The sequence below is a fragment of the Macaca fascicularis genome, chromosome 14 (genome assembly GCF_037993035.2).
Source record: "Macaca fascicularis isolate 582-1 chromosome 14, T2T-MFA8v1.1".
Taxonomy (NCBI): Eukaryota; Metazoa; Chordata; class Mammalia; order Primates; family Cercopithecidae; genus Macaca; species Macaca fascicularis.
In genome coordinates this window covers 128,934,153-129,006,241 of record NC_088388.1, presented here as the reverse complement: position 1 = coordinate 129,006,241, position 72,089 = coordinate 128,934,153, and the positions used below count along the sequence as shown (strand labels likewise).

The 72,089-nt window shown below is 44.5% G+C and overlaps 1 long non-coding RNA gene and 1 pseudogene across 1 annotated transcript; one reads left to right on the top strand and one right to left on the bottom strand.

Moving 5' to 3' along the window:
- The first annotated feature begins 21,313 nt into the window (after window positions 1-21,313).
- Window positions 21,314-22,300, top strand: LOC123568629 (bcl-2 homologous antagonist/killer pseudogene; annotated as a pseudogene).
- A 21,662-nt stretch (window positions 22,301-43,962) lies between these two features.
- LOC123568669 (uncharacterized) lies at window positions 43,963-57,334 on the bottom strand. Its single transcript, XR_006692089.3, has 2 exons — window positions 57,135-57,334; window positions 43,963-45,224 (listed from the first exon to the last, which is right to left on the bottom strand). It is a non-coding gene; the product is annotated as an uncharacterized lncRNA (long non-coding RNA).
- Window positions 57,335-72,089: the final 14,755 nt, after the last annotated feature.

Below are 72,089 nucleotides of genomic sequence, written 5' to 3'. Positions count from 1 at the left end.
TGATTCCACTTATATAAGGCATCTGTGATAGTCAAACTCATAAAAACAGAGAATAGATTGGTGGCTGCCAAGAGCTGGGGAAGGGGGAAATGCATAACTGATGCTCATTTGGTATAAAGTCCCTGTTTCACAATATTAAAAAGTTCTAGAGGCTGGGCAGGGTGGCTCACACCTGTAATCCCAACACTCTGGGAGGCCATGGTCGGTGGATCACCTGAGGTCAGAAGTTTGAGACCAGCCTAACATGGTGAAACCCCATCTCTACTAAAAATACAAAAAATTAGCTGAGAGTGGTAGCAGGTGCCTATAATCCCAGCTCCTTTGGAGGCTGAGGCAGGAGAATTGCTTGAACCTGGGAGGTGGAGGTTGCAGTGAGCCGAGATCGCACCATTGCACTCCAGCCTAGGCGACAGAGCAAGACTGTCTCAAAAAAAAAAAAAATCTGAAGATCTGCTGTACAGCATACTGCCTACAGTTAATAAAAAAAATACTGTTTATTTTAAATTATCTTAAGAGGATGGACCCCTCATGTTAAATATTCTTACCAAAAAAAAAAAAGAAAATTTTTGGAGATTTGTTTATTACCTTGGCTGTGATGGTATCATGGCTGTATGCATAGGTCCAAAATCATCAAGATACATACGTTGAATGAGTGTGATTTTTTTGTGTGTATCGATTATACCTCAATAAAGCTAAGTTTTCTTAACTTTTGAATTTTTAATGAAAAAGAAGGCTTTATGGAAAAGAAATTTGAAAAGGGCCTTGAACCATGAGGAAATGCAAATTCCCAAGCCCTACCCTAGATCTCCTGAATGAGGAAGTCTGGAGTGGCCCAGAACTCTGCTTTCCTGGCCTTTGGTGACTTTCATCTACACTGACGTGAAGACACTGGACTGTGTCCTGCTTCTTCCCAGGCTTTCTTTCATGTGGCACTGAAGTTGATCCTTAACAACTGCACTGTGCAGTAGGCAGCAAGCAAGAATGTTTTTCCTTCTCATATGGGTAGAAAGAGCAATTCCAAGATATTACAGGACTTACCCAGGGCCACACTAATGTGCACTGAGCCTGGGCTACAGCCAGGTCTCCAGGTGTCAGAGCAGTGCCATTTCCATCAGATCCCAGAAAAGAGAGAATAGGGACGGCACCATTCCCTCCAGCTCTCAGCCTCCCAGTTTCCTCTTTCACCTTCCCAAGGAGTTGGCCAGCCTCCTGACAACAAACTGTGAGGAAAAGGCCTGTGAGGGCGATGACAGCTGCCTGACAGAAGGAAGGTGATGGCGCTTGGTGCTGAGCCCCCATCACACCTTTCCAGCTCTTGCACTGGACTGGGAATGAGTTTTCATCCTTGCAGGTGAAAACTCACTCCCAGTCCAGTGCAAGAGCTGGAAAGTTGAATGCACTACAGCCAGCACCATGAGGCCAGGCACGCAGACCAGAAACACTCAGCTCATCAGATGCCACAGCCCAGAGCTGGCTGATGGCAAGAATGTGGAAACTCAGCCTCCAGTGACCCCCAGGAACATAGCTACAGGAACTGGTCCAGGGTCCAAGTCCTTTGCCAAGCCCTCTCAGGCAGAAACAACCAGGGTTTAAAGAATTAGCTGCAATTCAAAGCCCAGAGCCTGACTGGTCAGCCTGCATTAGTAAAAAGCCCTGGGCTTTAGAGTCAGACACATCTGGATTTGAAATCAATGCCACAGTGTATGTGCTTTGCAAACCAAGAAGGACATGGCCCTTACCTTCTCTGAAATGAGACTCTCCCTATCTGCAAAATGGGGATGAGAATACCCACAGTGTTGTGAGAATTAAGTGCACAGCATATGCAAAGGTCCTGGCAGAGCCCTGGGCACTCAGTGTTGCTCAATAATGTTCATTTCCACCCTTCATTCTTCCCCTTGGGAGCCCTCTTTCCCTCTTTCTCCATCTCCTTGGGTCCTAGGAAGGGCATGCCAAAGTGGCTAAAGGGAAGTAACTCTGCCCAGGGCAGAAGACAACTTCTAAAAGTGTCCTCCAGTATTAGGTCATAAAATTGTCTTATGCTGAAACTGTATATGTGGGCTGTTAGCTCTGTTAGGAGTGTGTCTTACTGGCTTTATCTGGCATTCAGCACTCATCATGCATAATAATGAGCTGCTCTGTAATTTATGCAAAATTGAGCATGAAAAAATTACCCGGGAATTGTTCAGAATTCTCCCATTCTCTGAAATTAATCAGTAATTCTTAGTAACTAGTAACCCTCTGGCAAACTCCACCCACAGGTCGAATCCAGCCCACCAATTATTTTTGTAAATAAAGTTTTATTGGAACACTGTGCTCATTCATTTACACATTGTCTATAGTTGCTTTCACGCTACAAAGGCAGAGTAGGACTGCGAGGCCTAAAATATTTACTCTCTCGCCCTTTGCAGAACAGTTTACAGACCTCTGCTCCAAAAGAAAACATAGCTAGATCCAGCTGTTGCAGTCCAAGAAGCAGACCCTGAGAAAGAGTTTAAGGTTTGGATTTTAAATCGGGAACACCTCTGAGACCAGAAGAAGCTGGACTCAGTGCAGGTCACGCAGCCTCACCGACTCCACAGGGAGCTCCTGCAAAGCAAATGGCTCCTCAGATTGGGCTGCATTGGCCAGAACAGCTTGGCTTTCATACTTCCACCTCAAGCAGTCACTGGCTGTGGGCCACCCTCAGAATGGTGACCCCAGAGATCTGGGCAAGGCAGCTGTCTCAGAGGCTGACTGCTAATGGCTATCAGGGTCTACAGCACTCCCAGCACCTGGGGCCTGAATCCTCCCTCACTGCAGCACGTGTCCACGCCCGAACACAATCGCACTTTTGCTAGGTTTTCCCTCACCAGCCCGCCTCTATGCCACCAAGCCAGTGTCATCTGCATTATCTATTGGTGGGGCGGGGTGGGGCGGGGACGCATGCGCGGAAGTGAACACAGAGTAACAACTAAGATATCACTTTAAATGTATTTCCAGTAATAGTCTTGAAAAATTTTATGTCCGCAATCTGTACTGGAAATCACAAAAAGAGAAATGGTCTATGAACATACTTTCTATTTCCGTCAGAATTACACCCAATTTCGGGGTTGATTAATACAATCTAAGCTATGTAACGTATATAAGATATAAATAAAATGTTTTATACAAAAGATATAAAATGAGATATAAGGTATAAATTGTACCTTATGCACTTTGGTTCCATTCTGTTTCCCTTTAAGATCATGTAGCATACAGGTTTAATGTGATTTCTTCTTGTTTTTCAGTTGATAGAGCTGTTCTCTCAAAAGGTCATGATCCAACACATCATATATATATGATTGCATACACACACATTTATATATATATAAAATTATTTTTGTATATTTTATATATAATTATTTATATATTTTATATATTATTTATATTTATTTATATATAAATAATTTTTATATATTTATATATTTATATAAATATTTATATAAATTTTTATATAAATAATTATATATAAATATATGGTTATATATATTTTTATATATAATTATTTATATATATTTATATATAATTATTTATACATAATTTTATATATATTTTTTTTTTAATTCAATTTGTGTAGCCAAGGGAACAGAGTGCCCGAAGGCCCGATAACCAGCGTTCCTCAGGCTCTGCCCGCTTCTAGTCAACGCTTCAGGGTTGCCAGTTTCCATTAACAGTCCCCCACCATTAGTCATAACTAGTGGGGTTCATAGACAATGCTCTGGCTTTCCCGTATTCCCAGCCCTCTCAGCCACCATGAGGCACCTGCCACCTGCTTCCTCAAGCTCTGTGAAGGTGGCTTGGTTTGCCCATGGTTGTCTGCTGCAGTCCTGCTGGGCCCACGTCACCCATCTGGAATGATGTCAGTGACGAAGGACACCAAGTGTCAGAGAAGCCCTTGCCTCCCCTACGACCAAAGCTGGACAGTGTGCTTCTCCCCAGGCCCCTGAGACTTTTCTGCAAACCACTTTTTCCATTTCATTTCCTTCATTTTCACTTTGACTCACGGTCCCCTCTCCCCTCTCCTTATACTCAGAGACAGGTCTTGGGGTTGGAGGGACTGGCCTGTGGGGTTCTCTGGGTTTGAAACTCTATCCAGTCCTAAGTCCCAAGCTCCTCCCGGAGGAAGGGCATGGTCAGCAGCCAACCTTGCTCACCTGGTCACCTGCTCCCCTCACAAGGACCCTGGGTCCCCGCTGTCAGATGCACCTCCTAAGCAAAAAGCATCTGTGGTGCCACAGCACAGGCAGGCCCAGTCACACGATGCCCAAGGGCAATGGCCCAGCCACAGCACTGACTTCTGGGGCCTCTGCCTTTACCTCGACCTTCAGTCACCCAACAAGTATTTACTCCGCACCTACCACCTATGAGACACTAAACCCTCTGTGGCAGAAGCTGAGTAGGACATAGTTGTTGCCCTCAGAGGGCTAAGAATCTAGTGGGCGATATAAGAATTTCCCAAATAACCATAATTCAGAGCAAAATACGGTGAGTGTTACAAGAAAGGTACAAAGTGTTTCCAGTATTCACGGAAAGAAAAGGGTACTAACCAAGCACTTTCTATAACCCAGGCTTAGTACACTTTATCTATATATATGTGTGTATATATATGTGTGTGTGTATATATGTGTGTGTGTATGTGTGTGTATATATGTGTGTATATATGTGTGTGTGCATATATGTGTGTGTATATGTGTGTGTATATGTGTGTGTATATATGTCAGTATATATGTGTGTGTGTATATATGTGTGTATATATATGTGTGTATGTATGTGTGTATGTGTATATATATGTGTGTGTATATATGTGTGTATATATATGTGTGTATATATGTGTGTGTATATGTGTGTATATATGTGTGTGTATATATGTGTGTGTATATATGTGTGTGTATGTGTGTATATATGTGTGTGTATATATGTGTGTGTGCATATATGTGTGTATATATGTGTGTGCATATATGTGTGTGTATGTGTGTGTATATATGTGGGTATATGTGTGTGTGTATGTGTGTGTGTATATATATGTGTGTATATATGTGTGTATATATGTGTGTATATATGTGTATATATGTGTGTGTATATATATGTGTGAATATATATATAGAGAGAGAGAAAAAATTGTGTGTGTACATACGAAACATATTTGTATATGCAATATAGCATATATCCATTTTTCATTTAAAGTTTATTAAGCCCCACTTTACAGGGGAGAAAGCTCGGTCTCAGAGTCATTCAGGAACTTGCTTAGAGAGGGATCTCTGCCAATGGGAAGATTGGAAAGTTCTAATAAAAGGTGTATTATTTCAGCTGCTTCTTACAGGTTCAGTGGAATTTTAATTAATTAATATTTACAGTTTTTAGTTACAACAGTGATACAGGTTCATTGTGGAAATTAAAAAATATATAGAAAAAAGGAAAGTTTTTAATAAAAGCCCATAAATCCCACCACCCTAATATTAAAAAATCATTAACGTTTTGATGTATATCTTTATAGACTTTTTTCTACTAATCACATCAAAAAAAAGTGGGACCACACTGTTTAGTCACCTGCATTTTTATAAGCATTATTCCATTTAATCCTTACAATAGTCCTGCAAAGTAAAAAGTATTATCATCCCCATTTTATAAAAATAACTTGAGAAGCAGAAATGTGAGCTTGCCCCAGGCACAGGACAGAGCCAAGAAGCAAGTCTAGAGCGTCCTTCTCTAGAGCCACACACGCCCTCCCCACTGCCTCCCGGCACTGCCTCCCAGCACTGCCTCCCAGACGGGGATCCATCTCCTGCCTGGAGATGGCCAGGCATGGAAAGCCCGGGGAGTGCCAGGAAGAACTGTTTTAAATGTGGAATTTGGTGACTGCCTCTGTGTAGGGCCTAGAGGAAACAGAAATTTCTTAAAGTCTCTACCTGTGGATAATGAAGATTCCACAAATGACACTGATTTCATCATCTGTGCAATAATATATGCATCTTGTACCAGGCAAAAAGTATTCTCTCAATTTAGACTCGCCTCTAACTCAGGTAGAGAGGGTTCTATGCATCATGCAGTCCAATGAGGTTTTATCAAATCTGCAATCCAGCCACTTTGTACTAAGCAAACCCAGGCCTGCCTGAAAATGTCGTGGGAGCCAGCGTGGGGTGCTGGAGCACTTAGTTTATCCAAGCCCCAGACCTACCCACACTGCTTTCTCACGGTGGCTCCTCTGTCACCGCTCAGTCTCTGGAACAGGCAGCAGCAGGCCTGTTCATTCAAGAATGGCCCCCTCCCACCTCCATACCAAGCAGACTTTATTTCTGCCCTCACAGGGATGGGAACAACACGTTTTTGCCAAAAGAAAAAAAGAAATCAAAACATCGAATGTGCTTCTTCCCTGGGCTGCATGTTCCTGGCCTGACTTACATCACTTACACAACATAATATGATTTATTAGAACAGGACAGAGAGTTTCAGGAAAAGCCAGAAATGCCAGCCTGGAATTTGGTCCCCCTGAGTTCCACACAGGAAGAAGAGGGAAGAGTCAGTATGTATGGGCCAGGAGTGGCTTCTCATTCGGGCCTCCAGACCCAGGCCAACCCTGCTCCCACAGTTAAGGAAATGTAACCATGTAGACAACAGCATGAGAGGGGCCTTGAGAAGAAGGAAAAGTGGGGACATTCTTCTAGGACCCTGGGGATCCTCAGACTCTTTGAAAGTCTGCCTGACAAGTCCATCTTTGATGAGGGAAACAATGATTCATTTGACAAATAGTCACAGTTCTACTATTGGCTGTATACCCAGCACCCAATTCCACCACCCGCATGGCCCGCCCCCGAGCACAACATAATTTGCTGTGTCTCTTTTTATCTCTCGCATTTTATAACTTTGGCCACTTTGAAGAAATCTGCCCTGTGGGAGCTAATTTTCACACGATGGCTCGTTGCTTCTGCTTTCCCTTTATCAATGCTGCTCTCCGTTTCCGGTGGCGTTTGGACGAGCTGCATCAGTGGCAAACATTAGCCGGGCCCTCTTCAACTCTGGAAGCCTGGCCACAAAGGCAGATTCCCTCCTGGTCTCTGTAGTGTGAAACTTCTTGCAATTCTTCCCCAATGTCACTCTCATGGTGCTCCAGAGAGAACGCCGGGCCTTCCATGTGTCTTACAGAGAGCCTTCTTCCAGACTCTTTCGTCTAAAATTCCCCACAATTTCCAATCCCCCTTTGCTGTTCCCTCTACATCTTATCACACTGAAGCCAACCACCGTGCCTCTATTACGTATGGTGGCAGATAATACACCCAACAAGTATTCCATAAAGGGGCCTTTGGGAATGAATCCCTTTCCCGTCTTTTTCCTTTATCTTCTTTTTCTTTGCATTTTCTCATCACTGATCCCATACCTTATAGGCTTCCAGTTGAGATCTCTTCCCTTTCCCTGAGATTTTGCAACCTCTTTATCAAAAAGTTCTTAAACAGGACAAACTTCTTTGCATTCATAGCCATCAAAGCTCATTTATTTATCTTTCATTCAATGGTAGATATTCATTGACTCCCTGCTGCGGTCCAGGCATTGTTCTAGCAAAACAGATCAAGTCCCGACTTCAGTGGAGTTCATGTTCCATTGGCAGGAGATCAACAATAAACAAATAAACCAATAAATAATCTGCTAAGAAGAAAAATGAAGTAGAGTCAGGGGACAGAGTGATGGGGCCTCAGCTAGGCCTTTCCCAAGCCCATGGAAAGAGTCCCTTGCTATCTCCACATTTATTGAATGCCTGTGCCTCCCACGCTTTTGGCAGCAGAGTAGAGCTGATCCACGACATCTGCTTCTATCGATCAGCCCTTAAATGAGGACAATACGAGTGTCTACCCCATGAGGACTGCACACGACGGGTAATCCACAGCGGGTGCTGAGTGCAGTGCGTGGTACACAGCACACTAAACAAAGGGCAGCCAGAGAAGAATGCGGAGCAGGGGGAGCCACCATCAGCAAAGGCTGCCACGTTTGCTCTCCATATCATTTGTGCTTTCTTCAGGCAGCCTCTAGTTTTATGAGCAATTGACCCTTGAACTGAGAAGCTGCTCCAGATAAAGACCTTAGCTGAAAGTGACATGATAAACAAACAGCGGGGTTTGAGGGGAAGGCAGGCTTAACTTGACAGTAGCTGGTATCTCTCACTCTCTTCCCTGGGGCTTCTCTCCATCCAGATGGCTCACAGGCATCTGACCTGGGGGCAAACCTGCAAGTGAGGAACCCAGGAGCCCATTCAGCCACACTTGTTCAATGGGCTCCGGAGCTGGTAGGTAAACACACTATTCTCCTGTACTGGAGACAGTAAATTCTGAAGTGTGTTCTACAGTTTCTTTTCTTTCTTTTTTTTTTTTTGTGATAGTATAATATCTCTTTTTATTTATTTATTTATTTTATTATTATACTTTAAGTTCCAGGGTACATGTGCACAATGTGCAGGTTTGTTACCTATGTATACATGTGCCATGTTGGTGTACTGCACCCATTAACTCGTCATTCACATTAGGTATATCTCCTAATGCTATCCCTCCCCCCTCCCCCCATTCCACGACAGGCCCTGGTGTGTGATGTTCCCCACCCTGTGTCCAAGTGTTCTTATTGTTCAATTCCCATCTATGAGTGAGAACATGCAGTGTCTGGTTTTCTGTCCTTGTGATAGTTTGCTCAGAATGCTGGTTTCCAACTTCATCCATGTCCTTACAAAGGACGTGAACTCATCCTTTTTTATGGCTGCATAGTATTCCATGGTGTATATGTGCCACATTTTCTTAATCCTGTCTATCATTGATGGACATTTGGGTTGGTTCCAAGTCTTTGCTATTGTGAATAGTGCCACAATAAACATATGTGTGCATGTGTCTTTATGGCAGCATGATTTACAATCCTTTGGGTATATACCCAGTAATGGGATGGCTGGGTCAAATGGTATTTCTAGTTCTAACAGCCTTTCCTAGCATGACTGTGTCCCAGCTGCCCACAGCAATTACCAGCTCAACGACACATCTTTGAATTTCCCACATTTCCCATTCGATCCCAACTCCTGTTCACTGGAATCATTCCCCAAATAACTGTCACCACGAGCCTTTATATCAGGTTGTGTTTGTTTGAAGAACCCAGGCTAATACCATAATTCTATTATGTACTTGTCTTTCCTTTCAGATTCTACCCCCACAATTGAATGTCATTTATTATATATGTGTGCATGTACATATAATAATCCATAATCTCTTCTCTTCTTTATATCTTCTCCAAGTCTTCATCATCAGAAATCAATTACCACACAGTTTTTCTACCAAGGATCTCTTAGGCTGCTTTTTCAGAGTATATTTGACTCTAGCTTGACCAAGTTGATCATTACTGTTTCTGTACATGCAAGCAAAATCCAGGAATTACATTGCTTACTACAGAAATTCCTTTTAATCCAAGATGTTTGCATTGTCTCCTCTATATGTGACGGGCCACCTGGTGGAGATGAGTCTTAAATTTTTTCAAGTTAGAAAACTGTTGTTTGGAAGGTTGCAATCAACTTCTGCATTTTAGGGTACAGACTGTCCTTTAAGTTTGGAAGGCAATAGATTGATAAACCTTTTAGTAATGCCAATGCTAAGGTACCTACCATGCCCCACTTCTTCATTACATGTGTATATATGCATATGCTCTAGGCTGAGATGTTAAATATTCTGTTTGGACATGTAAATTGAGTATAACAACAGAAATATTGCAACTTTTATTTCCTAAATCTAGATGTAAGCTGTCTTACAACTACACTGTTTTGTTTGTCCTTGGGAAGAAGCAGAAAGACAACAGCCTCAAAAAACAACTACAAGGTGGCAAGGAGCACCCAGCAGACTGGAGCATTGTCCCAGAGCCAGAGGCCATATGAATTGCCCAGCTAGAATGGGGGGATTTAGGCAACAGCTTCCTTAAGGGTTCCTGTCTTAGTCCATTTTGTGCTGCTATAACAGAACAATACAGACTTGTTCATTTATAAAGAACAGATATTTACTTGGCTCATGGTTCTGGAGGGGTGGCACCTGGTGAGGGCCTTATTGCTGCATCATAACCTGGCAGATGACATCACATGATGAGAAAGCACATGCGTGCATGTACACACAAGAGAAAGAGAGAGAGGAAGAAAGCCAAACTCATCCTTTTAACAGAAACCAACTCCTGTGATAACTAACCCACTCCCAAGATAAAGGCTTTAACTCATTCATGAGGGGATAATCACCTCTGAAATATCCCACTTCTCAGTACAGTTACATTGGAGCTTAGGTTTCCAGCACATGAACTTTGAAGAATACATTCAAACCATAACAGTTTCCAAAAATTACTTGAGGAGGAAACCCTAATAAAGTACTGAACTCCTTTATGGCAATAGAGATCTAGGCTATTGTTATTTGGGCATGAATAACTTCTGATGGCTGGAGATACAGTGACATCTTAATTAGGTGTGATTCCCAACACTCCTGCACACCTATCTCCCCAACCCCTTCCTCTTCCCTTCGTCATGAGATAAAGAGAAATCAAGAATCTACTAACTTAGAGAATGTACCACTGTGTCTTATGCTTTATAGGTATTCGGTAAATATTTATTGAATGAACACATGAAATAAGCCAACTTCCATCAACAAACACAAAAACATGTAAATAAGAAGATAAGAAAAGATTAAAGGAGGATTTTTTAAAACTACTACTCAGTTTCTTTCCTAGCATTTCTCAGTGGGCTCTGATAACCACTAGCTCCTTGGTACATAAATAAGTGGTGAAATGGGAGGGGCTATGGGTAAAAATCAGTGTTAAGTATATTTGGGAATACTGGTTAAATAAAGTTAATACTGTCATTTGGAAGGATGCAATCAACTTCTGTATTTTATGGTACAGACTGTTCTCTAATTTTGGAAAGCAACATTTTGATGAACCTTTTAGTAATATCAATCCTAAGGCACCTACCACACTCCACTCCTTTTACTGGTGTTTTTTGTTTGTTTGTTTTTGCTTTTTTTTTTTTTTTCCTGGTTAGGATTTATTTAATTATAAGAATTCTCAGCCTTTAATGTGTTAATTTATACCACAAGAGTATAGAGATTACCCTTGAACAACACAGGTTTGAACTGTGCAAGTCTACTTATATGTGGACGTTCTTCTTCTACCTCTGCCACCTCTGAAACAGCAAAACAAACCTCTCCTCTTTCTCCTCCTCCTCAGCCTACTCAATGTGAAGACAAGGAGGAAAAAGATTTTTATAATGATCCTCTTCTACTTAATGGATAGTAAATGTATTTTCTTTTCCTTATTATTTTCTTGATAACATTTTCTTTTCTCTAGCTTACTTTATTGTAAGAATCCAATATTATTCCATATAACATACAACTATGTGTTAATCAACTATTTACACTATCCATAAGGCTTCCAGTCAACAGTAGGCTATTAGTAGGTAAGTTCTGGGGGAGTCAAAAGTTATATGCAGGCTGGGCATGGTGGCTCACACTATAATCCCAGTACTTTGGGAGGCCGAGATGGGAGGATTGCTTGAGGCCAGGAGTTCAAAACCAGCCTGGACAACATAGTGAGACTGTGTCTCTACTAAAAAAAAAAAAAAATTTTAAGTTAGCTGGACATGGTGGCATGCTACTGTAGTCCCAGCTACTTCGGAGGCTAAGGTGGGAGGATGGCTTAAGCCCAGGAGATTGAGGTTGCAATGAGCTATGATCACAATACTGCATTCCAGCCTGGGCAACAGAGAGAGACCCTGTCTCAAAAAAAAGTTACATGCAGATTTTTGTCTGCACAAGGGTCAATGCCCCTAACCCCTGTACTGTCCAAGGATCCATGGAACTATGTCATGTTTCTATATGTATTAAATTATCACCTCTTTTTATAGAAGTCTCTTGAAGGATAGTGTTTCTTGGGTATATAGTTCCCTGGAACACACTTTGAGAAACACTGCTTTAGTATAATGCTGATTTCCTCTTGGCTATTAACCCGTGCTGCTTTCTCTGGCCATCACACGGCTCTCAAGCAAAGATCAGTCTGGATTCATTCTCCTTATGAAGCTTCTTAGGTAAATATGAATCACTGGATGTTTCCAAACATCCTCCTTATTTCTGCGTCCCAACTTGGAAGTTTAATTTAGAATTAGACCTCCAAGAAGTTCTCAATCTTAGTCTTCTCAGATATCTTAATTACTTTCTAAGAGTTCTATAGATTTCCTCTATTTTTAAACCATAACCTATAAAACAGGACACTATTATTTGTACAACATCATTCACCAAAAAACATGTACTAAGTACCTCTTATGGGCAAGCTACTATGAGGATACATGATTACACGACTAAGATCCTGCCTTAAGAAACATACAGTTTGATAACAACTGTAACTTGAAATTAATAGGCTTGGGAATAAAATAAACCTGAGTTTATATCCTGGGTTTGAATTTTTTTAATTTTCAAAAAGATCTAATTTGTGGTCTTGGATAAGTTATTGAACCTTTCTATCAGTGGCCACATTTGTAAAATGAGGACAGTTATTCCTACTTTTCATCTCTGTCATGTTGATTGAATATAAAGAAGTATGCAAAAATATCTAGCACAACGCAGATACCAGCACTAGATGTAGTGATGGCATTAATAGAAGAGACCCCTTTAGAATCTACATAGTGGCACCATCCTGACGTCGGCCTCGTCCTCCGCTGCGTCACTGAAACCTGCCAAAATCACTGAATGTGGGCTTGTATCCGCTTGTGTCTTCTGCCTCCTTGCCTTGCTTGTTGGCAGAGGCAAAAGCTAAAAGGAAGTCACCACCGCCAAGTCTGCCTGGTCAGCCTCTCCAGTCCTCTAGCCTGGCCCAGCCTTTGTGGTCTGGCTTGGTTCACACAAATATTTTAGACAAATTTTCACAATACTAGTAGGACATGTTTTGTCATTATCTACTTTTGACAAATGAATAAACTCAGGCTCAGAAAAAAATAAATGCCTTTGCCAAGGTTGCCCCGCTAATAAGTGGCAAAGCTAAGATAACTCTATCTCATGAGGCCAACAACACATGAAAACAAAGCATGAGGTGGAAGGTTGGGAGGCTTTTGCATTGGTCCAGGCAAGAGGTGGGTAGAGATACTGGTAGAATGGAACGGAGAAGAGAGCACAGATATAAGAGATAATGAAAAAGTAAAGTTGGCATTTTTAACAGTGGAAGACCCTGGGAATCCTGTGATACCTGTTAATTTGCAGTCTTCCCCCAGCTACCTTCCTCCTTCTTCCAAAAGGAAAGCACGTTCATGCTTAAGAAATGGGCACCCTTGTGTACACAGACGTTCATCTTTAATCCAGTCTTCCAATGCCAAGTAGCAGATCTAATTGTGTTTATTTTTACACAGTCCTGCCTTCAAAGAGTTAAAAATCTGGAAGAGAGGCCACAAAAAGCATATAAAGCAGCCAAAGGTCCTATCACTCTCAGGTAGCCTATATTCCAGGGTTACCTTTGTCATTCAACAGTTACATGACCATGGGCCATCACAGAACTTCATTGGTTCTCATTGTCTTCATTCATTGCTGATTCATTCACATGTTCGATACATATTTATCAATTGATTACTATGTGCCAATCACTGTGGGAAGCACTGGCGATTCAGATGTCCCTGAATCCCAGGAGGTTAGACTCAAATATCCAGACATAGCAGATTCCTCTTTCTCATCCCCCAAGACCAATCACCAACTCCTGTCTATGCTACCTCTAAAACATAGCTTGAATCCACTCACCTCTCAGCCCCTCACCACCATCACCCTGGTCACAGCCATGGTGCCTATGTACATGAGCCACTGCCTGGATGAATGCGGATTTGACTGACTCCATCACCTGAGCCGAAGCCAGGTGAGTCAGTGGAGGCCTTACCTGTGGTTGTTGTCCTGCCCACATCCTTGCCTGCTAGAGAAGTGGGAACAAGTGTTCTCAGCAACAGGCACTTTGTATGTAAAGGCAGAGAGGGGAAGAGCAGTCTGCAATGCTCCAACATGACATCTGCATTCCAAAGAAACCACGGATTATTCAAAGTCACACTATGCACATAATTGCTTCAAAAGGAGGGCAAGTTAAAAGCTAGAGAGTTTGAGTATCACAATAAGACAGTTATGCTTCCTGCAGGAATTTTAATAATAAAAGTGTTTTTAATAGCTGTAAGTGTTTAGCCGTAAAACCAGTACATCATTTAGTAAATCCAGCCTTTGCTGATTCTGGCTTTTCAGTTGCAGAGGAATGGCTGTTCTTTTTCTAACACCCGCAGCGCTATCATACCACAGCTTTTTATCATTCTTATGTATTGAAAACAAAACCCAAACCTCTCAAACAAAGCAGCAGGGTTACACATCACCTTTCCACCACGCAAATCCAGTTTCCCAGCAGAAACTTGCCTCAGTTTCCTGATCTATAAAATGAAGGTAGTAAGAAGTTCTACTTCAAAGAAGTATAAATAAGATTGCATCAATTAATATTTGTAATATGCTTGGGGCAGCATCTGGCACACAGTAGTGCAATATAGGGAATGTTAAGTTAAATAAGTTAATAGATAATTGCATTATATTCCATTCCTATTGTGAAAATACTTGATGTGGAAAAACTATGCCAAAAGCAAAGAAAAGGAAAGGGCAGAAGATGAGTCTATCACAGCAAGCACGATACAAAAACAAAAGGCCAGACTGAGGTTTTCTCCAGCTATAAAGTGTGCTAGACCAAATACGCACATTCCTGAATAAGCGTGTATATGTGCATATTTACCTTCATCTACATGCATAAAGATATGACAACTAGCTCTCCCACTTAAAAAAAACAACAACAAAACAGAGTCTGAATCAGAGGGAAAAACAAGAAATTCATTCATTGTGCCCTACTTCTCTCTGTAATAACACACAAGAGGTTACAAACCTCAAATTGGGTCCAGTCCCAGAATTTGGTCAGTAAATTGAAAACAATAAGAACATAAAATGACTGAGATTCTCCATCTGCAGAAATAAACCACTCAGGAGATGGTTGTAAATGTGCTGTTGATGGGAGTGAGGATTCTCCCCATTTTCTGTCAAGGAGAACAGGATGCCTTACAAATTCAATTAAGGACACCAGAGTCTCCCCTAAGTCCAATCAGGGTGACCCCAGGGTGTCTCCCCAGAAAAACACATTGGAATGTGGTTTATGGTAACCTACTCAGTTGAACTGCAATGAATCTGAGCTAATGTTGTGTTGTCATAACAGAGGGTGGGGGTCCGCAGGAGTCTGGAAACAGAGAGCCAAGCAGTGAGGCTCTCAGGGTGTCTCCACCGCTGCCCAGAACTCTGTTTCTAGATCATCGGTCTTGCTGGATGGAAACATCCCTTGAAGACAGCCAATAACCTCTGGTCAAATTCCAGGATATCCAAGGAAAATCTTGTCTGTCACTTGTCTTCAATGGAGTGACTAAGCAAGAAGGCAGGTCTCACAAAGACGAGTGCCCTCGCTCAGCTCTCCAGCCAGAACCTCACCCACTGTCAATTAGTACATTGCTTTTCTGCCTTTTAATTAGCAAAAGAAACATTTCTGCATAATTATTGCTGGTGTTGGCAGCCCAGGTCTAGCCTTTACTGGGTGCGAGACACTGAGCCAATCATTTAGCTCTCATGCTCTCAGTTCCTCACTGACAAGGGAATGATAACAGGACCTAACTCACATTGCTAGGGGAGATTAAAATAGAATAATCCAGGAAAAGTGCTTTGCATTTTATGTGTCCAATACATGCCAGCAATTTTTATTATTGTTGGTCTGGTTAAATCTGGAATGATCACTATCATTAACCTGTTTGAACATCTCTGAGTGAACCACTGAAATCAAATTCTGCATCTGAAAAGTTGACCAAGCACCTGAATCTTGAGTGACCCCATTGAAGTTCAGCTGTCCCTGCCTTAAGCAGACACTTCTTTTTTATAACTGTTAACAGCAATACCAACATTAAGATTGATTATGTATGTCTAGGAATAAATGATGACTTTTTAAACACATTTGTGTATAAAATAAAATACTGACTGTTAGAGAACTGTGTTAGGACGGCTATAACACAACACCTTAGATTGGGTAATTTATAAACAACAGAATGTATTGCTCACAGTTCTGGAGGCTACGAAATTCAAAATCAAGGCACCATCGGAATCGGTGTCTGGTGAGAGCTTTTTCTCTGCCTCATGGGTGGCACCTTCTAGCTATATTCTCACATGGTGGATGGGACAAGGCGGCATCCTTCAACCCCTTGTATAAGGGCACTAATACCATACATGAGGGCAGAGCACTCCTGGCTTAATAACTTCCCACAAGGTCCCACCTATTAACACTGTCACACTGGGTTCCAACATACGAATTTTGGGGGACACCAACATTCAACTTTATGTACTTAAATATGTAGAGATATATATATATACACACACTTAAATATATATGTATATAAGATGTACAAGTTGATATTTTGATATATGTATACATGTGAAAATGATTACCACAGTCAGGTTAATTAACATACTCGTCACCTCTCATCATTACCATTTTCTTTCGTGTGGCGTGTGTGCGTGTGTATGATGAGAGCACTTATAATCTATCTGCTTAGCAAGTTTCAGTATACAACATAAAATCATTAACTGTATCACCACACTTCCATTAAACTCCCTTTCTGACTCTCATTTTACAGTTGACAAGACCAAGACCAGAGATACACAGTGTTCTCCTCTGATTCACAGTCAGATGCCCGTCCCGCTATGGCTAACACTAAGTTCACAAATTATTGACAACACAGCAAGATTGTCAAGAGCATTGCTGCATCATGGACTTGAATTCAGAAGACTCAGGCGTATGCCCAATCCTGTGCGAGTGACCGTGGGCAAGCCCTTCCCCTTTCCCTTGGCCTTCATTCCTGTTCTTGTACATAAGAGATAGTTATGGCAACTATAGCCATTGCTACTGTGCAAGGCTGCTGAAAGTGGGACAAAATAAATGTGAAGGTTCTCTGTAACTCTCAAGTCCCATGTAAACAGAGTGGATTATTTGTTGTGGACTTCAGAGCGAACTTTCGCAAGTGAGTTCTAACAATCCCTAAGAGAGAGGTACTCAAGTGAATGTCACGAGATGAGTGGTGGAAACAGGGAGCGAGAGGACAACAGATAAAATCAGGCCACAGGGTTGGTCTAAGAAAGCTTTCTAGGCCAGGCGCGGTGGCTCACGCCTGTAATCCCAGCACTTTGGGAGGCCGAGACGGGTGGATCACGAGGTCAGGAGATCGAGACCATCCTGGCTAACACGGTGAAACCCCATCTCTACTAAAAAATACAAAAAACTAGCCGGGCGCAGTGGCGGGCGCCTGTAGTCCCAGCTACTCGGGAGGCTGAGGCAGGAGAATGGCGTAAACCCGGGAGGCAGAGCTTGCAGTGAGCCAAGATCCAGCCACTGCACTCCAGCCTGGGCGACAGGGCGAGACTCCATCTCAAAAAAAAAAAAAAGAAAGAAAGCTTTCTAAGGGAACAACAGGGAATTGACTCATTTGATCAACTTTCCCTACTTTCTCTGCCCCCAACCATTATTAACACATTCAAGAAAGGAGAACTGAGAATGGGGGCTAACGCTTTGCTTAGAAAAACAGGTGATAAATCATAAAGCAATCGAATCTGTGGCAGGGAATGGGAAACACATGGCAGGTCCTTCTAATTAACTCTTTGATATGTTGCTCCGGGTGGGGTGTTGTTTCCAGCTTTTCCATTGACTCGTCCCAGGCCACTCTCTCACCATAGCAACTCAAGTTTACCAGCAAGCAGGAAAGTCTGCATTTGAGAGAGTTAAGGGAGTTTGATACAGTCCAGCTAAACACAAATGAAGAAGAAGAATGAGGAGGAGGAGGGCAGGAGGAGCAGGAACAGGAGGAGGAGGAGGAACGGGAGGAAGAGGAGGCAGGAGCGGGGTGGGGGAGACAGCCAACTATTTCCCTCCCTGCAAATATCCTTTGGGACATAGCCTCTTTCTCTCTCCTTCTTATACACCTCGTTCTCTCTCCTCCACCCTCTCTGTCTCTCCACCTCCCTAAAAACTTCTTTCCTAGGCATCTTTTTCTCACCAAATTAAGAAAGTGAGAGAAGAGCAAGAGAACTAAGTCCACATAGGTTCTTTGCAAATATTTGGTGCTGTTCGCACCACGAGGTGAGGGAAGGGCCTTATCAGTCTTGTCCTTTCTTATGCCAAAGGGCAGCTGAATACAAGTTTTTGAATAAGTGAATAAATGAAGGTCCTCCCTCCTTTTGCTATGGGACTGTGGATTTTAACAAGAAGCCTCTGGTATTTACAAAGGCAATAGGACACAGTGCAGCAAGCTGTAAACCTACTGGCCTGAGAACCTAAAGATCAGAGGTTCAGCTCAGCCCTGCCCCTACCATGGCATGTGGGCCCTGAGTTCCTCGTGTAGCCTTTCTGAACTTCATTTGCTTCCCCTGAAAGCAAGGGCATTGAACAAGAAATTCTTTAAGGCCTCTTGAGGGCTCTAATCTTCTTTGAGTATTTCACCAATAAGCCTGCAAAGAAATAACCCTCCCTTCGTGGATGAATAGACTAGACTCAAGCTGCTGCTCTTTTCTAACTACAGGGATAGGCCAAGCTAGAATAAAAGGCAAAGAGTGTCCACTCTGCCTGTATATCTTAACCAAATTTGTATCTACTAAGGTAAGAAGGTGAAGCTAGAAACAGGGTTAACTGTCTGAATAATCCCAGCCTGACTTCCCCCAGGTATACAGGCTGCCCATACTAATTCAGTTCATGTCACCTTTTACTTTGCTCTTGCAGGCAAAACTCTGAACTCTCAAAGCCAAAAGATGAAAGAGGGCACCCAGTTCATCCTCTGCCTCTAGGAAAGTCCTTGCCTAAATTACCCCAGAAAGGTTATTAGATCCTGCCCTCAAGCATTGTCAAACAGCACTTGGCAGCTTCTCCAGGCACGTGCTGTACAATCTTCTGAAACTGAATTACACAGGGATTCTCTATGTCATACACCAGGAAGCTACACATGTAAGAAAGCCTGGGCTATACCTTCAGTGCTTTGAAAACTGACTCTGATTCGCAGAGAACACTGGGCTTTGGGGGCCTCCCTTGGGCAGTGTCAGCTTGTCGGGTAGAGACCAGAACAGGAAATGAAAGATTTCCATTTATTTCAAGACCCTTCTTGGGCATCTCTTCCACTGCCATTTGTAGCTGAGCTATTTGAGAAATCAGTGTAGTCAAGTTACAGATGTACCCAGTGGCTGGGGATCAACCTAGACTCATGCTCTTTTGGGGTCATGAGTTGAGTGGAGAAGACTACTTTCCCTATACCTGGCCTATGTCTACAAACTCCAAACTTTAGGGGAATTGCTTTATATTAGCCAAGTTAATGTCTAAAGCGCTAAATAAATAAATAGGCAATCTCTGGGGTTAAACTGCCAAAAGCAGCTCATACCTCCTGAAAGCCCTGGAAGCCTCCTGGAAGCCCTTTCAAAGAGGACATCAACAAACAGGTCATTAGGAAAAGCAAAATGTGGCTCACTTTGCAAATCTCACTTTTCCTTCAATGCTTCTTTGTCCCCACGGATTTCAACTCACTCCATTTGACATTCTCAGTTCCTTTGATAAGAAGTTCTTAGAACCTTATGGCAACTCAGACTCCCTCAATCTGGAGGCAGGTCTGTAGGAATTCTGGTAATTAGTTAAACAAGTTGTTTCATTTCTCTGAGTCTCAGTTTCTCACTCAAAAATGGTGAATAATTTGTGAGACTTCACTAATAATCTATGACTCTACAAGAGGCAATAGGGTACTGTGGACAGACAGCAGGCTTTGGAAACACACAAGACTGAGTTTAGATTCCTACACTCCACCCAGTGTGTGATGTGGCCAAGCCTCTTCACTTCTCTAAACCCCCATCTGTGTATCTGTACCGGAATGAATGAATGAGTATGTGTGGCCAAGCGATGCAAACTCAGGGTAAAAATATTGCCTTGGGATTTTTAGCAAACTGTTCAAGCCCATGACATTCTAGCAGAAAAAGCCTAGTATCTCTTTCTTAAGGTGATTGTGTCCATGTGTGTTCCAGGAACTCCAGGGTTTACTCAACCCAGATTCACCCTGCCCTTGACCAAATGGCTCACCGGTTTCACAGGATGCTGCTCTGATGACACACCCTGTAGTCAGCATCTGCCCCTGCAGCCAGAATGGATTTCTGGGTGGACGTTAGCTGGGGGATACCACATGGGCACCAATGTCACAGAGATTCTGTCACAGTCCACCCTGAACCGTTGCTTCCCAAATCATAATCCCTCAGCAGGACAACTGAGGGATGCAGGGACACGCATGACCCAAACACCAGCCCTGGCCCACAACCTCAGCCATTATCTTGAGTCTGAGCAACCAGTCTAGTGGCAGCTGGGCCCTTCCTTTTCAAGAGAGTTCTGGGATCAGATCCTTTCACAAACAGATGCCTCCCCACCTCCCTGTTGTTCAGGTCTGTACACTGAAAGGTAAGAAAGCATTTACTAAGCCATATTTCAAAAAGGATGGTTCTACTTTCATCTCAGGACAACAAGTGCCTGCTTAAGCACCTTATGTTTGTGTAACTGGTATTTTTTTTTCCCCCTGAACTTCCAGGGCCTAATCTGCTTTCTCCCTCCCTAGCTAAACAAAAGAGAAGTTGAAATAATTTGAACTACCCCTTTCAGTGGGCAGCCCATTTGATCTCCACCTTAGCCAGAGCCTTAATGCGTCAATATGAGCATAGCAGTGCCTTGCAGCACCTGAGGCACAGTACATTGTTTAAAGAGTGACAGTGCGTCCCACTCCAACGAGAACCACACTCACAGCAAAGGGTCCCTTGCCTGTGTGGAGAGTGACCTATGGTAGAAAATTTGCAGACCTCATTACCTCTTCACCAGTTGAAAAATCTTTACTTACTTACTTATTATTTATTTATTTATTTATTTATTTAATTTTCCCTACCTAAGCCAGGAATAGTCAAACATTTTCCATAAAGGGCCAGGTAGCATCATAAATATGTTAGGCTCTGCAGGCCTCTTAGATTTTTGTCATGTATTCTTTTTTGCTTCCTGTTTGTTTTATTTTGTTTACAACGCTTTAAAAATGTAAAAAAACAGATGATCACTGGAATCTCGCGGGTCCCTCGGGCCGCACAGGGACAAGCAAAGGCTACATCCAGATGCCAAGAATGCACTGACGCCTGTTCCTGGAAGCCAGGCTCCCACCCAGCCCCTGGGAGCAGCAGCCTCCAGCCCCTTGGGACCTTCATCTCTGCCCTGCTGACCCATGCGGGTTGGGCCAGGATCCCAGGAGGCTGACACTGTCCTCCACTGAGACCTGAAAAATGGCATCAGGGCAAGGCCCAGGGTTTCCCAGGCAGGAGTGCGGAGAGCTTGCCCTGCCCTCTGCTTCTGAGGAGCAGGTAACCCGGGACATGGAGAAGGTTTTCCGCAACTAGGTTTTTGACCGCCATCAGCAAGAACAGGAGGCTGAAGGGCCAGCTGCCCCTGCTGACCCAGAGATGGTCACCTAGCAGCACCGTGGGGCAGGTGGGATGGCAGATCGCCATCATCTGGGATGACATCAATCGGCGCTATGACTCGGAATTCTAGACCATGCTGCAGCACCTGCAGCCCACAGCAGAGAACGCCTATGAGTACTTCACCAAGATCGCCTCCAGCCTGTTTGAGAGTGGCATCAACCAGGGCCGTGTGGTGGCTCTCCTGGGCTTCGGCTACCATCTGGTCCTACATGTCTACCAGCGCGGCTTGACTGGCTTCCTGGGCCAGGTGACCCGCTTCGTGGTCTTCATGCTGTAACACTGCATCGCCTGGTGGATCGCGCAGAGGAGCAGCTGGGTGGCAGCCCTGGACTTGGGCAATGGTCCCATCCTGAACGTGCTGGTGATTCTGGGGGTGGTTCTGTTGGGCCTGTTTGTGGTACAAGGATTCTTCAAATCATGACCCCCAAGGGTGTCCTTTGGGGTCCCAGCTGTGACCCCTGCCTGGACTTAAGCTAAGTCTTTGCCTTCTCTGCTCCCATGCAGGGGTTGCCCTTCAAAAGCACAGAAGCTTTAGCAAGTGTGCACTCCAGCTTCGGAGGGCCCCTGCGTGGGGGCCAGTCAGGCTGCAGAGGTGCCTCAACATCACCTGATGCTAGTGGGCCCTCTCTCTGGGGCCAGGGGCTGTGCCCTCCTCCTTTGACTCTCTGGGACCTCCTTAGCCCTGTCTGCTAGGTGCTGTGGAGACTGATAGCTTGGTGGGGGCGAGAGACTGGGAGCCACTTCTCCCCTGGAAGTGTTTAACGGTTTTAGCTTTTTATAATAGCCTTGGGAGAGCCCATTCCCACCATCCTACCCGAGGCCGGGACATCTGGGGTGTGGGGGTTGGTGGGTCTACCCTATGTTCCCCAGGATTCAGCTGTTCTGGAAGATCAGAGCCTAAGAGCTGGTACTTGAGGCTGGTCCTGGCCCTCCCTAAGCATCATGCGTCCCAGGATCAGGACTGACTGGGAGAGGAGGACCAGGTCCTGCCCAGCTCTCTCCCTGCCCCCATTCCTCCCTCTGGCCATACTGCCTTTGCAGTTGGACTCAGGGATTCTGGGCTTGGGGTGTGGGGCGGGGTGGAGTAACAGACCAGAGCTGTCTGAACTTATCTGTCAGAAGCCTGCAAGCCTGCCTCCCAAGGTCCTCTCAGCTCTCTCCCTTCCTCTCTCCTTATAGACACTTGCTCCCAACCCTTTCACTACAGGTGAAGGCCCTCCCCCGATCCCTGGGGGCCTCGGGTGAGTGGTGTGCTAAGGCCCCTCCTTGCCCAGACCACAGGGCTTAGGACTTGGTTTGTTATTTCAGGGATAAGGAGTAGGGAGTTCATCTGGAAGGCCTAAGTGGGAGAAGGACTATCAACACCACTAGGAATCCCAGAGGTGGGATCCTCCCTCATGGCTTTTGCACAGTGTAATCCAGGGGTGGAGATGGGGGAACTGTGAATACCTGAACTCTGTCCCCCCACCCTCCATGCTCCTCACCTGTCTGGGTCTCTCCTCGGGGTGGGCGTGAGAGTGCCTTCTCTATCAGGCACAGCCTAGGATGTTGGGGATGAGGGGAGAGAAGTTCTTGATTCAGCCAAATGCAGGGAGGGGAGGCAGATGGAGCCCACAGACCACTCCCTATCCTCTGAGTGTTTGGAAATAAACTGTGCAATCTCATTAAAAAAAAAAAAAAAAAAAAAAACAGAGGAAAAATGTAAAAACATTCTTAGCTGTAAACTACTTACAGGGGGATAAAGACTGGACAGTTAATGGACACAAACATACAGTTAGAGAGAAGAAATAAGCTCTGGCCAGGCACAGTGGCTCATACCTCTAACTCCAGCACTTTGGGAGACCAAAGCGGGAGGATCATTTGAGCCCAGGAGTTTGAGACCAGCCTGGGCAACATAGCAAGACCTTATCTCTACAGAAAATTTAAAAAAAAAAAAAAAAAAAAAACCAGCTGCACGTGCCTGCAGTCCTAGCGACTTGGGAGACTAAGGTGGGAGAATCCTTGAACCCAGGGGTTTACTTTGAGGTTGCAGTGAGCTATGATTGCATCACTGCACTCTAGACTGGGTGACTGAGTGAAACCCTGTCTCAAATATAAAGAAGGAATAAGTTCTAGTTTTCAATAGCACAATAGGGTGAGTACAGTTAGCAACAACATATTGTGTATTTCAAAATAGCTAGAAGAGAGGATATGAAGTGTTCCCAAAACAAGGAAATGATAAATATTCAAGGTGATAGATACCTTAAATACCCTGATTTGATCATTACACATTCAATGCATGTATCAAAATATCACATGTACCCCATAAATTTGTGCAAATATTACGTATCCATTTTTTAAAGTTGGCAGAGCCTAAAAGCACTACTATGGCTTCCAGTGGTCACTGTGAGCACTGCCAGCTCAGCAAATGTAGCACCCAAAATTCTGGGCAATGTGGGAAATTGGCTCCATGGCAGCTATGGCTTTGCCACTGATAGGACTGATTTCCAGAGAAACTTAATCCTCAATTTGGGACTCTTTGCTGCAGGAGTTTGGCTGGCCAGGAACATGAGTGACAGTGACCTCTTGGCACGTCAGCTGGGGGTGTAGCTAAGTAGACAAATGGAATCTTGTGCTGAACCCAAACCTTCTAGAAACAGAGCCTGTGAGCATCACAAGATATGCCCTGATGGAAGCTGAAGTTTAATTCAGCTGAGCATTTGCCCTTTCCCAGCCTGGTTTCTTTTTGTTCCCTGAGTCCACTCAAAATGCCATTCCCTGACCAGCAGCCAGCCTTTAGCAACTGTCTGTGTTCTGCAAAGCTCTGTATATAGTTGCTGAGTTTCTGCATGGGGTGATCTTTGCTCTTGTCCTAAGGAATAACTATGGTGTTTTAAGACATATTTGAGGCTGGGTGCAGTGGTTCACGCCTGTAATCCCAGCACTTTGGGAGGCTGAGGTAGGCGGATCATGAGGTCAAGAGTTTGAGACCATCCTGGTAAACATGGTGAAACCCCATCTCTACTAAAAAATTAGCTGGGTGTGGTGGCAGGCGCCTGTAGTCCCAGCTACTCGGGAGGCTGAGGCAGGAGAATCGCTTGAGCCCGGGAGGCGGAGGTTGCAGTGAGCCAAGATCATACCACTGCACTCCAGCCTGGCAACAGAGCAAGACTCCATCTCAAAAAGAGAAAAAAGAAATAGTTGAAATGAAGACTGCACACAAAGACAAAAAAAAAGTGTATAAAGTTAAAAAATAAAAAACAAGCTCCAGGCTGAATTGGGCCCGGGGCTGTAGGTCACGGACCTCCAGCAAATGACTTCATAAATCTGGATGTTTATCAGCCTCACCTGGGAATTTGGAGCGGGGACTCATTTTGAAACAGATTCCTGGATCCTAACCCAACCCAGAAAATCAGACTCTTTGAGCTAAATTCTTAAGCTCCCTGGTGATGATGATGGAACCAGTCTGCGGCTGACCCCAGAGTCAAGTCTGAAAAACCTGCCACATCCCTCCCTCTCCAGGCTCCCTGCCTCCTCCATTCCCCAGGGGTGATTCTTTTACCTGCTTCAATGCTATTGTTGAGCAACTTCTATAAAGCCATTCCTTTCTCTCTTCTAATACATTCTTGTCTATCTGCTTACCAATTAATCACATGTACTTTATATTTTAACATTCCTTGTTAATACTACTTGAGAATTTTGTTAGCAGTCCTTTCCTCATACAGCTTGCTGGAAGGAGCAGTGTTTCTCCTCCCTGATAAAAGAAAAACTTCAGATAAATTAAATTCAGCAGTTTCCCTGAGCAAAGAACAATTTATGAATCAGACAACACTCAGACCTGGAAGAGGTTCAGCAAGCTCTACCCTAGCAGCGTGAGCAGAGGCTTTTATAGGCTGGATGCAAAAGCAAAATCCTTGATCAGTTGAGTAGCTAAAGCCAGGTGTTCGTCTTATTATCCAATGGAAAGCTCCCAGTTGAGTTTAGCTGATGTTTCTGACTGATAAAGCTTGTGTATTATTTTATTGTTTGCATTGGACTTCAGTCTGCTTACATATGAACCCGAGGCACTGGTGCCACCCTAGCCTAATGGCATCCCAATTATTATTATTATTATTTTTTTGGAGACACAGTCTTGCTCTGTTGCCCAGGCTGGAGTGCAGTGGCACAGTCTTGGCTTACTGCAACGTCCACATCCCAGGTTCAAGCAATTCTCATGCCTCAGCCTCCCAAGTGGCTGGAAATACAGATGTGCAACACCATGCCTGGCTAATTTTTGTATTTTTAGTAGAGATGGGCTTTCACCATGTTGGCCAGGCTGGTCTCAAACTCCTGACCTCATGTGACCTGCCCGCCTTGGCCTCCCAAAGTGCTGGGATTACAGGCATGAGCCACCATGTCCAGCCCCGATTAAATTTTTTAACAACCCAAAGCACTGCCTTCACCACTGCCCCATTTTCAACTCCATCCTTTCAGCTAAGTGTACACCAGCTTCTGCCATAGTCACTTTGGGGTTGAGGGATACAGTAGTTATCCAATCTTGAACCTTGCCTCAGAAGGATGAATATCCTGTTCTTCAGAAGCATTTCCTGGTTGCACTAATGGGTTTCTGGTTCCTCAGGGCCACAATGCAAAAACAGGCTACTTACTCGCATGAGCCAAAGTTAAATCTATGGAACCCTAAAAAAAGTTTTAAGCATAGCACATAACAAAAGCAAAGCCAAAAATCAAGGCAACTGGGAATAAAAGCCAAATTTTCTTGGGTTTATGCAGTCAGCCCAGGATTTTGAAAGAAATTGGCAATCAGTCCCTAGATGCAAACTGGATCAAAATGATGCTGAGATCACTCAGGCATAACCCATAACCTTAGTGTGGGCACGGAGGGGATGGAGATTTTCATGGAACTGTTCCTTACAGCTTCTTCAGAACTTTTCACTGAAACATAGTGCACAAGTCAGCTTCACAGCTGTGATTTCCAGAACTTTGTCAACATTTTAGAAGCACTGGACAAGAAGTCTTGACCAAAAGCGTTCAAAAGCCAGCTCCGTTTGAGTTGATTCATGACTCAAACAGAACTGGAGAGAAGCCAAGAGTGAGGTTAGGGTGGGCAGGGCATCGATGGCAGGCACAGTAATTTAAAAAGCTGGTCTGAAGAAAATAGTCCAGAAAATAAGGACTGGCCTGTTGGCCTTGGTCTCCCAGCAGCTCCCAGCAGACTTACTTAGAGTTAAATATTCTTCTTGTATATCTGTTGTTGTATAGGAATTTACATCTGTTGGGAGTTGAGATGCAATCTCTACTCTTTACTTGGGTGGGAAGGGGCATTAAAGAAGAGGCCAGAAGGAGAGGACATTGGGGAAAATGAGTCAAGAGTTTCAGAAGCCATAGAAAGTTTTTAAAGTGCATCAATAAAATGCAAAACTCTAAAATACTTAGGATGTAACACAGGAGAAATCCTATGACCTTGTTTTTGGTGATGACTTTTTAACTACAACACCAAGGTCATGATCCATGAAAGAAAGAATCGATGAGCTGGACTTCATCAAAATTAAAAACTTCTGCTCTGCAAAACACTCTGTAGAGAAAATGAAGATGAGCCACAGACTGGAAGAAAATATTTGCAAAAGATATATCAGATAAATATCTGTTATCTATAATATATAAAGAACTCTTAAAACTCAACAATAAGAAAATGAACAACCTGATTAAAAGATGGGCAAAAGACCTAAACAGACACCTCACCAAAGAACATATACAGATGGCAAATAAGTATATAGAAAGATGCTCAACATCATATAATTAGGTAATTGCAAATTAAAATAATGAGATACCACTAAACACCTATTAAAATGGTGAATAATCCAGAACACTGACAACACCAAATGCTGGCAAGGATGTGGAGCACCGGAAACTCTCATTCACTGCTAGTGGGAATGCAAAGTAGTACAGCCACTGTGGAAGGCAGTTTGGCAGAAAACTAAACATACTTTTACCATACAATCCAGCAATTATATGGTAAAAATATATTATACTCTTTGGTATTTACCCAAATGAGTTAAATACTTTATGTCCACTCAGAAACCTATTTACAGCAGCTCTATTCATAATAGCCAAAACTTGGAAGCATCCAAGATGTCCTTCGGTAGTTACAGGGATAAAAATTATGTGGTACGTACCAACAATGGAATTGTATTCAGCACTAAAAGGAAATGAGGTATCAAGTCACAAAAAGATATGGAGGACCCTTTAGTGTATTCAGTGAAAGAAGCCAATCTGCAAAGGCTGCATTCTCTATGACTCCACTATATGATATTCTAGAAAAGGCAAAACTATAAAGACAGTAAAAAGATAAGGGTTACAAGGGATTAATGGAAGGGAAGGATTAATAGGCAAAGCACAGGAGATATTTAGGGCAATGAAGCCATTCTTTTTGATACCATAATGATGAGTACACATCATTATACATTTATCCAAACCCATGGAATGCATGACTCCAAGAGTGAACTCTAATGCTAGCTATGGACTTTGGGTGATAATGATGTGTCATTGTAGGTTTCTCCATTGTTTCAAAAAAAAGTGCCAGTCTAGGGGATGCTGATAGTGGGGAAAGCTGTGCATGTGTGGAGACAGGGGCTATATGAGAAGTCTGAATCTTCCCCTCAATTTTACTGTGACATAAAATTGTTCTTAAAAATAACATCTATTTAAAGTGCACTGGGAGTTGAAGGAGATAGAGACACAAAAAAACACTTCAAAAAAATCAACAAATCCAGGAGCTGGTTTTTTGAAAATGTAATAAAATAGACCACTAGCCAGATTTATAAAGAAGAAAAGAGAGAAGAATCAAATAGACACAATAAAAAATGATAAAGGGTATATCACCACTGACCCCACAGAAGTACAACCACCATCAGAGAATGCTATAAACACCTTTATGCACATAAGCTAGAAAACAGAGAAGAAATTGATAAATTCCTGGACACATACACCCTCCCAAGACTGAACCAAGAAGAAATTCAATCCCTGAGTAGACCAATAATGAGTTCTGAAATTGAGGCAGTAATAAATAGCCTATCAACTAAAAAAATAAAAAGCCCAGGATCAGGCAGATTCACAGCTGAATTCTACCAGAGGTACAAAGAGAAGCTGGTACCTTTTTTTCTGAAAGTATTCCAAACAATTGAAAAGGAGGGGCTCCTCTCTAACTCATTTTATGAGGCCAGTATCATCCTGATACCAAACCCTGGCAGAGATACAACAAAAAAAGAGAACTTCAGGCCAATATCCCTGATGAATATCGATGCAAAAATCCTCAATAAAATACTGCCAAACCAAATCCAGCAGCACTTCAAAAAGCTTATCCACCACAATCAAGTCGTCTTCATCCCCAGGATGCAAGGCTGATTCAACACATGCAAATCAGTAAACATAATTTATCACATGAGCAGAACTAAAGACAAAACCACATGATTATCTCAATAGATGCAGAAAAAGCCTTCAATAAAATTCAACATCACTTCATGTTAAAAACTCTCAATAAACTATGTATTGAAGATATACCTAGGTATACCTCAAAATAATATGAGCTATTTATGACAAACCTACAGCCAATATACTGAATGGGCAAAAGCTGGAAGCATTTCCCCTTGAAAACCGGCACAAGATAAGGATGCCCTCTCTCACCACTCCTATTCAATGTACTATTGGAAGTTCTGGCCAAGGCAATCAAGCAAGAGAAAGAAATAAAGCGTATTCAAATAGGAAGAGAGGAAGCCGAATTATCTTTGTTTGCAGATGACATGATTCTATATCTAGAAAACCCCATCATCTCAGCCCAGAAGCTTCTTAAGTTGATAAGCAACTTCAGCAAAGTCTCAGGATACAAAATCAATGTGCAAAAAACACAAGCATACCTATATACCAACAATAGACAAGCAGAGAGCCAAATCATGAATGAACTTTCATTCACAATTGCCACAAAGGGAATAAAATACCTAGGGACACAGCTAACAAGGAAAGTGAAGGACCTCTTCAAGGACAACTATAAACCACTGCTCAAGGAAATAACAGAGGACACAAATAAATGGAAAAACATTCCATGCTCATGGATAGGAAGAATCAGTATCATGAAACTGGCCATATTGCCCAAAGTAATTTATAGATTCAATGCTATTCCCATCAAATTACCAATGATAATTTTCACAGAATTAGAAAAAACTATTTTAAAATTCATATGGAACCAAAAAAGAGCCCATATAGCTAGGACAATCCTAAGCAAAAAGAGCAAAGCTGGAGGGATCATGCTACCCAACTTCAAACTATACTACAAGGCTACAGTAACCAAAACAGCATGGTACTGGTACAAAAACAGACACATAGACCAAAAGGAATGGAATAGAGAACTCAGAAATAAGACCACATATCTACAACCATCTGACCTTCAACAAACCTGACAAAAACAAGCAATGGGGAAAGGATGCCCTGTTTAATAAATGATGCTGGGAGAACTGGCTAGTCATATGCAGAATATTGAAACTGGACCCCTTCCTTATACTTTTGACAAAAATTAACTCAAGGTGGATTAAAGACTTACATGTAAAACACAAAACTATAAAAAAAAATCCTAGAAGAAAATCTAGGCACTATCACTCAGGATATAGGCACGGGAAAAGATTTCATGACAAAAATGTCAAAAGCAAATGCAACAAAAGTCAAAATTGACAAATGGGATCTAATTAAACTAAAGAGGAGCTTCTGTACAGCAAAAGAAACTATCATCAGGCCGTGGTTGGTTCACACCTGTAATCCCAGCACTTTGGGAGGCCGAGGTAGGTGAATCACCTGAAGCCAGGAGTTTGAGACCAGCCTGGCCAACATGGTGAAACCTTGTCTCTACTAAAAATATAAAAATTAGCCAGGTGTGGTGGTGCATGCTTGTGATCCCAGCTACTTGGAAGACTGAGGCAGGAGAATTGCTTGAATCCAGGAGGCAGAGTTTGCAGTGAGCTGAGATCACGCCACTGCAATCCAGCCTGGGCAACAAAGTGAGACTCCATCTCAAAAAAAAAAAAAAAGAAAAGAAAAAGAGAAAAAAAAAGCTATCATCACAGCAAATAGACAACCTATAGAATAGGAGAAAATGTTTGCAACCTATCCATCTGACAAAGGTCTAACATCCAGAGTCTACAAGGAACTTAAACAAATTTACAAGAAAAAAAAACAAACAACCTTATTAAAGAGTGGGCAAAGGACATGAACAGACACTTCTCAAAAAAAGACATTTATGTGACCAACAAACATATGAAAAAAACTTTAACATCACTGATCATTAGAGAAAGGCAAATCAAAACCACAGTGAGATACCATCTCACACCAGTCAGAAAGGCAATTATTAAAAAGTCAAGAAACAGCAGATGCTGGTGAGGCTGAGGAGAGATAGGAATGCTTTTACATTGTTGGTGGGAATGTAAATTAGTTCAACCATTGTTGAAGACAGTGTGGTGATTCCACAAAACCTAGAATCAGAAATACCATCTGACCCAGCAATCCCATTAGTGGGTATATACCCAAAGGAATATAACTTATTCTATTATAAAGATACATGAACAAATATATTCATTGCAGCACTATTTACAATAGCAAAGACATAGAATCAACCCAAATGCCCATCAATGATAGACTGGATGAAGACAATTGTGGCACATATACACCATGGAATACCATGCAGCCATAAAAATGAATGAGATCATGTCTTTTGCAGGGATATGGATAGAACTGGAAGCCATTATCCTCAGCAAACTAATGCAGGAACAGAAAACTAAACACCACACATTCTCACTCATAAGTGGGAGCTGAACAATGAGAACACATGGACACAGGGAGGGGAACAATACTCTGGGGCCTGTTGTGGGGATGGCAGGAGGACAGGGGAGGGAAAGCCTCAGGAAAAATAGCTAATGCATATGCATGCGGGACTTAATACTTAGGTGATGGGTTGATAGGTGCAGCAAACCACCATGGCACACGTTTACCTGGGTAACAAACTTGTGCGTCCTGCACATGTACCCTGGAACTCAAAATAAAATAAAGCGCGCTAACCACCCTGCAGTAACAATGAAGTGGAATTGGATTAGACTTTTTTTTTTTTTAACTCATAGTGAGTTCTGGTCCCAATATAATAGCAGATTCTATCTGGATAAAGGAGGCAAAACAACCTAAAATATCATCTAGAACCCTGCCATAACGGATACTCTATACATGTTTGTAGAGTAAATAACTACTCCCAGCCTGTTACCTCAGCATTCTCATCTGACCTGAGGCAGAGTTTGGCAACAACCATGCATGTACACACCGTTCCAGCAAGTCACTGAGGAAATTGAGGTGTAGGCTCATTCCAGTGTTTCCTTTGCTCAACAACTTGTGCAGTCCCAAAGCTCAAGCTAAACACATCTTCTGACAAATCCCCTCCTTCTTTCATTCCTCAGATGGGTGAATGTTGTCAGCTCCATCTTCCAAAAAGATCCAGAATCCAACCACTTCTTTCATTTCAGCCACACCCACCTGGCCCAAGCCACCACCCATTCCTGCCTCTCAACTCTTTCAACCCCGGTGGTCTCAGTCCATCCTCCACCCCGAAGCTTCTCCCTCACCCAGAAAAGGATCCTATATCCTCACTTGCTGTGACTACAAGAACTGGAGAGGTCCAGCCCCTGTTCCCTCTCTGATCTCATTCACCCCTCCTGACTCCGCTCCAGCCCACATCCTCCTCCCTGTCCTCTGAGCATACTGGCACCTTTCTCCTCAGCTCTTCCCTGCTCCCGTGAGCATGGCTCCTCCACCAAAAGAACTCCTGTTTCATTCAAGTCTCTAAGTAAGCCTCGCTGACATTGGAAAGAAAAAGGACATTCCCTGTACCCTGTATAAACTGCGGTCACACATGCTGTCCTGCAGCCCCTTGGCCCTCTTTCCCCTCCTCACCCTGGTAGCACTGATCCCTGCACGGAGCATTTGTGCGTGCGTTCCTTCTGCTGTCCTGCCTTTCTCTCCCACTGACATGAAAGCTTCACCAGAGCTCATCTGTCTGTTGACTGCTCGTGTCCAGGGCCTAGAACAGGGCATGGCACACAGTAAGCATTCAATAAATATGGGAAGGAAGTGAGAGGTGGGAGGGGGCAGGTTGGCTGGCTGGTTTTCTCCTACAGAGTCCTCATTTGCCACACTGTCCATTGTTAAAAGAAAAACTTTAGACAAGTCAAATTTCAGAGTTCAACTGAGCAGGCCGGGCGTGGTGGCTCAAGCCTGTAATCCCAGCACTTTGGGAGGCCGAGACGGGCGGATCACGAGGTCAGAAGATCGAGACCATCCTGGCTAACACGGTGAAACCCCGTCTCCACTAAAAAATACAAAAAACTAGCCGGGTGAGGTGGCGGCGCCTGTAGTCCCAGCTACTCGGGAGGCTGAGGCAGGAGAATGGCATGAACCCGGAAGGCGGAGCTTGCAGTGAGCTGAGATCCGGCCACTGTACTCCAGCCTGGGCGACAGAGCGAGACTCTGTCTCAAAAAAAAAAAAAAAAAAAAAAAGAGTTCAACTGAGCAAAGAACAATTCATGAACTGGGCAGCCCCCAGAACCAGAACAGGTTCAGAGCAACCCCAGGGCTGCCTCAGGGTCAGATAACATTTACAGACAGGAAACAGAAGGTGATGTATAGAAAATGGAAATGAGGGCCAGGCACGGTGGCTCAAGCCTATAATCCCAGCACTTTGGGAGGCCGAGACAGGCAGATCACGAGGTCAGGAGATCAAGACCATCCTGGCTAACACAGTGAAACCCCGTCTCTACTAAAAAAATACAAAAACCTAGCCAGGCAAGGTGGCAGACGCCTGTAGTCCCAGCTACTCAGGAGGCTGAGGCAGGAGAATGACGTGAACCCGGGAGGCGGAGCTTGCAGTGAGCTGTGATCGCGTCACTGCACTCCAGCCTGGGCGATAGAGCGAGACTCTGTCTCAAAAAAAAAAAAAAAGGAAATGGAAGTGAGGTGCAGAAACAGCCAGGTTGGTTACAGTTCAGTGTTTGCCTGATTTGAGCACGGTTTGAACAGTTAACGCCTGTAACTGGCTGAGACTCAGAGATTTGTTACTGGAGGTTACAGTCTGTTTACACATTCGTTAGGTAGCAGTTACCTTCAGGCCAAACCCGAAATATGTAGGAGGCAGCTTTAGGCCCAATTTAATTTCACTCTCTCTACACCTACCCTTTGTTCACCACTCTGCAAGACTGTAACATGAAAGAAATACAAGACACTCTCCTTGTCCCTAAGAATCTCAGACTTGTAAAGGATGAGAAAATACACTAAAAAGAACTCAGTGAATAAAAGGAACAATTCACTCTGCTGAATAGAATATCAAGAGGTAAATATATTTGAACACAGACAAGCGTTATGGGAACCAGGAAGGAAAGAGAACTCCATGGAAACTGGATATAGCTGTAAAGGCTCAGCTGTGCGCATTTCTCTGGTCCTACAGGGCACGTCCCCCCATAAAGAGTCAAGACACACCATATCATGTTCTCAGAATTGGTTCTGCGGAAATTCACCCAAATCTTTCTGCAATGCACATTACCCACAGCTTCAAGGGTGTCCAATGACCTAAGCATCCCTAAGCTCCTTTTTCTCATTCTTGCTGTTTCTTCCACTGACCTACAAATGTAACCTGCCTGGTCAACCCCTCCCCAACCTTCTATCTGCTTCTACACTGTGGGCATGAAGCAAAGTCACCCCTGAGCTTTCCTTGACTCCATTGCTGATGTTTTTCTTGCCTTTTCAGAACTCTCACTCTCTCCCATCCAATCTCAACACGGCCTCATTGTTCTTCTCTTCACCTATTTTAAATCTTTTCTTTCTCCCCACAATCTCCACTGCATCACCTCGTCCTTACTCATTTCTTCTGGATTTTCCTATATGGAGGTTTGCATTTATAGCTCACCTCATTGCCCCGCTTTTTAATAACTGGGAAATGTATCTGCCAAAAGCATTCTGTTACAGGAAAAAAAAAGTGCATTCCATCATCTCCCGGCACCATCCATGAGAGGTGAGGAAGCACCTAGTAAATCATTCTTTTGCATTCTCCTGTGGCCAAACCCACAGAGGTGGCCAGCACAGCACTGTCTGCCGGCCTGCTCTCCACTCGGCTGCGTTTCCTATACCTCAGCCCTCCTACTCATCTGCCCATACACTTAGGGAAGGATTTTAACTCAGTGCCATCCCTCCAGAGAAAAGGAAGCTGGAGATACTCTAATGCATCAGCACATGTGAAGGAATGTTCTCCCAGCAGCCAAAATAATGGGCCCAGCTTGGACTTGGACTTGAAGTTGTATGCAGCAGGCAGAAAAGTTTGGTTTCACTCCAGACTCAAGCTGAATGGGGCCACCCTTCCCAGGGTGGGGAGGTCCCCTCCGTGTCCACCCCAACGAATCAGTGGGGAGAAGCTCCACATTCCTCCTCCACAAACTAAAAGTGCCTCTAGGTTCCACAAGTACGGAAAGAGAGAAGGTATCCATCAATCCATGAGCAAGGACTGGAGGACCAAGAGATAGAGGGCGAAGCTCACTAGATTAAATTAGAAACATCAATTTATGTGACTTGCCACCCCTGTAGCTTCAGTTGGTCCATGAGGCTTTCTACAGGAAGAGTAATGCACTTGTTGGAGAGGCAGCTGGTTTTCATTAAGGGTGAAAGAAGTTCAAAAATAAATACAGCCTCCCTCATACCCACCCCAAACGCAGTGCACACTCAATTCTAACAAAATGGACACCCAGATTCCAAAGCCAACCCGTCTGATGCCCATGCCACGAAGAATTGTTGCTATTGTTGTAGTTGTTGCTCAAATGGTTTATTTCTTTGGAGGCCACAAACGAAAACAATGACAACTTTCATGTTGAATTCCAGGAAATAAAGGATAGACAATAATGAGAGATTCCCCCCCTCCTCCTCCAAATACAAACAAATGAATTAGGGCTGTAGGGCTGAAGGGCTGAAGGGAAGCGGAACAAATGAGGCCTGAGGACTTCTACCAGCCTGCCCACCCCACTGAACAGCTCTTGGGCACATTCTCCCCAGAGAGCTCAGAAGTGGTCTGGATTCGGGGACAAATGTGTAACAAAAGATACAGGCCCACCCAGAAGACATGGGAGCCTGCCGTGCAGATTACAAACACTGGCGGAGGGCCAAGAGCTGCCCCTTCCCTGAGCTATGGAGCAGAGGCAAAGCAGCCCAGGCAGACATCACGGACCAGTTCCTTCACAGTCTGGGACTGTTTGAACACCAGAAGAATGTCTGGCATTGTCCCTCCAAAACCTCAGGTTGCTAACTATATTTTAAAATCATTAATTTCTCAAACCCACCCTGCATTACCATATCAGATCATCTTAATCAGTCAGGGCATTGCCTGCTATGCTCGATGCACAGTAAATATTTGTCGTTGGAATTAATTAACTGTGCAAAGGAGGCCCCAGGCCAGGGATCATTACACCACAAGCCTTTCAGTTTCCCACAGCAAAAAAGTCTATTCTCAAAACACAGTCTTAACCCCACCCCCAACCAAGCGTCTGAAAAAGTCATCTATGAGTTACTACAAGATGGGCCACCTAGAAAGCAGATGGCTCAAGGCAAATGCGTGGGTTTGCAACAGCATCTTCTGAAGGTGAGCACATTTCCAGTAGCCCATTGTACAGATGTGGCTGCTGACAACCTGATGTGTTCGAAGATCTCCCTGGAGTAAAAAGCAGCAATCAGAAGAGCCACAAAATCTCCTTCAGTGCTGTAGGAGTCCATTTGCACTGCTATAAAAGAATATCTGATGCTGGGTAAGAAAAGAGGTTTAATTGGCTCATGGTTCTGCAGGCTGTGTAGGAAGCATGGTGCCAGTATCTGTCTCTGGTGAAGGCCTCAGGAAGCTTCCAATTGTGGCGGGAGGGAAAGTGGGGGCAGGAGTGTCACATGGCTTGAGAGGAAGCAAGAGAGACGGGGAGGAGGTCCCAGACTCTTAAACAATCGGATCTGGGGTGAACTAACTGAGAATGCACTCAACTAAGGGGATGATGCTAAGCCGTTGGCAAGGGGTCCACCCTATGATCCAACACCTTCCACCAGAACCCACCTTTAACTCTTGGGATCACAGTTCAACATGAGATTTGGAGGGGACAAACATCCAAAGCATATGAGGTAGTTTTAATTCAGAAAATCTTACAGTTGGATTTAAAAATTAAAAATCTCATTGCTCTCTAGTCCCCAGCTAGAACCAAACACTTTCTTCAAACTCCACCTATGGAATTCCACCACTTCCTTGTGACTCTCTTCCCTGGGCCTGACCTCAGGTCACTCAGGAATCCTGATTTCAGCATACAAACCAAATGTCCAAGCAAGGGTGAGGTGCCAGCTGACCTGGTGGCCCCAGCAGTCCGGGAGAGGATACCACTGCCTGCCTGTGGGACAGGTGCAGAGTGGGGCCAATGGAAGGAGACAGAGCCGGAGGCAGGGGCAAAAAGAACAAATTGTCGGACTCAGTGTCAGAAAATGGACTTTTGAGGGCACTGGTGGTGACCTAAAGTCTTTCCATGCCACGTATACACCAATGTCATCCTGGGGATTTGCTGAAGCTACCGCTAGCGTAATGCCTCGGGCGGTATTCAGCCTGGCTTCTTTGTGCTTCCATCACACTCACCCACTTTCACAATGAGTTTCACCACAGGCCGTACCACAGGCCAAAGGCAGTCTGTTCACAGTTTGCAGCCAAACACCCAGAGGGTCCCTTTGGGCAAATGAGATGTTCATCCATCTGCAAAGACTCCACTTACACACAACCTTCTCTGTACATGCCCGTCATCTAGAGTAGTGGTTTCCATGCTGTGTCCCCTGAAACCTAAAGGTATATAAAGGATCTGAGAAGACCAAGGAAAGCAAAGTTGACAGGGGTCTGACCCTCCACCCTTTCTTCCATCAGGTCCATGCTGGTTTTACCTATTTTCTATATTTTATTTATCACATATACTTTATCACATGTAATATATAATATAAATAATGTAGATATAGCCAGATGACCTTGTGGAGAAAAAAAATGATTCAATTGCTAAATAAAAGCTTGAAAATCATGACTTAATCAGAGTAAGGTCTGCTTGCATCAGTGCCTGTAGTTTACAAAGCTCCACCAGGCCAGTGTACTGTGAGCAGCCAACCACAGGGTGGCCTCTCTGGTTGAAGCAGGGCTGGGGAGCCCAAAGACATTTACTTGGCACCACCTGCTTCCCCTTAACTCTCTCTTTCTCTTTCTATTTTTTTTTCTCTCTCTCTCTCTTCACTCCCACCCCAGAGAATAGTTTGCAACCACTGAACCAGATAATCTGCATGGCTCCTCCAAATTCTATGTCTAAAAGTTTCCTAGATTCCAGTAATTTTTGAACAAGTGAAGGAATTTTGCTATGGCTCAAATGTCTGTCCCCTCCAAAACTTGTATTGAAACTTACAAATTGCCATCATAGCAGTGTTGAGAGGTGGGACCCCTAAAAGGTGATTAGACCATGAGGGCTCTGTCCTGTGACTGGACGAATGTCATTAATAAGAGTGGGTTCCTCGTAAAGGATGAGTTCAACCCTCTCTCTTGCTCTCTCTCAACCTCCCCTTGCCCTTCTGCCATACGATGCCTTCTGCCACATTTTGACCCAGGAAGAAGGCCCTCACCGGATGCTGGCACCTTGGAGTAGGACTTCCCAGCTTCCAGAATTGTGAACCAACAAACTTCTATTTGTTATAATTGTCCAATCTGTGGCATTCTGTTATAGCAGCGCAGATGACCTAAGAATTAATGAAAGGTAAAATAGATAGCTAGATGGAATGGGTGAGCAGAATACTGATATTCTCTGAGGTCTAAAATTTAAAGAATTTTCAATTGTTTCAAGTCATTTCTGAGAAATATTAGAATATGTTGAAATTAGATTTTACTCCACAGTTGCATAGATAAGCTTCAAAGAGGATTCTCTGTTTAGTTTGTTTTGTTTTAAATGTGGCTACACATCCCCTCTCTTGGAGGCCAAGTGAGATATTTCAGGTGAGAATCACAACAGCCAAGTATTTCTAGCAGCGAAGAAGTGATGGTGGGAAATAATACCAGGTGATCACCAAGCCCTTCTTTCACCAGTTTGCCATCCCAGACTTACTTTCAACACCCGAAGAAAATCACTTGTCCCTCATGAAGCTGTTTAATCATCAGCCTTAACACTGGTATTCAACATTTAAACCTTATCTTCTGTGACTACGTCACCACTATTTCTGGTTTGTTTTTGGTTGGTTTTTTGTTTTTGTTTTGAGACAGGGTCTGGCTCTATCACCCAGGCTGGAATGCAGTGGCATGATCTAGGCTCACTGCAACCTCCATCTCCCTGGTTCAAGTGATCCTCCTACCTCAGGCTCCCGAGTAGCTGGGACTACAGGCAAGCACCACCACACCTGACTAATTTTTTGTTGTTGTTTGTTTGTTTGTTTGGTAGAGACAGAGTTTCATCATGTTGCCCAGACTGATCTCAAACTCTTAGGCTCAAGCAATCTGCCCTCCTCAGTCTCCCAAAGTGCTGGAATTAGAGGCATGAGCCACTGCGCCCAGCCTATGTTCTTAAGATATAAAAATGAAGCTTGCCCTACGCTTTGTTCATTTATAGAAATAACGATCTTCTCTTATTCTGCCCCCTCAAAAAAGCATTTTATATAAAAAACTTCAGATTGTTTTCCCCCAGGATTACGTAAAGCATTTCCAATTCTTGTTTTGATAAATGTCACCTAAATATTAAAATATTACATCTTCAGTTTGGGTATTTTTTTAAGTAGTGAATAAGTAAGTAGGGCTCTTGATTGAAAATGTTTGTGTCTGGTATTTTTTTCTCTTAATTAACTGGTTTATTTTACTCATCTTTTAAATATGAAAGGTACGTGAAATACACCAGATGGGTTCCCAACTTGCCAAAGCTCAAGCTACAAAATCAGTAAGCGTGGAGCTGCCCTGGGAGGTGGAGTGGGTGACTTCTGAAGGGTTTCTCCACATCACTGTTTGAAGACCCCTGTATGCTAATGTTCTTTAGGCACCCCTCAAACTATAAAGTTTTATGATTCTACTGTCCCTGAGTAGCTAAAATTGGGTAAGAAGAAGAAATAAGCGTTCCAAAAACCAAATGAGGAAGCAGAAAGACACAATTGTTGCTGGTTTATTAAAGCAGCCATGCAGTTTACCTTGGACCCCCATAGCTCAATGTTCTACATCTGCAAAACAGAGAAAGTATGGGGTGAATGAGGGTCTGAACGGGAAAACGCCATCCTTTCTCTCAGTGGTTCTGCTGTGCCTCTCTCAAAGCACCACACCCACCCCAATACCAAACGCCGGGCAGAGTTACATGCACGGTGGAAAGCCGATAAAGCATGACGTCAGTAGGGGCCGGGTGAGCTGGGGACAGAAGACAGGACAGGGCAGGAAGCAGAAATCCCAGAATTCAATAGGCAGCGTAATGGAATGGCTCCAAACCATCTTCCCAAACCTCAGAGGTGCCAATTTGATGGGATGCAGTTAAAGGGAACAAAAGAATATGCCAGTAAAAGTCAAAACAAAAGTTGAAGCTACAGCACAGCTTTCCCCAAGGACTGCCCTGGCCACACGGGCAGGAGGGGGACCAGCAGGCCCAAGAGCAGGTCCAGAGCCTGCCGAGCGCCCCCCTCCTGCACTTCTGCTCCCCACAACTCAGCTGTGCCTCCTGCACCTTGAACCCATTCGAGAAGACTTTTGGGCTTTTTTGTTTGCGTTTGGTTTTGACAGAGTTTGGCAAATTGTAATATGAAAAGAACCAAAGAAGAAAAGGGGAAAAATTATTTATTCAGCATTAAAGAAAAAAAGGATCTACCCTCTTAATTGAGGCAGACAAAGACCTTTCAAACTCCATTCAGTCGAGCATCAGCTCTCATGCCACCTATGTTCCGCATGCCTCCCCTGTTCCTGCCGCAGCCACTTCACTCCCCCTGCTCACACCCACCCCTCCCTGCCCCCAGGGCTGCCCCAACTCACCATTCCCCCGGCCTCAAACCCACACACGTCCATCTGAAACAAACACATATGAAGACCCAGCAAACACACACTCCGTCACATACACACACACATACAGCTACCCCATCCCTCACTCAACTTTCCAACAGCTAGCAGAGATGTCAGCCAGGACACCCAGCTTGTCCCACACCCTCTTCCAGTGAAGCCACCCTGGGCTCAGCCCCTGTGGAGGAGCAGCTGTGGGTGACCATTATTCTACCTGGCAACCCCACCCGAGCGGCAGCCAACTGGGCTACAGCAAATGACCCTGAGTGTGGCTGGGTGAGACGGAGGGTGAGCAGGTTCATTTATCTCTTACACATTGCAAGTGAGGGACTCAGGCCACATTCATTCCTTCCTCACTCCCTCCCTGGGCTGAGATGCGTGTAACTGGTTCCGTCTCACCCACTCTTGGGTTGCCTCTTTTATCCTCCTGCCACAGCCTTTTCCTTTGGAAGAGCAAGCGCCAGAAGATAAGCTTCTGAAACAAGTCAGATTCTTTCTGGGAGCGGTGTTCCCACCAGCCTGGAGCATTTTCACACAGCTTGGTGCCCTGAGCAGGCCTGTGCAGTCTGTGGAAGGAAGTGTGATAACAAAGGAATGCGGGTCTGGGCCACGGACCCCCAGGGAAAGGGAGAGAGGAAGAGAAAGGAGGAAGAGCAGAGCCACAGGTCAGGAGTCATTATGCCTTAGTGACACCATCTGCCTGTGACACTGAAGTCACACTTGATGGTAGGGCTTTGAATGCTGAACTCCACAGAACCCACCAAGTCCTGGGCTGAAAATCAGCTACAGTTCTGGTTCTCAGTGACCAGGAAAGTCTCCTGTAATACTATTACAGGATAACCAGTGATTACAGCACCAAAGTCCTGCTCCCTGCAGCCTCCCCAAATTCTAGCCCTCCTGTTGGATTGGCCTTGGGAATGTGATCTGTTAAAATGTCACCCCTTCCTCTCATTGCCTGTGAGGCATAAAGATCTTGAGAGTGAGTCTTAACTCTCACCTTTGGAGAAATTTGAAACAAGAAATTACCTCCTTTCTGTTTTTGGAACAGCTGTCATTTCTGCTGGTGAAACCTCAGGTCTTAGGAGTTTCCTACAGACCCTGGTCATGGAGCCCTTAACAAAGTTCTTAGGCTGCAATAAAGAGATGACATGGAGAGGAAGAAAATTCGCAGGGTAGCAGAAAGACGTGGATAGTAAACTGTGTATTGATTTCATTTTAACTTACCACATCTTCAGCCATTCCCATGCAAACTTTTTCTGGAGAGCTCATAACATGTAAAGGCAACAGGACAAGTTTAATCTTCCTTCATCCCCCAGTGGCAGGATTAGAAAGCCATGAACTGGCCAAAGATCACAAAGAAAGAAAAAAAGGGAAGGAAGCAAAGCAAATGGCCTGAGTTATCCCTCCCTGGACCATTCCAGTACCCTAACTAATGGAGAACTGCCCCCTTTTAAAAAGATGAACTTTCTCAGCCTGTACTGGGGCCAGAGCCAAATTTTCTGGTTCTGGTAAATCAGTAGTTTGAATTCCAAAGAGGCTCAAAATTCACATCTCCATTCAGGTTCTCCAATCATCCCCTCTGACTCTACAAGGCAAATCCATAGACAGAGGAGTTCCTAGGAAACCCAAAGTAAATGCACCCAAGGATCAAGAAAATAATGGTCTGTGAGAGTTCCATTTTTAATTTGCAATCCTACTACCGAGTATATACCCAAAAGAATTGAAAACAGGATCTTGAAAAGATATCTGCACTCCTGTGTTAACTGTAACAAGATTAAGAGGAGTCAAGTTATGGAAACAACCCAAATGTCCATCAAGAGATGAATGGATAAAGAAAATGTGGTACACACATACAATAGAACTTTTCAGCCTGAGAAAAGAAGGAAACCCTGCCATTTTTGACAACATAGATGAACCTGGAAGACATTATGCTAAGTGAAATAAGCCAGGCACAGAAGGACAAATACCGCATGATTCCACTTAGATGAGGTATCTAAACTAGGCTCATAGAAGCAAAGAATAAAATGGTGGTTGCCAGGGGCCAAGGGGAAGGGAAATGGGGTCATTGCCCAATGGGTATAAAGTTACAGTTATACAAGTGAATTAGTTCTAGAGATCTGCTGTACAGCATTGCACAGTCAACAATACAGTATTATGCACTTAAAAATTTATTAAGAGGATATATCTCCTGTTAAGTGTTCTTTCCCTTAAAAAAAAGGAATGGAGGGAACACAGGTGAACTTTTGAGATGACAGCTCTGTCTGTTACCTTGGTTGTGGTAATGGTGTCAAAGGGGCATGCATATGTTCAAACTCATCAAATTGGATACATTAAACATGTGCAGCTTTTGTATGTCAATTATAAACCTGCTTAAAAAGAAAAAGAAAAGAATAGTCTAGGTGGCCCTGAGTGTTTTAACTTGAGCCCTAATCAATGAGACAGTATGATTTCCGCCCTGTGTCAAAGCAGGAAAAAACTGAAACGGTCAGAGACTAAGTGTCCCCTTTCCTCCTGCTCAATTCATTGCCCCTGATGTACACAGCATAGGACAAGAGAAGGCTATTGACAGGAGCCTCTCTCAGAGGAAGTGGGAATCCCCTTTACAGATAGGCAACGACTTCTCTTTTCACTCAAAGAGAAATGGCGTCTGTTTCTAGGGAAGGGGCTGAAGAAACTGATCAAGAATTTAAAAGATGGTTTCTCCCAAAAGTGGCCAGAAAAACTCCTCAGTTTCTCGGGCCTCAGAACTGCTGTGAAACCAAAGGTGAGCAGCGCTGGGGAGCAAAATGTCTCTGAAAGTCGGGTCTGGAAGGTCAAAAACCACGGTAGTTACTTGGCATTTGGGGCCATTCAGCACTCAAACACTCTCCTATTCTGGGAGGAAATTTCAAATTAGGCAGGAGACAGGTTCCCTTATTAAGGGGCCAAAGGGGGCACATGGTTGCCTTCCCTCCTTCCTCAGCAAGGCCGTGTGACCTGAGCACAGCCAATCAGAGGCTTCCACTCAGGTTTTAATTCCGCGTCCATGCAGCAAAGTCAAGGACCACTTAGAAGTTGTCCGGAGGCCATTCGTGTGATAGAAGTTTCCAGGAGCAGTAGCATACAAGGGTGAGACCCCAGAAGCAACATCCTAAGCCCAGAGCACCCAGGGTAGGATGTCGCTGGGCCTTGTCGACCTTTGTTTGTGCTCAGGCGGGTGTGCTCAACTACCCACAGATAGCAAAGAGCTACCAAATACCCTTCCAATCAATTTGCCTTCTGTTTTTTGTTTTTTTTTTTTTTTTAATTCACAACCAAGAGCCCTAATGCTGAATTATAACAGGGAATGATTCAGAAAAGAACCCTCTGCTTGTTGCGCGGTGACCGTCTAACCCCCAAAGTGCCAAGAAGTCCTTTTCTCAGGTGACACTTACCGTGTCCTCTCTGGGCAGTGAGCAGGTAACTGAGAAAATTGTGACGGTTGTATTAACTGCACAGGCCACGTAGGACTGTCCTAAGGCATTCTGCCCTCTGGGAGATGACACGCTCAAACTCAGCCACCCACTCTGCACACTCAAAGACAACCCGTTTGTCTGGTGCCCTGCCTCCTTACCCTTTTCTTCTGGTGTTTTTTTGTTTGTTTGATTTTGTTTTGTTTTGTTTTTTGGTTGGTGGTGGTTGTTGCTGTTGCTTTTAGCAAATGCTTGTTTGGGAGATATAAGTGCTCTTCTGTCATCCACAGGGAAGAGTCTGACAAAAAGTACAGCTCAAAGCCCACGGCCAGTTTCCCCCAGTCATCTGATCAAGGCCTGGCAACCCCAACCCATTTGCCGTGCCCCATGATGGCTTCAAGGCCCCATTCAGGAGGAAAAGTTCACTCTACCAATTAACTTTTTTTTTTTGAGATGGAGTCTCATTCACTGTGTTGCCCAGGCTGGAGTGCAGTGGTGCGGTCTTGGTTCACTGCAACCTCTGCCTCCCGGATTCAAGCAATTCTCCTGCCTCAGCCTCCCGAGTAGCTGGGATTACAGACCATTAACTTATCTCATTTTTTAGAAACTCACACTCAAGATCTACTTCTCTGGAATCCAGGTGCAGCCGCCAGGAAACCATTTAGTTCTCTGAATATACTTGTGTTTGTCTCTCGCACCAGAAACAGCAAACCTACCCGCCGTGAGCTCACACCCAGCAACCTCCATGTAACCTGACCAGCTTCTACTTCTTTAATATTTAGCTCAGGTACCATCAACTCCAGGAAGCACTTGCCGGCCTTTCAAGGGTGTATGGGAGGCTCTTTCTTTACACTCTCCAAATGCCGCCCATACTGACATTGTTGCACTTACCCCGGGGCACTGCATCCCATATGTGTCTGTCCCCTCAAGTAGACCATGAGCTCCTTAGCAGCCGGCACTGTGTCATATACCAACACTGTGCAGCAAGTGCACACAGCAAGTGTCCGTAAGTGTGGGTGAAATAAATGAATGAATCAGGTAGGACTGGGATTTATTCCCAGATGTGAAGTGACTCTGCCTCTGAGACCGCATCTGCCAAAAGAGGAAACAGAGAAGAATGATGGCAAAGGTCCCTGCCAACCCCAAGACTTTGTGAGTCATTGAAGTTTTCCCTCGTGAGTCCTGCGTAACAATAATCACGTTAACATGCACCCAACAGGCCGGCCACCGAGCTGCTGAGCGCAGAATTGGAGCTGTCTCATTCAAGCCTCAGCCCCTACCAGCGTGTTTGTGGGGGGCTGTACAGCAGCCATGTGCTCAGTCCCACAGGTGACAACGATGGGGCTGGTTAAGAGTGCCGACCAACATGAACAAGAGGCAGCCAAGGCAAGGGAGAAGAAAAGGGCCAAGATTGGCTGTGGTTTTTCTGCAAGAAGGGACTTGAGGAACAAGCCAGGGAGAAATAGGAAGGGAGGTTACAGTTGCTGAATGCTCACCGAGTGTGTCCTCACAAAACCCCAAGCACTATCATGTATGCTATACCTGCTTTACCTGGAGGAAAACCAGGGCTCAGAGAGGTTTAGGACCTGCCAAATGGAGGCAGTGCTCAAAAGCATGCATCTGTTTGATTCCTGCACCTGGCTCATTTCCACACCCCAGCGTGGTTGAGGTCTGACTATGGGAATCAGTCCTCCAGATGCCCCTGTCCCTCTGATCCAAGCCCTCAGAAGTGTGTCCAATAGCGTCCCAAGTTTGTTCTCCTAAAAGAAGCAAGGGACATGTAACCAATGAAATCACAGTCAGTCGCCTCACAGCTCCCAATCTCTGAGGGACTTCTAACGCTATCCAGACTAACCCCCGAAGTTGTGAATCTGCATTGGCCAGGAAAAGTGCTCATGACTTGGAGTCCAAGACCCTGACTGCAGGGCCCCAGTTAACTATTTGTTGGCCGGTGGTCATGGGACTTTGAAAACAGTGCAGCATTAAACACTAGTACATACCATCATTATGAAGAAGATGAGAACTCTGGCTTTAACGTAGAGTCAGATATGATCTGGCCCCAGATGCTCATCCTTTTAAGTACATCAACAGCTTTCAAAAGGGACAGCATGTCTGAACTAAGCCTGACAACCTCTCCAAGACTTGCTGGCCTGTTTATTTGTTCCGAGCATCTGTTTGGCTAGAGGAACACAGCCAGAGCTGGGAGACAGGCATCCCTCTGCCTGCAAACCCCACCATCAGCTGGACAGATGGGCCAGAGGGCAGGACACACAGGAGAGAGGATGCTAAACGAGACACAGATAGCAGCTGACCCAGGCACTCAGACTCCATGTGCTGGAGGTTGAGCAGGGTCACAGACAGCTCCTTCCTCTCCCCCTCACCATGCCTGTGCTGACCCCGCTGGCAGAGAGCTGGTGACTGAGACAGCATCACTGCTGGGAAAGAGACTGGCTCCAAACCCCCACCCCCGCCCCCCATACCTTTCCCTCCCTCCTGCTCTCTGTCCCCTCGCTGGCTGGATTCAGCCCTGCTGTCATCAGGAGGGCCTGGAGCCTGGCCGACAGTCAGCTGATAGGAGCCGTGACTCAGCCTTCTCTGACGTAGGGTGGGAGGGCCTGGGCTGGATCCTCCAGGAGCCGCTCTGCTCCCTGGGCCTGCCCTGGGCCGACCTAAAATGAGGTGCTTTTCTCTCCCTCACTTCCACTCCCCGGGCAGTTCTGCTCTCTTACTTAGACTACCTCCCACTGCACCTCCTACTCTCCAGCCCAACACGATGCAGACACAATTTAGGAACACTAGTCTTTACAAAATAATGCATTTTCTGTGAAGCCTCTTCTGACTCACTGAAGCAGAGTTAAATACAGTCATATCTTAGTATCTGCAGAGGGCTGGACCAGGATGCCAAAATCTGCAGGACCCCCCAGATACCAAAATCCACAGGTGTTCGAGAACTCGGCCCTGCGAACCTTCATATGGAAACCATCTGCCCTCCGCATCCATGAGTTCTGCATGCCAAGAATACTGTATTGTAGATCTGCCAATGGCCGAATCCACGCATGGGGAACCCCATGGACACAGAGAGCTGACTCTCTATTCATATTTGTCATCTCCTCTTGCACCCTGTACCCACCTCTGTTGAGAGACTGTATGGGGGAGTAATTAAGAAATAGAGGCTGGGTGCAGTGGCTCATGCCTGTAATCCTAGCACTTTGGGAGGCCAAGACAAGTGGATCCCTTGGGCCCAGAGGTTTGAGACCAGCCTGGACAATGTAGCGAGACCCCATATCTATTAATTCTTAAAAATAAAAATGAAATAATTAATGAAAGAAACGGACCCTGGAGTAAGACTACCTGGGTTCAAGTCCAGCTATGCCACTTACTAGCAGAGGTTGTTGCAGAGATTATCTGAATTGGTAGATGTCAAGGACAAAGGCAAAGCACTTGGAGATTACATATGTATTCTATATTACATATACCCAAGTACTGTATATACAATGTATATCTTACATATGTCTCTCCAAGTGCTTTGCCATTGTCCTTGATAGGGTTTGGATTTGTGTCCCCACCCAAATCTCATGCTGAATTGCAACACCCGATGTGGGAAGAGGGGCCTGGTGGGAGGTAATTGGGTCATGGGGGCAGACTTCCCCCTTACTGTTCTCCTGATAGTGAGTTCTCACGAGATCTGGTTGTTTAAAAGTGGATACCACTTCACGCTTCACACTCTTCCTCCTTCTCTGGCCATGTAAGACATGCCTGCTCCCGCTTCACCTCCCGCCATGATCGTAAGTTTCCTGAGGCCTCCCCAGCCATGCTTCTCGTACAGCCCACAGAACCATGAGCCAATTAAACCTCTTTTCTTTATAAATTACCCAGTCTCAGGTAGTCCTTTATAGCAATGTGAGACTGGGTGTGTATATCTCCAAGGATATTATATCAATAGTATTTGAGCTATTGATTTTGTCAGCATGAATAAATGAAGATGCTAGCATATCATATGGCCATCTGTCTACTTTTCTGCATTCTCCACTAAACAGTGAGCTCTTTAAGAGCAGGGACTATGACTTCTATTTTACACATCCCTTAAGTCAGTGTTTAGGATATAGCAGGTACTCAAAAACTAACTGATGAATGAATACCAGAATTCTGGGTCACTCAACCCAGCACATATACAATCAACTGAGGCAGAAAAGTCCAACTCACCACTCATCCCTCCCCAGTCTTTTTAATTTCCCAGCAGAATCCCAAGTGGAACGTTCCAGGAGAGGCCTGGCTTTAATTTTAAGAGATAAAGACAGCCAAGTGCTGGATAAATGCCTTATCCTGGTTTTCAAACCCCTTTCTCCTTATTCCCCAAGACTCCCATGTCTGCCTTCCTCCCTGACGCCTCCCAGGCAACACCCAAGCTGTCCTGTGCTCCACCCCGAGTAGCCCTCCTTTCCCACACAGCTTGTGACACCACTGCCCACCCCTATGGCCTATGGAGGAAACCAGCCACCTCCAAGGCCAGGCAGGCGGTGCCATTCCCACAGCCATCACCCATAATCCTTCAACACCAACCGGCTCCGCTGGAAGCAGCCCAAAGGCCTCTAATGCTGAGAGTGACATCCAAACCAGAGTTTTCCATGAGTGTGAGGCTGGAAAGACCACACACAGAAGACGTGCACAGGCCTCCACCCAGGCCTCACACAGACACCCAGATCGCTACACCTCACACACCATGATACACACAACAGCTCCTCTTGGGGTATCCTGCTGCCTCCACCCCAGACAAAAACAACGCTGTTAAGTACATGGCCCACTTAAAAGTCTTTTTCTGAGCCTGCAGAACCTTCCATCCACCCACCATCACATTCAGACGCATTGTGCTATAACAGAAGGGAGAGACCAGAGCCTAAAGCAGGAAAGTGACCTTCAGGTTGCATAACCCCCTGAAAAGATGGGGAAAACCAAGTGCACACTAAATGTGAAGTCCTATCTATTCTAGGAACTTTAGGGGAAAAAAAAAAACCACTAATAACCCTCCTTTTTTGGCAAGAAGAATGAGGTCTGTGATGCCAGCAATACTGGCCGTGCGCTTGGTGGAGATTCCACAGGCCGCTCTCAGCCCCAGGTTCACCCTGAGCAGCTCCACCTTGGTTTGTTTTATGTACAAACTAAGGAAACTTTAGTTTGAAGGAAGAATGCCATAGTTAAAACATGTTCATGCAGTTCCCATATCTCCACTTCTATCCAAACTTGGAGCTTCAACCTGTATGAAGCTTTGGCACCACCTCTTCCCCTCCCCTTCAGCCTTCTCTGCACTCTTACACACACTCACACATGTCGTTCCTTCTAAGCTATGGCTTCTTGTTCTTGGCGAGGAAAGGGCTACTTGCAGATACCAGGCTTGAATGGCAAGGAAGGCCAAGGTGGCCAAAAGCCTTTGCTCTGGGACCAATATTTTGTCCGGCAAGGATGTTTATACTCCCAGCATCAAACTCCAGAATGCTGAAACACAGCTTTCTGCTGTCTCCTTGGACCCTGGGGTCCTCTAATCCTTTGGGTTTCTGCAAACCCAGAACTCTATGTTGGGAAACATGGGGTAGAGGATAGGACAGATGAGATCTTGAAGCTATTGCTGGGAAATAGAAGAATTTGTGGAAAATCACTCAGCTGTTCTCAAGTTTGTCTTCCCACAAAAACTTGGTTCTAGGAGGAGGCTGTTTCTGACATTCTTTAAGTTATCCATAGATATCACTGCATGCATGACCCAGCCCTGGGCACTAAAAGGAGAGCAAAAAGAAAGATTTTCTGTCTCTAAGGAACCAACTATTCTATCTATAAGAATCCAACCATCCAATGGAGAGAGAAGACATCACCCAATGGGATCTTCCTGCCTATCGCACAAACAAAACCAATTCACCAAAACCATGGCATTGCGGTAAAGAAGTAGTTTAACTGATGCAAGGCCAGCCATATCACATAGGAGACAGAATTATCACTGAAATCAATCTCCCTGGAAGCTCCACGGTTAGGAGTTGGGCAGGGGATAGCTTGGTGGGCAGGGGCTAGGGAGTGCTGATTGATTGGGGGATGCAATTATAGAGGTGTGGAAATCGGTCCTCATGCACTGAGTCCACCTCTGGGTGGAGGCCATGGGTCTGGTTGTGTCATTAGTCACAAGTTTAGGTAGAATTAGCCAATCATCAGAAATGCAAAACTCTGAAAAGACATCTCAAAAAGTCAATCTTAGGTTCTACAATAGTGATACAGGAGTAACTGGGGAAGTGATAAATCTTGTGACCTCTGGAACAATGGCTGGTTATCGTTTAACCACAGCTACACCTTAGCAGAATTCGGGCCCTTCTCATAAGCCTAACCTTGTGGCCTTTCATTAGTTTTATGAAGGCAGTTTAGTTTTGAGAAGGGCTATTATCATCCTTGCTTTAAGGTTAAACTATAAACTAAATTCCTTCGAAAGTTAGGTTGGCCATGCCCAGTAATGACCAAGGTTAGAAGCAAGATGGAGGCAACCATGTTAGATTTTTCTCACTGTCATAATTTTGCAAAGGTGGTTTTAGGACCACGGCTGCATGCCAAGCCAAGGAAGAAACTCAAAGGAGATGAACTAGGGGAGTCTTCATGGGGAAATGGGACTCCAATGGGGTCTTAAAGTACTTGGGCAGGGAAAGGGGTGGATGGAAAGCATGTCAAGTGACCAAAAGTGACCTAGAGAAGACCAGAGGGGAAGTGAGCCAGAAGGGCTTAGAGGCTGCTGAGTCGAACAGCAGTGGAGCCACATGGGGGTATGGCTGAGAACACCCCCACATATGGAAAAGTGCCATAGCATGATCGCTTAGTGTCAGGCACCTTGTTAATTGACGTATGTGAACAATGTTTTGGCCAGGAACCGTGGCTCACTCCTGTAATCCCAGCACTTTGGGAGGCCAAAGCAGGCAGATCACCTGAGGTCAGGAGTTCAAGACCAGCCTGGCCAACATGGCAAAACCCTGTCTCTATTAAAAACACAAAAATTAGCCTGGCATGATGGCGGGTGCCTGTAATCCCAGCTACTCGGTGGCTGAGGCAGGAGAATTGCTTGAACCTGGGAAGCGGAGATTGCAGTGAGCTGAGATCGTGCCGCTGCACTCCAGCGTGGGCGACAGAGTGGATATTTATATTCCTTCTGGGAGGTAGGTAGTGTCATCCCAATTGTGGAGAGGAGGAAGGTGAGGTTTAGAGAGGTGAAGTCACTTGCCCAAGGCCCCATCCCATCCTTCCTAACAAAGCCTCAGCTTTCTCTTCTCTAATCACCGTGCTTATTTGGTTGGGCCCAACCTTTCTAGTTTCTATAATCGGGAAGAATGTTTTCTCCTGTGAGACCCGAAAACTTCCTGAAGGCGGATTCACCTTGATTGTTCCCCCAAAGCATGTAACATCTTTAATAAAGCAAGTGGTTTCTTTTTTCATTCATTCATTCATGTCTTAAACTAGTGACCTGAAGGAAATAGACGTTAAAAGTCTTGAATATTAATTAAGCACTGGCTTCATCAAAGTAGATTCTTCAAGAAAGTATAGGTGGAGCTACATCCGGCTCCACACAGATCTGCAAAATTTTACATGAATTAAGCAAATGGCCTTGAGCCACAAGGAGGAGGTGGTAACTCAGTGCCTTCCCTGTGCGAGGCATTATAGAAGACTTTATTTAATTTCATGCGGACATCAAACTGTAGGATGATTATTATTCTCCCCATTTGATGAAGAAGAGCCCCCCTCTGGCTCAGAGAAGGTAAGCAAGTGGTCTGAAATCACACAGCAGGTAAAGGGCAGCGCTCAAATGCAAGTATGGGCAGCAACCACTGCAGAACATTGTACTCTGCATTCGGCCTATATGCCTGAGCTGCCAACGGAGCAATAGGAGTCTCAAAGCATTAGCTCATTCCCCTCCTGAGAAGCCAGGGGCCATGCTTTGCCGTCTCAGAAGGACCTGCCAAAATATCTGTGCTCTGGGGACCTGGGGCACTTGAGGCCCCTCCTGCTGGAAAAGCCTCATCCCCTGCAGCTCCAGGGGTCCCTGGAGACACCACACCCCACCTCGGGCCCCTCTGGGCCTTCCCCTCCCTGACAGCAACAGGCTGTGAAAATGGCCAAGGAAAGGAAGTGCAGCCTCATACCCTGGATGGCACTCAGCCTATCAGCCTTAGGAAAAACTGAGGTTGCCTGCACGCACTGTGCCTCAGGGGCCTCGGCCAGCACTTCCCTCCACAGAGCAAACACCAAACCCAGGTGCTAAGGATGGGGGGATTGGAAGGGCAGAAACACAGGGCAGGTATTTTCCTGAAATTCCTGGAAAGCAGAGGCAGCTGGACAGGGGAAGCTCATCTGCTTTTCTCCCCATTCTGGCTCCAGGTCTTGATGCTGCGCCTTGTGGCCCCTGGTGTGATAGAGGTGGGTGCTAGGAGGTGGGGGAGTTGAGGGAATCCCAGCCCTGCTTCCTCTGTATTCAGCTCACTCACCCTCTTCATCTACCCACAAGTGCATGCTCAATATTTTGCTGAAAGGCCAGTTGCTGAGGGAAATTTGTCATCCAAACTGGCAAACTCTGAGAGTGCAAGGAGGCATTGTTAATAATTATGCTGTGATGACAGATGTAAATTGAAACTGGGGCAAACTGGGGCAATCTAGGGCATTTGATCCTCCTGGTTATAGGGCTCAGGGCAAAGCCTTTGAAGGGCAAGTCATGAAGACTTTGCCTTTTAAGGAAAAATCATTCAATTTGGTTTAAAGTAGAGAAGTTCTACTTCCAGATATATATATATATATATAAAATTTCCTCTCTTTCTCCTCTCTAGTGTAAGACTTTGAACCCAGTGAAACTAAGTAGGAGGGAATTAAAGACACAGTCTACTGCCCTCGAAAATCAAAAATATACTGTGGCAATTGTTCTATCGACAGCTTGGCTGCAAGCTATTTCTGTTTCCCAGAACCCCCCTCCCTGCATGGTTCCAGAGTAGAGTTGGCCAGAAGTGGGATTTGCAGTGGCTTTGGAGGAGAAATGGGGCAGAGACCATTGCTCCATCTGTTGAGGTTGGATGCAGTGACAGGCAATTGTGTCAAGTTGATAGCTTGGCCAAGTTGATAGCTTTTGTCCAGCCTTAGGCAATTGTGGAGGTACAGTCTTACTCTCCTCCACTCTCTGTCCAGCTCCTCTCTAACCCTGACCCTGCCTTCCCACGGGGGCTCCAGGCCATCATCAGATACTCAGCTTCCTGTCAACTCTCCACCAGCTCCCCCTGCCTGGAGCCACTTCAGCAAGTCAGCTTTCCAAACTGGCCACTCCCTGCACTGGCCCAGCTCATCCCACACTGTGTGAGGACTTGTTCCTAGAAGAAATCTCTGGCAGGGTGTGGGAGCTCACACCTGTAATACCAGCACTTTGGGAGGCTGAGGCAGGACGATCACTTGAGCCCAAGAGTTTGAGGCTGCAGTGAGCTATGACAGTGCCACTGCACTCAGTCTGGGTGAGAGACGAGACCCTGTTGAAAGAAAGAAAAAAGGAAGGAAGGAAAGAAGGAAGGAAGCAAGGGAGGGAGGGAGGGAGAGAGGGAGGAAGGAAGGAAGGAAGGAAGGAAGGAAGGAAGGAAGGAAGGAAGGAAGGAAGAAAGGAAGGAAAGAAACCTCTTATCCCATAACTCCTAGTGGCTCTGCTTCCCTGATTACACCTGGACGAGCACATTTGTAGACTTAACATCCTCACAGGTATAACTTGCATGCAAAGGCAAAATAGCCCTCCTGCTATTCCAGTGTGGAATGGAGACTCTAAAGACAGCCCAGATGAGGTAGAACAAATGGAATCCAGGCTCCAGAGCCATGGGTTTCTGGAATAAAATCCCAGTTCTGCCTACTCATAGCTACCTTGGCCAAGTTGATAGCTTTTGTCCAGCCTTCATTTTCTCCTCTGTTATTTCTCTTGCTCTGCAACACCCAGCTATACCACAAAGCAAACACAGAATGAACTTTGACTGCTCCCCTTCTCCCCACTCTCACCTTCATGAATCTCCACATTGGCCACAAACTTCACATCCAAGGGGTGGCAGCTGGAGAAGGGAGAATTACCAAAGCGTAACCAACAAGGGAGGAGCAAGGAAGGAGGGCAGAGGGAGCTTCTGCAGGAAGAGGCTGTCCTCACATGGCCTCCCCAGGCTGCCTGGCCAGGAAGCTTTCAAGGATGGATTTCAGAGCAGGGTGTCACTTTTCAAGATGTCCATCTCTGTGCTGGTCCACAGCCCAAGCCCGACCTGCCCTGCTCCTTCAGCTCTGCTGAAAGATGAGTAGCCATGTTGGCTCAGATGTCACGTCCTCCCCCTAGCCCAAGCCTGTGCTTCAAATCACTGCATCACTTTTTTCAGCCTCAGCGTGAACTGCACCCAGCACTATGCTAAACAGGGACAGAGGCCACATCTGCCTCCTAAGATTTCGTGATGGAAATCAGACCCACGGGTAGCTGACTCAGCCACCTTGTCAAGCCATTGGGCCCCCTGTTCAGGAGCTGGCAGATTGGATTCAGAGCAGATGCTTTGAACCTGGTCCTTCACTGCAGGTGGTGATGAGGAAGCAGCACCTCCATTCATTCTGAGGAGTGGGGGTGGCAGGTGGAGATGAGGAGAAGGTGTCCAAAGGCAGAAAGCCCCCCTGGAGTAGAGTTGGGGAGCCAATATTGGAGTCCCTTGGTCTGTCTAGTAGACAGTCCTTCTATCTGATGACCCAACATCTGCAATGTGGACTCTCCCCATGGGTTCACTGGGCAGGTCATATGCACTCACAGAACCCAGATTGCAAGAGCATACGACCATCTGCCCACAAACCAGGCTTTGTGAGCTCTCTGCCCAGATTCTGTTATTTGGGTTCTGAGACTGATCTGGAGCCAACTCTCACGTAAATCAATATGTGCAATTTTCTTCCAGCCCACTCTGAATCCTAAGAGATCTATACTCCAGAACAACTTGGTATCTGGCAATCTGAGTCTTTGAATCTCTGCTTAGAACTCAGCATCTCAGAGCTTTCTCACCCATATCTATCTTTCATCTGCCTAGCCTGGAGCCAATCAGTCCTCCACTTCAGCCCTGGTGGCCTTCCCAGAGAGGTTCCCAGTTCCAGGCTTGGTCAAGATCAGTGGTTTCCAAAGTGTGACTCCCAGACCTATTAATGGCATCAGCATCACCTGGGAATTTGTTAGAAATGCAAAATATTGGGCCAGGCACAGTGGCTCATGTCTGTAATTCCAGCACTTTGGGAGGCCGAGGCGGGTGGATCATAAGGTCAAGAGATGGAGACCATCCTGGCCAACATGGTAAAACCCGTCTCTATTAAAAATACAAAAATTAGCTGGGCATGGTGGTGCACGCCTGTAGTCCCAGCTACTTGGGAGACCGAGGGAGGAGAATCACTTGAACCTGGGAGGCAGAAGTTGCAGTGAGATGAGATCATGCCACTGCACTCCAGCCTGGCGACAGAGCAAGACTCCATCTCAAAAAAAGAAATGCAAAATATTGGCCTCTAGACCCGAGACCTACTGCATCAGAAATTCTTAAGATAGGGCCCAACACTCTGTGTTTTCCCAAGCTCCCCAGGTTTAAGAACCACAGATCTGGACTCCCTCCCTCCCTCCATGAGAACTGGAATAGGATGGCAGGTGCTGGGGGTGAGAGGGCCAAGCACAGAGAGCCCCAGGAACCTGCACACAGTAGGGCAATGGCTGAAGGGAAGGAGAAGGTCTGCTTGCCCTCTGCTGAGTTACTAGGGAGCCTGGCTTTCCCCAGGCAGCAAAAGTCCAGGTATCTGTCCCTTTATGAGCCTAATCTGTCCCCAGAAGAGCCTGACCATATGTCCCTGCAAACAACATAGCTTGCTCTACCGCAGAGCAGATGTTCCTGAGAGCTGAGCCCTTTTAATAGTCAATGGGCAGCCATAAATCATCAGCTGGAGCCATGCAGAGGCTGCAGGGGAAGTGAGGCCACTTGGCCTGAGCCCCGGCATGAGAACTAGGTGTGAGCTCTGTTTGAGCCAGCACACAGGCATCAACCCAGATGGGGAAGGATGGGCAGGGCTCCTCCCAAGGCCAGCTCAGAGCTCAGACTGCAGCCAACTTTCAAGACCAGACATCCTGAGCTGGGGGCCATGGGAACCAGACAGGATCCCATTCACCTGCTTCTGTGGGCAGTCTGGAAAAAGAGCTCCATGCCCAACTCCTTCCTACCCACCTGCCCTCTTCTCCCCTCACAGTCCACACTGAGGTTCTTCCCCAGGCACAAGGTGGGGACAGAAAATTCGCCCAAAAACTCCAGGTCGCTTGGGGAAGCCCAGGAAGCCAGCTGTCTGGAGAAGAACCTTCTCCAATGTCACCCCCTCTGATCTCCCAAGTGCAGCCTTCCCCATTTCCGACCTGGACCAGACACCGGATATCTAGCCATCCTCTGTGTGGAGGCTCTGGCGACGTCCTCTCTAAACTGAGTGTCCACCTGTGACACCCCCTGCTGAGTCTGGAGTTCAGCACAGAGAACTCCACAAACCCCAGAATCCTTTGGGGCCAGTTCTCCGAAGTTTTAGGAAACAAGGTAAGCGTCAGAGAGGGGCTATGGGGTAACCACACCCTGGCCATTTGTCAGAAGGGCAAAGAGGGAAGAAATCAACGAGTACTTGACAGGGAGGGGGAATGTAACTAAAATTTTAAGAGAATTTAAATGCTGGGCCTATTAAATGTATAAAAAGATACCAAAATAAAAGTTTCAGCAGAAGAGCCTACAAAATAAAAGTTGGGACCACTGTGAGCATGAGACCAGTCCCAATGTGCGGACCTCAAACAGGAGTGTTCCAGAATAAACTGCACCACCCCGGAACCTTTGGGCAGATTAGTAACACAGGAAGGTAAGAGTGTTGTGGGGAAGGGTTCAGGATTTCTGTGGAGAGAGCTGTAGATGAGCTGTGATCTCACCACTCTCCCATGTGGGGTTACCTACTTACCCCAAGTCTGGTGAGAAGGGGCTGCCGGGCATTCCTCAGAAGACTGCGCTGTGGCTCTTGCCTGAAGCCAATTGGGAAGACAGGAACCCAGTGCATAAGTCACTCTCAAGAAAATAGAGATGCACGTGGCCTGGTGGAGGTGGCTGCATGGAAAGCAGGCAAGGGGCGCGTCGTGTCTCCCAGGGACCGAGATATTAGCCCTGGAGAGAGAGGCACAGTGGGGATGACTTGCAAATGCTGTCAAAGGAGTTTGCCTAAGGAGCTGAGGGGGCCCACCCACAAGAGGACAGGGGTGATACAGGACCACCAAGGACTGTGCAAGGAGCTGCAAGCAGCCACGTACAGGGCCTGAGTCTGTGGACACAGGCAGAGATATGACAGATATTGCCTTGCCATCCACAACATGCTCAGTGGCATTGCATGGTAATTTCCACGTGCTGCCCTCATGTGCAGTGCACAGGCCAGGGTGCCACGCAAAATGTCAGTGAGGGTGCTTTGTTAACACAGTGTTCCCATTTCCGTTCATCCCCTGATGCTGATGCTTTGCCTTGGATTATTCGTGCTTTTGATTTTAACTGAAGAAACCAGCACTTTGACCATACCCAGAACAAAGTACTCAGAAGGATTAGATGATTTTTTAAAAAAGGAATTAAGATGGCCTGGGCCAGCCGGGCACAGTGGCTCACGCCTGTAATCCCAGCACTTTGGGAGGCCAAGGCAGGTAGATCATGAGGCCAGGAGATCCTGGCTAACACGGTGAAACCCCGTCTCTACTAAAAATACAAAAAATGAGCCGGGTGCAGTGGCGGGCACCTGTAGTCCCAGTTACTCGGGAGACTGAGGCAGAAGAATGGCGTGAACCCGGGAGGCAGAGCTTGCAATGCGCCGAGATCGTGCCACTGCACTCTAGCCTGGGCGACAAGGCGAAACTCTGTCTCAAAAAAAAAAAAAAAGATTGCCTGGGCCTAGGTTTCCTTTCCATGGTCCCTGTGCACTAAAAACAGCCTCTGGGTCAAGGGATCTGCAGAAGGGAGCATGCTGGGAATCTCTGAAGAACTCACAGTGCCTGAAAGAAGAGAGTGCCCTGTACACCCAGAGGGCAGAAAGTCACTTGGGACCTTTCCCAATTCCTCTTCTCCTCCCTTCTTCTCATCCCTCCCCCCGCCTCCCTCCCACTGCCAGCTCAGGGCCATCTCACCTAAGGCTCACCTGAACCAAGGGAGGAGAGGAGACTGAACATTAAACCTAGTTCCAAATGTTTATTAATACCTTGCACTGGACATTGCCATTTCTGAACTGAGATGAGGGACTTAAAGTGTTGGCAGGATGTACCTCATGTTTCCTTCTAGGGTGGGCAGGCAATAGTGCACCCACTGAATAATTTTAAAGGGACAATGAGACACAAGAGGTATAAAATTGCATTTTGATCATGCCATGAGTTGTATGCACTCAAAGTTATCTAGTATAGAGGCTGTGGTGATTAATGTTATGTGTCACCATGACTGGGCTAAGGAATACCCAGATAGCTGGTGAAACATTATTTCTGGATGCGTCTGTGAGGGTGTTTCTGAAAGAAATTAGCAGTTGAAGCAGTAGACTGGGTAAATAGGATACGCCCTCACCAATGTGGGCAGGTGGCATTCCATTGTAGAACCAAAAAGAACAAAAAGGCCTGAGGAAGGCCAACTTTTCTCTCTCTGTTCTTGAGTTCGGTTATCCCACTTCTCCTGTCTTTGAGCATAATCTCCCCTGGTTCTCAGGCCTTCCAATTCAGACAGAATTGCACACCTGCATCTCTGGGTCTCCAGCTTGCATATATAGACACAAATATAGAAATCGATATCTATAGATATAGCTATAGATAGATAGATAGATGGATAGATAGATAGATAGATAGGATATCTATTTATCTATAGATATAACTATGGCTAGATATATCTGTAATATATTATGGCTATAGCTGTCTATCTATCTATAGATATAGCTGCCTTAGCTATTGTAGCTATATTTGCAGACAGATAGCAATAGATAGACAGATAGATAGATATTTTTCATGGATAGATATATAGGATAGGTATATATATACATAGGATATAGATCTATAGATAGATATATAGGATATGGATAGATAGATATCTCCTATATTTATCTATAGATAGATATCCTATATATATACATCTATCCATGAATAGCTGTATCTGTAGATATCTATGAATAGCAATCTCCTGTGGGTTCTGTTTTTCTGGAGAACCCTGACTAACACAGAGGCTGCGTACTGAGCACTCATTATGTACCAAGCGTTTCCACTGAGGTCAATTATTGTTATCCTCACTTCACAGCTGAGGAAGCTGAAAAGGTTAAAGAACCCTCCAGGTGACCCAAAATTACAACTGGAGAGGCTGAGGTTGAACTAGCACGTCTCTAATCCAAAGTCCTTGTTCTTCATCTCCTCAAGTTCAACACAATTCTTTCTGCCCGTAGGTTCATCCCAGAATTCTAGAACACGGGGGTGGGAATCAGGGAGCACTCCCGTATTTGTTCACAAACAGCTAAATTTCCTAGGGACTTATAAAATCTACATGTCATGTCTGCAGCACTAGTACAAGCCCCAGGTGTGGCCCAAGGAGAACAATCGGGCCCTGGACTCCCCCCAGCCCAAGCCGCTTCCCCAGCAGGAGTAGACTTCACAGAGGCAACAGTATGCAAGGGGGCGTCAGCCCCAGCAGCCACAGAGATGTGAAGTAGGAAGGGTTCTCCTTTTCCGTCTTTACCACATGCTTTGCAGTCACGACTGCACTTTAAAGTCAGTATCAGACTGGTGGAGCTGGTCAAGGTCCAAGACAAATGTGTGATGTTTGTTTTTAAACCAGGCCTCCTGAGCTGAAAACCTTGCAAGGGAAACACCTCCTTTTAGAGGCATTCAAGGGCACAGCCAGAGAGCTCCACTACATGAAGGAAGATTTTTCTTTTCTAGAAACTTTTCAGAGACTCAGGGATACAAACTAAGTCAAGTACAAGTTTGAGTGGCCTGGTCAAAACAAGTCTAATTTCCTGTGAGGCAGGCAAATAGGACAGACCTCATCCACAGCAAATGACTCGCATTGGTTTGGAGACCGGAAACAGGGTACAGATGGCCCTCAGATCCTGGGCACAACCTGATGCCCTAAGAATCGTGTCCAAGTATCTTCCTGGGACAGTGGCATCCTGACAGGTGCCAAAGATCACAGCAAGGAAGATTCTGGCCAAACCATGTAACTACTTCAATCAACAACCCATCAGTGAGCCAGCGGCCAGCCAGGCCTCCCCCACAGAAAACACAGGGATGAGAATCTTGGACTTTGAATCAAGTGCAGGTTCAGCGCCCAGCCCTGTCCTCACCAATCATGGGACCCTTGGTAACCTTCTTTCCAAGACTCAGTTTCCTGATGTGTAAATTCAGGGAAACAGCAATGCCCAAGAGGCTGATTGTGAGGATGCAATAAGACGACATTGGTAAAGCAGCCTGCACAGTTCCTGGCTATTAAATCTGAATATTAAGTGTTAAATACATGTGTACTTAATAAAGTATAAAAATCATTATGCTGTTTTATGATAGTCTTGGGGGAAAAATTAAATTAAAAAAATTATAAAGCTTCCCTTCCCCCAGGATTCCAAGCCCTAATTTAGATCATTGTGATAACTTTTGTGAAGATTCAAAAGCAGTGCTGAATTTCTACTTTATGGAAGATATAGTAGTCATACTTTTTCCTATGCCTCCCACTAAGTACAACTAAAAGCCCTGTATACTCTACATAAAACAAACATAAGAGAACTCTGAAAGCTGGAGAGAAAAAAGCAGATCAGCTAGGAAATCTTGGGACTCGAGGACAACAGTGGTGAGCAACCTGGGCTTTCTTTTGCCCTCAACTATACCACAGTTGGACCTGAAGAATACAGCCAACAGAAAAGAGGACAGGCAAGCCCCCCACAAAGGCCTGCTCTCTGTAGCCCAAGGAAAGGAGCAGCCTACCAAGACCAAACTCTTTTAGAAAATAACTCCTCTACTCCAGCCAAACATCACAGAAAAAAAACTGTGACCCCACTCACACCCACACCAGCAAAGGCCAGAGGGGAGCTACTCTTCACCATCCTCACCAGGCTGAACTCAGGCACCACCAAGACTCCCCAGAGGGTGCAGTCACAGAAAGCCAAGAAAGAATCTGGGACTTTTATTCTCATTGGATGGTTAGAAGACAACCTCCCTCAGAGTGTAGGTGGAGACCAAAAAGGGACCTAGAATTCGCATGCATGTAGCAATAATGAGACACCCCTCCCCTAGTGTGCAGATTTTATGTCACAGCAGGCAACATGGAAAGCAGCAACAAGGCATTCCTACCCCTCCCAGATAAAAGGTATCAGTGGAGGCCTAGTGAGGAGCTGGAAATCCCACCCCTTCTCAGCCATAATGAGGATCCCTCTGGATTAGTCCATTCTCACACTGCTATGAGGAAATATCTGAGACTGGATAATTTATAAAGGAGAGAGGTTTAATTCACTCACAGTTCCGCATTGCTGGGGAGGTCCCAGGAAACTTACAATCATGGCAGAAGGCAAAGAAGCAGGCACCTTCTTCACAGGGTGGCAGGACAGAGGGTGTGCAAGCAGGGGAAATTCCAGGTGCTTATAAAACCATCAGATCTCATGAGAATCACTCACTATCATGAGAAAAGCTTGGGGGAACCTGCCTCCATGATCCATTTACCTCCATTTGGTTCTGCCTGTGACACGTGAGGATTATGAGGATTACAATTCAAGATGAGATTTTTGGGTGGGGACACAGCCAAACCGTATCTCCCTTTCTCAGGTGTCCTGAGAGGTCAAGTGGGCAGCCGAGGCTTCTGCTTCCACATGGCAATAACTAAATGCCCTTCTTCTGCTGGAATGGTGTTTAAGAAGTGTATTAGTGGAATAGGAACAGCTCCAGGCTACAGCTTCCAGCGTGAGTGACACAGAAGACGGGTGATTTCTGCATTTCCAACTGAGGTACTGGGTTCATCTCACTGGGGCGTGTCAGACAGTGGGTGCAGCCCACCGAGCGAGAGCCGAAGCAGGGCGAGGCATCACCTCACCTGGGAAGTGCAAGGGGTAAGGGAATTCCCTTTCCTAGCCAAGGGAAACTGTGACACACAGCACCTGGAAAATTGGGTCATTCCCAACCTAATACTGCGCTTTTCCAAGGGTCTTAGCAAATGGCACTCCAGGAGATTATAACGATTATATCCCATGCCTGGCTCGGATGGTCCCACACCCATGGGGCCTCCCTCATTGCTAGCACAGCAGTCTGAGATCTAACTGCAAGGTGGCAGCAAGGCTGGGGGAGGGGTGCCCACCATTGCTGAGGCTTGAGTAGGTAAACAAAGCAGCCGGGAAACTCGAATTTGGTGGAGCCCACCTTAGCTCAAGGAGGCCTGCCTGCCTCTGTAGACTCCACTTCTGGGGACAGGGCATAGCCAAACAAAAGGCAGAAACCTCTGCAGATTCGGTATTGATGGAATGTATCTCAAAATCATAAGAGCTATTTATGACAAACCCACAGCCAATATCATACTGAATGGGCAAAAACTGGAAGCATTCCCTTTGAAAACTGGCACAAGACAGGGATGCCCTCTCTCACCACTCCTATTCAACATAGTGTTGGAAGTTCTGGCCAGGGTTATCAGTCAGAAGAAAGAAATAAAGGGTATTCAACTAGGAAAACAGGAAGTCAAATTGTCCCTGTTTGCAGATGACATGACTGCATATTTAGAAAACCCTATCGTCTCAGCCCAAAATCTCCTTAAGCTGGTAATCAACTTCAGTAAAGTCTCAGGATACAAAATCAATGTGCAAAAATCACAAGCATTCTTACACACCAATAACAGACAAACAGAGAGCCAGAACCATGAGTGAACTCCCATTCACAATTGCTTCAAATAGAATAAAATACCTAGGAATCCAACTTACAAGGGATGTGAAGGACCTCTTCAAGGAGAACTACAAACTACTGCTCAACAAAATAGAAGAGGACACAAACAAATGGAAGAACACTCCATGCTCATGGATAGGAAGAATCAATATCGTGAAAATGGCCATACTGCCCAAGGTAATTTATAGATTCAATGCCATCCCCATCAAGCTACCAATGACTTTCTTCACAGAATTGGAAAAAACTACTTTAAAGTTCATATGCAACCAAAAAAGATCCCACATTGCCTAGACAATCCTAAGCAAAAAGAACAAAGCTGGAGGCATCACGCTACCCGACTTCAAACTGTACTACAAGGCTACAGTAACCAAAACAGCATGGTACTGGTACCAAAACAGAGATATAGACCAATGGAACAGAACAGAGCCCTCAGAAATAATACCACACATCTACAACCATCTGATCTTTGACAAACCTGACAAAAACAAGAAATGGGGAAAGGATTCCCTATTTAATAAATGGTTTTGGGAAAACTGGCTAGCCATATGTAGAAAGCTGAAATTGGATCCCTTCCTTACACCTTATACAAAAATTAATTCAAGATGGATTAGAGACTTAAATTTTAGACCTAAAACCATAAAAACCCTAGAAGAAAATCTAGGCAATACCATTCAGGACACAGGCATGGTCAAGGACTTCATGTCTAAAACACCAAAAGCAATGGCAATAAAAGCCAAAACTGACAAATGGGATCTAATTAAACTAAAGAGCTTCTGCACAGCAAAAGAAACTACCATCAGAGTGAACAGGCAACCTACAGAATGGGAGAAAATTTTTGCAATCTACTCATCTGACAAAGGGCTAATATCCAGAACCTATGAAGAACTCAAACAAATTTACAAGAAAAAAGCAAACAACTCCATCAAAAAGTGGGCAAAGGATATGAACAGACACTTCTCAAAAGAAGACATTTATGTAGCCAACAGACACATGAAAAAATGCTCATCATCACTGGCCATCAGAGAAATGCAAATCAAAACCACAATGAGATACCATCTCACACCCGTTAGAATGGCAATCATTAAAAAGTCAAGAAACAACAGGTTCTGGAGAGGATGTGGAGAAATAGGAACACTGTTACACTGTTCGTGGGACTGAAACTAGTTCAACTATTGTGGAAGACAGTGTGGCAATTCCTCAAGGATCTAGAACTGGAAATACCATTTGATCCAGCCATCCCATTACTGGGTATATACCCAAAGGATTATAAATCATGCTGCTATAAAGTCACATGCACACGTATGTTTATTGCGGCACTATTCACAATAGCAAAGACTTGGAATCAACCCAAATGTCTATCAGTGACAGACTGGATTAAGAAAATGTGGCACATATATACCATGCAATACTATGCAGCCATAAAAAAGGATGAGTTCATGTCCTTTGTAGGGACATGGATGCAGCTGGAAACCATCTTTCTCAGCAAACTATCACAAGAACAGAAAACCAAACACTGCACGTTCTCACTCATAGGTGGGAATTGAACAGTGAGAACAGTTGGACACAGGAAGGGGAACATCACACACCGGGGCCTGTCGTGGAATGGGAGGAGGGAGGAGGAATAGAATTAGGAGATATACCTAATGTAAATGATGAGCTAATGGGTGCAGCACACCAACATGGCACAGGTATACATATGTAACAAACCTGCACATTGTGCACATGTACCCTAGAACTTAGAGTATAATAATTTTAAAAATTAATAAATAAATAAATTTAATACTATTTTTTTAAAAAAAAAAAGAAGTGTATTAGTTCTCACACTGCTATAGAGAACTACCTGAGACTAGGTAATTTATGAAGAGGTTTCATTGACTCACATTTCCACAGGCTGTACAGTAGGCATAGCTGGATAGGTCTTGGGAAACTTGTGATCATGGCAGAAGGGCAAAGGGGAAGCAAGCATGTCTTCTCATGGTGGCATGAGAAACAATGAAAATGGAAGTGCTACACACTTTCAAACAACCAGATCACATGAGAACTCACTCACTATCATGAGAACAGCAAGGGGGAAACAGCCCCCATGAACCAATCACCTCCTCCTCCCCGGCCCCTCCCCCAACATTGAGGATTACAGTTCAACATGAAATTTGGGTGGGGACACAGAGCCAAATCATATCATTCCACCCCAGCCCCTCCCAAATCTCACATCCTTCTCACATTTCAAAACATTTCATGCCTTCCCAATAATCCCCCAAGTCTTAGCTCATTTCAGCATTAACTCAAAAGTCCAAGTCCAAAGTCTTATCTGAGACAAGGCAAGTCCCTTCCACCTATGAGCCTGTAAAATCAAAAACAAATTAGCTAGTTCCAAGATACAAAGGGTGTACAGGCATTGGGTAAATGCTCCCATTCCAAAAGGGAGAAATTGGCCAAAACAAAGGGGCTACAGGCTCCATGCAAGTCCAAAACCCAGTAGGGCAGTCAATAAATCTTTTTTTTTTTTTTTCCAGTCATTAAATCTTGAATCTTGAAGCTCCAAAATAATCTCCTTTGACTCCATGTCTCACATCCAGGCCACACTGACACAAGGGGTGGGCTCCCAAGGACTTGGGCAGCTCTGCACCTCTGATTCTGTAGGGTACAGCTCCCATGGCTGTTTTCATGGGCTGGCATTGAGTGCCTGAAGCTTTTCCAGGCGCACAGTGCAAGCTGTCAGTGGATCTACCATTCTAGGGTCTGGAAGACAGTGGCCCTTTTCTCACAGCTCCACTATGCAGTGCCCCAGTGGGTACTCTGTGTGGGGGCTCCAACCCTACATTTCCCCTCTGCACTGCCCTAGTTAAAGGTTCTTCATGAGGGCTCCAATCCTGCAGCAGACTTCTGCCTAGACATCCAGGCATTTCCATACATCCTCTGAAATCTAGCAGAGGCTCCCAAACCTCAACTCTTGCCTTCTGTGCACCTGCAGGCCCAACACCACATGGAAGCTGCTAAGGCATAGGGCTTGCACCCTCTGAAGCAATGGCCTGAACTGTTCCTTGGCCCCTATTAGCCACAGCTAGAGCTGGAGCAGCTGGGACACAGGATGTCATGACCTGAGGCAGCACAGAGCAGTGGAGCCCTGGGCCTGGCCCACAAAACCATGTTTCCCTCTTAGGCCTTCAGGCCTGTGATGAGAGGGGCTGCTGTGGAGGCCTCTGAAATGCCCTGGAGGCATTTTCCTCATTGTCTTGGCTGTTAATATTCAGCTCTTCTTTACTTATACAAATTTCTGTAACCTTGAATTCCTCCCAGAAAAAAATGGGTTTTTCTTTTCCACTACATGGTCAGGCTGCAAATTTTCCAAACTTTTATGCTCTTTTTCCCTTTGAAATGTAAGTTCTCTTTGCTTATGCAAATTAGCATAGGCTTTTAGAAGAATCCAGGCCACATCACGAATGCTTTGCTGCTTAGAAATTTCTACTACCAGATACCCTAATTCATTTCTCTCAAGTTCAAAGTTCCACATATCTCTAGAGCAGGGGCAGAATGCCACCAGTCTCTTTGCTAAAGCATAGAAAGAGTGACTGTTGCTCCAGTTCCCAGTAAGTTCCTCATCTCCACCGAAGACCACCTCAGCCTGGCCTTCATTGTCCATATCACTATCAGCATTTTGGTCAAAACCATTCAACAAGTCTCTAGGAAGTTCCAAACTTTCCCTCATATTCCTGTCTTCTTCTGAGCCCTCCAAACTATTCCAGCTTCTGCCTGTTACCCAGTTCCAAAGTCACCTCCACATTTTCAAGTATCTTTATAGCAATGGCCTACTTCTCTGGTACCAATTTTCTGTATTAGTCCATTCTCACACTGTTATAAAGAACTACCTGAGACTGGATAATTTATGAAGAAAAGAGGTTTAATTGACTCACAGTTCCACAGGCTATACAAGAGGCATAACAGGAGAGGCCTCAAGAAACTTACAATTATGGCAGAAGGGTGAAAGGGAAGCAAGCATGTCTTCACATAGTGGCAGAATAGAAAGCAAGTGAAGGTGGAAGTGCTACCCACTTTCAAACAACCAGGTCTCATGAGAACTCACTCACTATTAGAACAGCAAAGGGGAAACAGCCTCCATGAACCAATCGCCTCACATCAGGCCCCTCCCCCAACACTGAGGATTACAATTCTACATGAGATTTGGGTGGGGACACACAGCCAAACCATATCAAGGGAGAAAAGCTGAAATAGAAGATTTAAATAACATTCAGAGTCTCCAAATATAATATTCAAAATGTACAAGTTTCAATTAAAAATCACTCATCCTGCAAGAAATTGGAAAACAAGTTGAATGAAAATGACAATCTGTAGACCAATACCAACATAATAAAGACGTTAGAATTGTCTGACAAAGGTTTTAAAACAGCCATCATAAAAGTACTTTAATGAACAATTCATGAGCAGGCTTCAGACAAATGAAAAAAAAAAAGGAAAGTGTAAGTAAAGAAATAGAAAGTTAAAGGAAAGAAATGGAATACATTTCTATATATTTCTAGAAGATATAGAGCCAAATGGAAGTTTCTAGAAGATAAAGAGCCAAATGGAAATTTTAGAACAGAAAAATACAATAACTCACTTGATGGATTCAACAGCGTAATAGAGGGGACAGAGAAAAGAATCAGTGAACCTTAAGATAGAACAATATAAAATATTCAATATTAACAAGAGAGAGAAAATAGACTGAAAAAAAATGGACAGGGGCTTAAGGACATGTAGATTTGTAACATACACCAAAAAAAAATCTAACATTCATATCATCAGAGTCCTGAACGGAGAAGAGAAAGAGGGCAGGACTGAAAAAAAACTTGAAGAAATAGTGGCTAAAAACGTTCAAATTTAGCAAAAGACAGCAACATGCAGACTCAAGAACCTGAGGAAACTCAAAAAGGATAAACACAAAGCAATCTACACCAAACACATTAGAAAAATACTTCAGAAAACTAAAACAAAGAAAATAACCCATGAGAGAAAAATTACACTTTTCGTAGAGAAGAAAAACAATTTGAATGATGGTGTATTTCTCACCAGATACCAAGGAGGCCATGAGGAAATGGCATAACATTTTTCAAGTGCTGAAAGAAAAGAATTGTCAAACAAAAATCTATATCCAACAAAAATATCCTTCTGAAATGAGGGGGAAAAGAATACATCTCAGATGAAAACTAACATGCCTTGTCACCAACAGGCCTACTATAAAAGAGTGGCTAAAGGAAGTTCTCCAGGCAGAAAGGAAATGACAAAAGAAGGAATCTTGTAACATCAACATGGAAAAACAATGAAAAGAATAAAAATAGGGGTAAATACAATATATTTCTCCATATATAAATAATGTTTGACAGATGAAGCAAAAATTCTAACACTGTCTGATATGATTCTAAATGTATGTAGACAAAATATTTAATACAAATATAATATAAATGAGGAGGAGCTAACAAATATAAAAGGAGATTTCTACATGCCACTTAGACTGATAAAATGATGACATCATCAGACTCTTATAAGTTATTTATATATTATTATATTATATTATATTATATATTATATTGTGTGTATATGCACACAATATAATACCCCGAGTGACCACTAAGAATGCTATATAAAGAATCATATTCAAAATACTGTAGATATATCAAAATGGAATTCTAGACAAAAATGTTCGGGTAACCCACAAGAAGGCAGACAAAAGAAAACAGAGAGACTAAAAACTGAGGGAACAAAACAAAAAATAAAATGGCTGAGTTAAGCCTGAATATATCAATAATTACATTAAATGTAAATGGCCTAAATATACCAATTAAAAGACACATTGGGAGAGTGGATTTAAAACATGACTCAACTATATGTTGTTTACAACGTACTTCAAGTATAACAATATAGGCAGATTTAAAGTAGAAAAATGAAAAACATGTATCATGCAAACAATAATCAAAGAAAGCATAGCTGGCTATATTGATATCAAATAAAGTCAACTTCAGAGCAAAGAAAATTACCTGAGACAGAGAGGGACATTATATAATAATAAAAGAGTTAATTACCTAATAGACATAGTAGTTCTAAATGTGTATGCAGGCCAGGTGTGGTGGCTCACACCTGTAATCCCAACACTATAGGAGTCTGAGGCTGGAAGACGGCTCAAACTCAGGAATTCAAGACCAGCCTGGGCAACATACCAAGATCTTGTCTCTACGGAAAGTTTAAGAATTAGCTGAGCATGGTGGCACACACCTGTAGTCCCAGCCACCCAAGAGGCTGAGGTGGGAAGACCGCTTGAGCCCAGGAGTTCAAGGCTGCAGTGAGCTATGATTGCACCACTGTACTCCAGGCTGGGCAAAAGAGTGAGACCAGAGTGTCTCTAGAAATAAATAAATGAATAAATGTGCATGCACCAAACAACAGAGCTGCAAAATATATGAAGAAAAAGCTGATAGAACTGAAGGGAGAAATAAACAAATTCACAATTACAGTTGGGGACTTTAACACCCTCTCTCAACAACTAACAGAAAAACTAGACAGAAAGTCAGCAAAAATATAGAAGAATTCAACACCACCATAACCAAATGGTACCTAATTGTCATTTATTTATAAGACGCTCCACCCAACAAAAGCAGAATGTACATTATTTTCAAGTGCTTACAGAATATACTTCAAGATAAATCATATCCTGGGAAAACAAATCTTGACAAATTGTTTTTAATTTAAATCATACAGACTCTATTCTCCACCTACAGTAAAAATCAAACTAGAAACCAATACCAGAAAAATAATAGGAGAATAAACAACTCATTTCTAAATAATCTAGAGGTCAAAAAGGAAGTCTCAGGAAATAGTTTAAAAGACATTGAACTGAATGAGAATGCAACATATCAAAATTTGGGGGACACAAAGCAGTGCTTTGAGGAAAATTTATAGAACTAAATGATACACTAGAAAAAAAAAAAGTATTGAATCAATAATCTAAGCTCCCACCTCAAAAAAAGCCTAGTGAAAAAAAGAGCAAAATAAACCCAAAGCAAGTGGAAGGAAGGAAATAATAAAGGGAAGAGCAGAAATTAATGAAAAAAAAGCAAAAAAAGATTAAGAATTAATAAAACCAAAAAAGAGCTTATTTGAAAAGATCAATGAAATTGACAAATCTTTAAGAAGACTGAAAAAGAAAAAGGAAAGAAAATACAAATTAATAATACAAGGAATGAAACACAGGACATCATTAACGGCTCACAGATATCAAGAGAATAATGCAGGAATACTACAATCAACTCTCCTTACATAATTTTTTTTTCTTTTTTTTTTGAGATGTAGTCTCGCTCTGTTGCCCAGGCTGGAGTACAATGGCATGATCTTGGCTTACTGCAATCTGTGGCTCCCAGTTTCAAGAGATTCTCCTGCCCCAGTCTCCCAAGTAGCTGGGATTACAGGTGCTCGCCACCATGCCTGGCTAATTTTTGTATTTTTAGTAGAGACAGGGTTTTACCAGGTTGGTCAGGCTGGTCTCAAACTCCCAACCTCGTGATCTGCCCGCATCAGCCTCCCAAAGTGCTGGGATTACCGGCATGAGCCCTGCACCCAGCCATAAATTTAACTTAGAAGAAATAAATCAATTTTTTGAAAGACACGAACTTATAACTCACCCAGTATGAAATACGTAATTTGAATAGTCCTACAACTATTAACAAAATTAAATTTGTAACTTTAAAATTCCAAAAAAGAAATCTCCAGGCCCAGATGGTTTCACTAGAGCATTCTACTGAACATGTAAAGAAAAATTAACACCAATTCTATACTATCTCTTACAAACAACATAAAAGTAGAAAACACTTCCCAATTCATTTAAAGAAGTTAGAATTACACTGATACCAAAACCCAGTAAAGATGGTACAGAAAAAAAGAAAACTACACACCAATATTCTTCATGAATATAAATGCCAATATCCTTAACCAAATATAATCAAACAGAATTCAGCCATACATAAAAGAACTAAACACATGACCAAGTAGGGTTTATTCCAGATATGCAAGGCTGATTCAATTCACAGTCAATGTCATCCACCATATTAACAGGCCAAAGAAAAAAGTATTCATAATCATAATATTAGCCAACAAGGAAAAAGCATTTGACAAAATTCAACACTAGAAATATAGGTAATCTTCCTCAATCTGTTAACAAGTATCTACAAAAAGCCTACAGCTAACATTATACTTAATGGTGAAGAATTAATGCTATCTAACCTCCCCTCGTCAAGTTCAGGAACAAGATAAGAATTGCCGGCCGGGCGCGGTGGCTCACGCCTGTAATCCCAGCACTTTGGGAGGCCGAGGCGGGCGGATCACAAGGTCAGGAGATCGAGACCACGGTGAAACCCCGTCTCTACTAAAAATACAAAAAATTAGCCGGGCGCGGTGGCGGGCGCCTGTAGTCCCAGCTACTTAGGAGGCTGAGGCAGGAGAATGGCGTAAACCCAGGAGGCGGAGCTTGCAGTGAGCCGAGATCGCGCCACTGCACTCCAGCCTGGGCGACAGAGCGAGACTCCGTCTCAAAAAAAAAAAAAAAAAAGAATTGCCTACTCTCACTGAGCACTCGATACAGTCCTGAAGGTTCTAGCCAGTGTGAAGGAAAGGAAAAGAAATAAAAGGCATATAGATCCAAATGAAACTGTCTCTATTTGTAGATGACATTATATATGTTGAAAATTCCAACTAACCTATTTTTTCAAAAAAAAAAAATTCTAGAATTAATGAATGAGTTCAGCAAGCTTGTGGAACAGAAGACTTTTTTTATTTTTTTTTTGAGACAGGGTCTCACTCTGTCACCCAGGTTGAAGCACAGTGGTGTAATCATGGCTGACTGCAGCCTCAAATTCCCGAGGTCAAGTGATGCTCACACCTCAGCCTCCCAAGCATCTGGGAATACAGGTGCAGACCACCATACCCAGCCAATTTTTAAATTTTTTTGTAGAAACAGAGCCTCATCATCT